Raw genomic sequence first — 68,941 nt, 5'->3', positions numbered from 1 at the left:
CACAGCTCACTTGGAGTGTAGGCTGGCATCCTCTCAACCGTGGCCAGGTTGTACGCTAACAGCCTTAAGGTGACCTCTGGAATTTCACAGCTTGGTCTCCATGCCTGGTGTGTCTCAAGATTAGCCCCTGACACTTCTAAGAAAGCACATAATTAGAGGGATAGCAACGCAAGGAAGTGGCTGATAAGAACGGAGGGAAACAAAGAGCTTTAAAGTATTAGTATATTACAAAGCCAAAAGCAAAAAGGAAAGAAGTTTCAACAAGCATTTTGAAGCTAACCTACTCCGTGGCACTGTGATGATAGCACCTGTCTTGTTCAGAAATAGGAAGTGGAGGCCAGGCATGGTGGCTCACACCTGTAATCCCAGCACTTTGGGAGGCCAGTGCAAGTGGATTATGAAGTCAGGAGTTCAAGACCAGCCTGGTCAACAAAGTGAAACCCCATCTCTACTAAAAATACAAAATACTCGGGAGGCCGAGGCACGAGAATTGCTTGAACCTAGGAGGTGGAGATCATGGTGAGCCAAGATCGCACCACTGCACTCCAGCCTGGGCAACAGAGCAAGACTCCATCTCAAAAAAAAAAAGAAAAGAAAAAAAGAAATAGGAAGTGGATTCAAGTTCAGTTAATCTCTAGGCGGGGAAGCTTGCAGTATCAATTTAGTCTCTTGGAGCACCAGAGGGTGAATTCATTGATAACAAGGTAGGAGAAAAGCAAGAAAAGTAGAGTTTGGCCTGACCGTCCACTCCTACATAAAGGTGACCCAAACTCTGCCTTAAATGAAAGCAAGAGGATACAAAGTAATTCAGGGGAGACATAGAAGCCCAACAGGCAGTTAAGTCATCTATTGGGTTAGAAAAACCTTACAAAGTGGTGGTATCAGGAAAACAATTTGTAGAAATGTCTGTTGAAGGAAGAGGTTTCAACTCACTGAAACCTCACTTGCTGAATGCCTGAATGAGTCCCTGAAAAAAACAGAAGTCTGGGCCTCATTATGTATGCAAGGAGGTAGGATGCCAAAGTTGCTGAACCAACAGCCACTCTGTGCCCACCATTAGCCAATTCAGTTCTTTCTGCTCACACGGCCCATGTAAAATGAAGCCACATCCCCCAGGCATGGTTTCCCAGGTTTTATCTAGGACACGTTCACGTATCCTGAAAAGAAATGGAGCACTGGTCCCTCTCCTGTAGAATCCAAGCATCACGACATGAACACATGCATCTGTTTACACGATGTCAGGTACTCCATGCAAAATCCAGGCAGACACTAGCGTACGCCACAGAATTCCAGCGTAATACATTTCCCGGTATGTCACAGCATCATAAATATCCAAGACAGGTACATCTTCACTGTTTTGCCCAGTTTTGCTAATCAGAATGAAAACATCTAGTTATTCATATTATCTTTCCAGCACTGTGCCTGCCTACTGAATGCAGTAGATGATTGAGAAGAGACTTGAGTGTTTACTAGAGATATATTGCCTGTGTATCATCGACTGCCAAAAGAACTTTAATTTCTTCTCTTCATATATCAAAGACACTATCTGGTGATTTATTTCAAGGAAATGAAGGTGAAAGCAGAGGATGGCTTGTCAAATTAAAATGAGCTTATATCTTAGTTGTGGGTACACCTTGGTATTTCCGACAAGCCTGTAAACCATCCTGATTCCATAGGATGCTGCTACATTATTCTTGGAAAGAAACGAGATCCATAATCACTTCCTGGAAAGAAATGAGATCCATAATTACTTCCAGGAAAGAAACGAGATCCATAATCACTTCCTGGAAAGAAACGAGATCCATAATCACTTCCTGGAAAGAAATGAGATCCATAATCACTTCCTAGAAAGAAACGAGATCCATAATTACTTCCTGGAAAGAAATGAGATCCATTATTACTTCCTAGTCAAGTCTGCCATGAAAATATTTTCCTTTCTGCCTACTTTGGGGCTCTTTTAACAGATACGCCTGCCTGATTATTCTTTGCTTTGGCTACTAGCTGCTGTTAGTTTATTAGATCAGATGACAGAAACTGTCTTATTTCCTTTCTGTTTCTTGTTCTTAATCTTTTTTTTCAGATCTTGCACAATCACAGCATGTGATACATTTCCTGACTCGAATATCAATTATAAGTCCAGAGAGAGAGAGTCCTCAATTTTGGTGCAGGTTAAACAAACAACCTGAAAGATCAGTGCTCCTTTAACAAGGACACATTCTCTAATCAGAAACAGGAGGAACCATCCTCCTCCCATTCCATCTCATTCCCATGGAACTGAATACAAGCAGAAAGAAAAGTGAAAAGCTGCTGACAGTTGGGTTTAGAACTACTTCAGAAATCGTTTATGCTGCACAATTAGGTTCCAAAGCCCCTCTTTCAGTTATATTAAGATTATCACATTATGGCCAGGCACGGTGGCTCACGCCTGTAATCCCAGCACTTTGGGAGGCCCAGGCAGGCGGATCACGAGGTCAGAAGATCGAGACCATCCTGGCCAACATGGTGAAACCCCGTCTCTACTAAAAATACAAAAATTAGCTGGGCGTGGTGGCACGCACCTGCAGTCCCAGCTCCTCAGGAGGCTGAGGCAGGAGAATTGCTTGAACCTGGGAGGTGGAGGTTGCAGTGAGCCAAGATCACGCCATTGCACTCCAGCCTGGCGCCTGGCAATGGAGCGAGAGTCTGTCTCAAAAAAAAAAAAAAAAAAAAAAAAAAAAAAAAAAAAAGATTATCACATTATGTATTTTTGCATATTTATATAATATCTTTATTAAGATATAGAGTATAAAGATGGATTTGTTTCTGTTTAGTACCAGCTGTCTCTTCCAGAATTACTGTCAGCTACCAAAAATGAAAGAGGTAGCATCTGTCTATGTGGCTGGAGAATTCCATGAGGCCTGAGTCACTCAAAACGCAGCCCAACCTGGCTCAGGGGTCCGATTCTGGCCACCACAGCACTGACTTGGAATCAAAATAACTTGGGTGAAGCTTTGATCTCTGCTTTCTTAGTTGTTTGGCCTTCACTAAGTCATTTGCCACTTCTGAACAAACTTTGCCCCGCTGCTAAATTGGAAGCAATAATATTTTACAGGGTTTTGAAACTCAAGCAAGAGAATATAAACAAAGATCGTTGTATGAAAACAGTATTTTCCTAGGAATCATTTTCCTAGGAATCAATACGCATGAATTAAGATTTATGGGGGCCTTTGTTTCTGCTGAAGGTAGAGGTTTTACACACTGAGGACATAAGGGAAAGATGAAAGCAAAATAGGAAACTGGAAAACAAGATTGGATCAGTTCAGCAGCCCACTTCCGTGCTGGAAGAGACACTAGCCCCACAGACACAGTCCCACCTGCTATGGTTTGAAGTCTGTCCCCTTTGAAACTCACGAAGAAACTTAATCCCCGAATGTAACAGTATTAGTAGGGTTTTCAGGAGATAATTGGGTCAAGGGGTCTCTGCCATCATAAATGGATTCATCCATTCATGGTTTAGTAGATTAATGGGTTAATGAATTAACAGACTATCATGGGAGTGGAGCTGTGATAAAGGCAGTTTTTCTCTCTCTCATGATCCCCCCATCACGTGATGCCCGGCATAGCCTCGAGGCTCGGCAGAGAGTCCCCACCAGCAAGCAGGCCCTCACCAGAAACAGCTCCTCTACCTGGGACTTCTCAGCTTTCAGAACTCTAAGAAATACATGTTTTCTTTACAAATCACTCAGTCTCAGATACTCAATTATTGCAACAGAAAACAGACTAAGACACCCCCTAGAATTGGCCAGGAACCAGACTACATAATAATGACAAGCTCTCACAAGGATGCAGCATTTTCTCAGAGCACATGTAAAATTAGGAAGGCCAAACCAGCTATCCCAGAAGAACTGCAGGGCATTCCTCTAAAGGAATGGAGAAGAATTTGAGCCAATTTGGTTTTCTGTGAGACAACCCTGAGAACTCTTCCTGTTGTTCCTGTAGGTCAGCAAATGATACCAACGATTCAATAAAAACAATAAAATCTTCTTTATACTCACAATCTGGTAGAGCATAGGGAAATCAAAGTTGCAGTTATATATAAAGTATTTAGGTTATAACTACACATAAGACACATACCCATTTTTCTCATCCTTTCTCAAAAGTCTTCCTTTGGCCCAGGCACAGTGGCTCAAACCTGTAATCCCAGCACTTTGAGAGGCTGAGACAGGAAGATCTCCTATGGTCAGGAGTTCAACACCAGCCTGATCAACATGGTGAAACACTGTCTCTACTAAAAATACAAAAATTAGCCAGGCGTGATGGTGGGCACCTGTATTCCTAGCTACTTGGGAGGCTGAGGCAGTAGAATCACTTAAACCCAGGAGGCAGAGGTTGTAGCGAGCTGAGATGGCACCACTGCACTGCAGCCTGGGCAACAGAGTGAGATTCCATCTCAAAAAAATAAAAAAAAGTCTTCCTTTGGCCCTGGGGGCAAGCAGTTTCCAAATGTACCTAACACAAGGGAATGGGCCCTTCTGAAGCATCTAGGAAGTGATCAGCCAGAGTTGGCAGATGCAGTCTGGAACATTCCCTGTATGTCTTCTCTCTGTCACTACATGAGGCCATGAACGAAACATCCATCGTAACTTTAATGTGTCCCATAATTACTGGAAAATGCAAATTCTCAAGTTCCCAAGCAATACGGACAAAAGGGAGGTACTATGGGTTAGACGTGGTTTGTTTGGCCCCACCAAGTCCCATGCTGAAATTTATACCCAGTGGTGGAGGTGGGGCCTGGTGGGAGGTGTTTGGATAATGGAGATGGATCACTCATTCATGGCCGAGTGCATTCTCCCAATAGTGAATGGGTTCTCACTCAGCTCCCCTGAGAACTGATTATCGATGAGCCTGACACTTCTCCTTTCTCTGTCCTGCCTCCTCTCGTCATGTGGCCTCTGCACATATCAGCTCCCCTTCCCCTTCCGCCATGAGTGGAAGCAGCCTGAACCCTCACCAGAAGCAGAGGTTGGCACCACACTTCTCATACAGCCTCAAGAATTATGAGCCAAATAATTCTCTTCTCTTATTAAATGGCTCGGCATCAGGTATTCCTTTATAGCAATACAAATGGACTAAGACAGAAAGCTTAGGAATAAGAATTAGAGAGATAAAACAGCTGCTATGCTAGGACTCATGACCACGTATCCAAATTATTCAGATGAACCACATGAATTCTAAATTGCAGTTCAGAAAATACAGTCGCCGTGTCCAACATATGCTAATTCATCACTATGAACAGTGACGAGTTTGTCTTCTCAGTACTTTTCACAAAAAGGACATCGTCTTAGCCTTGACATCAAAGTATCTTCCCTTCCCACAGCTGTCCACAGAGCTGCATAATGATTCCAATCATGTGCCCCAAAAGTATATTTAGGATCATTCTGTTCCTAGAATTTGTCAACCAAATTGGCATGATCTGTATGCTATCAAAATCCTATACGCTATCATTAAAAGAATCCCAGGGGAAAAAAAAATTGGCAAGCTGAGTACATACAAAGATAATAAAGCCAGCTTGGCCCCATTCAGTCTTTGCATTTCTAAGTCGTTGTTTTTCATTGTTTTGGCTTCCTACACCTAGCTTTATATGATAATGTAGGTTCTGAGGATGATTTTACATTTAGGAACTATAAAATAACACCAGAAGCATAAGACCAATGGGAAATTAGGTTAAACATTCACTATAAGGAAAAATCTATTCTATGGTTGCTGAGTATCACATTTACCAGCAGCAGTTCTTCTTCCAGAGGAAGATGATTTGAGATATTCAACAGTTTCATGCCACACAAGAGAATCTTTCATCTTACTTGTCAGCATGGACTATGGTCAGGCTCTATCAGTCGAGCTGGGAGTGAACTGGTACCATCTGGCCACAGAACTATCAGACTTATAAAGTAAAGGTTTCACTTACTTATGCTTTTAAATAAAAACAGCCAAAAGACACAGCTAACAAGTCAGTAGTAAAAAATGTAACCATATAAACTTTAGCGCATACATATTTAAAACCATTCATTCTGAAGCCATCCTTTTTATACTCAAATTTTACTGCCACATTCATCCCCTTACCTTCGATTAAATGTTTGAGAATAACAGCAATAATCCACAGGACACTAAAAAGAAGCTCATAGATGGGATTCTTCAGGGAAAACACTGGAGCAGATTGATCTGATTCAGAAAGCTCTGCTTCCAGAAGCAACACCGAACTTTCCTCATTGACTTGCTAAAGGTCTCAGTGGCACACGGATCACCAGTCGCTGACATCCTTGCTCTTATCTCCCAGCCGTCCCTGTCCATAGGGCAATGTGCGAACGGGACAAGGCATGTGACAGGTTCTCCTGGACAGAGTGGACATCACTACGGAACTGTGACATGCTAAGGGTTTCCCTGTAGAGACTGAAGGTGATCAGAAAGCCTCCTGCTGCTTTTTTTTTTTTTTTTTTTTTTTTTTTTTTGAGACAGAGTCTTGCTCTGTTGCCAAACTGGAGTACAATGGCAAAATCTTGGCTCACTGCAACCTCCACCTCCCGGGTTCAAGCGATTCCCCTGCCTCAGCCTCCCAAGTAGCTAGGATTACAGGCATGTGCCATCATTCCTGGCTAATGTTTTGTATTTCAATAGAGATGGGGTTTCACCATGTTGGCCTGGATGGTCTCAGTCTCATGATCTCATGATCTGTCCGCCTCGGCCTCCCAAAGTGCTGGGATTGTAGGTGGGAGCCACCGTGCCCAGCCACTCATTATTAAAGAAGTAAAATATTCAATAATACTTGTTAAAACAAGGAAGGAAGGGTTTATTCTGGAGATCATGGCGATAGGATTTTGCATTCGGGGAGAGAGACTGGGTTCAATTCAGAATACAGCATGAGCAAGTGGGAATGCATAGCCACGGTGCAAGGTGAGGGCGACATCAGCGGGTGGACAGTGACTAAGAGGAAACATGGGAGGTCATGGTGACGCTGTCTAAACCAGCCTAACAGGATCCATGTTGAAGGCAGGCCAGGGTGATGAGACATCATCAGTGGCATGGCGGAGGATGGGGAACCCCATCCAACACCACGAAGGCTGATCAGATACTGATGGTGGCAGGTTCTTGTTAAACTGACTTAGCAAGGTTTTTGCAAAAGCTGATTTTGCAAGGAAGTGCACAGATGGGCCTAGGAGAAGGTCTGAAAGCTTGATAAAAATATAGCTAATGAAATCAATGCAGATCATGAAAGTTGGGTCATGCAAAGAAACTCTGTCGCCATGCTGTCCCAGAATCTCTATTTCTTTTTGTTGTTTTTTTTTGAGATGGAGTCTCACTCGGTCACCCAGGCTGGAGTGCAGGGATGCAATCTCCAGGGTTCAAGTGATTCTCCTGCTTCAGCCTCCCGAGTAGCTGGGACTACAGGTGCACACCACCACGCCTGGCTAAAATTTTGCATTTTTAGTAGAAACAGGGTTTCATGGTGTTAGCCAGATGGTCTCCATCTCTTGACCTCATGATCCATCCGCCTTGGTCTCCTAAAGTGCTGGGATGACAGGGTGAGCCACCGCACCCTGCCCGAGTCTCTATTTTTAATCAGTTTTTTTCACTGGGGTAAAATATTCATAACCAGGTAACATGAAACACACAATGTTAACCATGTTTAAGTGCATAGTTCAGTGGCAGTGGGGACACTCACACAGCTGCAACCATCTCCAGCATCCACCTCCACACCTCTTTCTTCTGCAGAACTGAAACTCTGCACTCACGGAACACAAACTCTCCATCTCCCGTCCCTGATCCCCTGGCAATCCCCATCCTACTTTCCGCCTCTATGGCTTTGACGTCTCTAGAGACCTCCTACAAGTGGAGTCACACAATGTCTGTGCTTTTCAAAAGGCTGGCTTATTTCACTTAGCCGGTTGTCCTCTAGTTTCACCCGTGTTCCAGCATGTGTCAGAATTCCACTCTTATTAAGGCGACTAATATTCCAGGGCACGTTTTTGCCACAGTTCGCTTCTCCATTCCTCCCTCCATGGTTGTCTGTGTTGTTTTCAACTTTCAGCTATTGTCAATAATGCTGCTATGGACATGGGTCAACTGGAGATTCTTTTTTTTTTTTTTTTTTTTTTTGAGACGGAGTTTCGCTCTTGTTACCCAGGCTGGAGTGCAATGGCGCGATCTCGGTTCACCGCAACCTCCGCCTCCTGGGTTCAGGCAATTCTCCTGCCTCAGCCTCCTGAGTAGCTGGGATTACAGGCACGCGCCACCATGCCCAGCTAATGTTTTGTATTTTTAGTAGAGACGGGGTTTCACCATGTTGACCAGGGTGGTCTCGATCTCTTGACCTCGTGATCCACCCGCCTCGGCCTCCCAAAGTGCTGGGATTACAGGCTTGAGCCACCGCGCCCGGCCTGGAGATTCTTTTTAACTTTAAACTTTTAAAATGTGATGGCATGGATGCTTCTTTGGGAGGCAGATTGCAGTGGTGCAGAGGATAGGCACTGAGGTCAGACTAGCTTGAATCTCAGTTCCGTTGCTTAGGAGCTGTGTGACCTGAGGTCAGTTACCTAACTTCTCTGTGCCTTTGTTGCCTAATCCATGCATATTATCCATGCAAATATTATCCATCCAATTATCATCAGGTCTGCCTCCTAGGGCTGTTTTAAAGTTGACAATGTAAGCAGAGTGCTTATCACAGAACTTTGCACATGGTAAGCATTCAATAAATGTTAGCTGTTATTTTTAATATAAACAATTTCAAATTCAAGAAAACAAATAGAAAAAAATTAAAATTACTCTATATCCTGAAAATATTTATTATTATAGATTTTGAGATTTATCCATGCTTTCTCACAAAAATTAAAAACCATAGGCCGGGCGCGGTGGCTCACGCCTATAATCCCAGCACTTTGGGAGGCTGAGGTGGGCGGATCACAAGGTCAGGAGATTGAGACCATCCTGGCCAACATGGTGAAACCCTGTCTCTACTAAAAAATACAAAAATTAGCTGGGTGTGGTGGCACGCATCTATAGTCACAGGTACTCGGGAGGCTGAGGCAGGAGAATTGCTTGAACCCAGGAGGCAGAGGTTGCAGTGAGCCGAGATCGCGCCACTGCACTCCAGCCTGGTGCCTGGCAACAGAGAGACTGTCTCAAAAAAAAAAAAGAAGAAAAAAAACCATAGACATTTTGGTCAACTGTGTCTTCTACCTAACCATAAATGGAAACTTCTTTGTGATTCACAATTGTACTTTTAAATCATCACTTTTTTTTTGTTTCGTCCCACTCTGTCGCCCAGTGCAGTGTGTGATCTCAGCTCACTGCAACCTCCGCCTTCCAAATTCAAGCAGTTCTCCTGTCTCAAGTTGCTGGGACTACAGGGACGTGCCACCACGCCCGGCTAATTTTTTTATTTTTACTAGAGATGAGGTTTCACCATATTGGTCAGGTTAGTCTCAAACTCCTGACTTCAGGTGATCGTCTCGCCTTGGCCTCCCGAAGTGCTAGGATCACAGGTATAAGCCACTATACCCAGCCTGTAAATCATCACTTTTAATGGCTGCATAATCCCTTGTGAGGAAGAGTCCTCTATTTATTTATTAGTACTAGATCTGTCTCAGGTTGAGGTCCCCAGAAGCAGAGCCTGAAATAGAGACACACTTCTAGAAGAAAGCAATTGGCTGGCAAGGGAGCAGGACAGGGAGGCCACCACCCAGCACAGGTGTGATCTCAGCAGAGCCCTCCGAGGGCAACTTGAACCTGGGTCCACAGGAGTAAGAACGTCTCAGAACTGTCTGAAGCCAAGGCAAAGGTGCTGGAATTTGTACTCTCTCACCTGTGGGTTTCCTACTGACCCACCTGTCTGGTATTGGTTAAGACTCAGCCAGGGTTCCTTCCACATCTCTGCACACACAGACAAAGCTAATGCCCACAGCCCACAGGAATAATGCTGCTGCTGGAGCAAAACTCACACCCAAGGACACGCACACACAAAAAATCCACCCCTGTAGTCAGGGGAGGGCACCAGCGTCGTCCCCTCTAAGAATCCATATGTGAATCAAATGTACTCAAATAAATGATGTGCGCAAAGAATACATCCAAGTCCAGCCATGGGTTTGTGTAACCCTTTTTCCATGAATCTTCCAGAACACCTCCTATTTGCCAGTTCCCACATGTAGCTCTCTCTCCCTCCCCTGGTTCCACAACCCCACGGGCCTCACAGCTCAGCTGCTTCTTGTCTGCAAGTAACAGGTGCGGAAAAGCCTGCCAGCCGCGTACTAGAGAGCCCCAGTGAGTTACCAAGGGGTACTCAGACCACATTGGTGAGTTACCAAGGGGTACCAATCCTCACAGCAACAATGCACCAGCGTTAGTGTTATCTGCCTGGGTCGGGGAGTTACAGGTGCCAGCTAGGAACTCAGATGCTGTAAGAGGGCTTCCAGCTTCTATAAGTAAACTGAAAAATACCCAGGAGGGACACTGTGGGAATTCCACCTGGCATTCATTTTTCATGTCATTATTAAGCTTCCTTTAATACCTTATTTGAATACATTTTATCACAATGGTGGAAAGTAGAAAAGTACCTTTATTTTCTAGACTACTGGGAGTTGAAGGAATATGGAAAATGCTTTATGCCCTGGCACCGGCTCTAAAGGAGCCTCCTTGCTGGAGGGAAGAGGTAGGTTCCTCTCAAGAGCAACGTGTACTTTCGATCCCCGTGTTTCTGTCTAGCCGAAGCCTGAAGGCCGTCTACAAGCTAAACAGGTTACGTCATCTCCATAAGCCTCAGTTTCTTCAGGGACCAGGGGCAGTGGCTCACAAGAGAGGCAGAAACAGACAAGTCCTGGACACTGGCTGCAAAGAACTTCGTGTTTCACAGGAGAAAAGGGTTATGAACATCAAGAACCACAGTGCAAGGGAGCCATTGCTCAGTGCCAGCCAGGAGGTGAAAAATAAGAGTTTAAACATTCAAGAAAAGTAATGTCACTGCTCACCACAAAGCACATGCCCAATAACTAGATGAGCTGGAATTCTAGCTGGAAAAGTCCAGGGTGAGTTACAGAAGGAAATAGACTCTGACCTGGGCTCTAAAGGTTGGGGAAGCCGAAGAAACACTTGAACCCGGGAAGCGGAGGTTGCAGTGAGCTGAGATCCTGCCATTGCCCTCCAGCCTGGGGATGGTGTGAGACTGCATCTCCATAAAAAAAAAAAAAAAGAATGGCATGATTATTTAAATCAAAGAAAAGAGGATTTTATGGAGCACAAAATAAAGGTGAAAACAGAAAAGAAGGACACAGAGCACATATAAGAAACGTGCACCAGAGGGCCAGGCATGGTGGCTCAGGCCTGTAATCCCAGCACTTGGGATGCGGAGGCAGGTGGATCACTTGGGTCAAGAGCTCAAGACAAGCCTGGCCAACATGGTGAAGCCCCGTCTCTACTAAAAATACAAAATTTAGCCGGACATTGCAGCACATGCCTGTAATTCCAGCAACTTGGGAGGCTGAGGCGGGAGACAGAGGTTGCAGTGAGCCAAGATCGTGCCATTGCACTCCAGCCTGGGGAGCAGAGTAAAATTGTGTCTCAGGAAAAAATTGGCCTTAAAATTGGAAAGAAAGGAAAGACCTGTTGGAAGAGATCCAAGCAGGTGCCTGAAGGTCAAAGAGAAAAGCGGAATAAGAGTCTTTCACCCTGATCCTCGGACTTTACAGGCTCCTCTGTTTTCCAAGAATCTCCCAGGAGGGTGGCAGCGCCCTCCTCATCCTTGAGAACTGAGCTTGTGCAGTGTGTTTAGGACGTTGCGCATATGCCTGTCTGAGGCTTTCTTCCCTTTTTCCAGTGCAGTGTACCCGGAAGGTCATATTTCTCCATTTTATCTCTTACTGCTCATACCTAGGAAGTTTCTTCTCCCTGGCATCTGCATTCAATTAACACTTTAATGTTATAGCTTCGGATCATCAGGAAATGGCCTCTCCCTGGGGCTCTGTGTGGGCTGCCAAATTAGCATTTTTAGAGAGGCAGTGTGATAACTGTGAAATCATCACCTGATATTCCTGGTGGGTTGGGGGAGAGCCCTCTCCCCCGACCCACTAATTCCTATCTACCTGTAAAAGAAAGAAGGAAGGAGGGAGGGAAGTAAGGAAGGAGGGAAGGAAGAGTGGGCTCGTTCAAGATGATAAAGAGAAATTGCAAAACCAAGGGACAGGTGCGGTGGCTCATGCCTGTAATCCTAGCACTTTGGAAGGCTGAGGTGGGCAGATCGTGAGGTCAAGAGATCGAGACCATCCTGGCCAACATAGTGAAACCCCATCTCTACTAAAAAATACAAAAATTAGCTGGGTATGGTGGCGCACACCTGTATTCCCCACTACTCAGGAGGCTAAGGCAGGAGAATCGTTTGAACCAGAAAGGCAGAGGTTGCAGTGAGCTGAGATGGTGTCACTGCACTCCAGCCTGGTGACAGAGCAAGACTCCCATCTCGAAAAGGAAAAAAAAAGAAGGAGGAGGAGGAGGAGGAGAAATTGCAAAGAACATTTACACTCTAGAAACACTACACCAAACATATACTCTTCAGAACTTAGTGACCAACACAGCACAATCCATTTGGAAACCTGCCCCTAGAAGTACATGCCTGACTGCTACCAAAGTAACTCACTTTTACTGAGTGTTTTGTCAGGGTCCAGACTCAATTCTAAGACCTTGTCACACATCAACCACTGGATGCCCTCAAAGTTCTAAGCAGTAAGTAGTCATCCCTAATTTTTCAGATGACCAAGCAAGGCACCAGCTCAAACAGGAGGTACCAACTGCAGCACTCTGATGTCAGAGCTACAGTCAGCACCCAAGAGCAGAGGTGTCTGTCTCTGTGGCGTCCAACCACTGGATCCTGTTCTCTTCATCTGTCTATTCTATAGGCAGTTTTTAAAATAACACTCAACATTGATACAGGAGCAGGAAATTAACTATGTCATGTTTTGCCAGAGGGGCTCCAACTTGGTGGACACTTTTGGAGAAAGAACGTGGCAACTGGCTACAAAACTCATATTCTTTGACCTAGTCTATCCAATTTGTAAGAATTGGCCTCAAGAAAATAAGCAGAGATGCAAATGCCAGAATGACCATAATGACATTTTTATAATAGCAAAAAAAATTAAAATTAACCTATTATTCAATAGTAAGATGAGAAGAATTAAATAAATGATAGGACTCCATTTTTTTTTTTTTTTCTCTCTTTGAGATGGAGTCTCGCTCTGTTGCCCAGGCTAGAGTGCACTGGTGCAGTCTTGGCTCACCGCAACCTCCGCCTCCTGGATTCAAGCAATTCTCTTGTCTCAGCCTCCTGAGTAGCTGGGATTATGGGCACACACCACCATGCCCAGCTAATTTTTGTATTTTTAATAGAGACGGGGTTTCACCATGTTGGTCAGGCTGGTCTCGAACTCCTGACCTCACGATCCGCCCGCCTTGGCCTCCCAAAGTGCTGGGATTACAGGCATGAGCCACCTCACCTGGCCGTGAATGACATGGGAAAGTGCTCACAAGTCACTTTTAAATGAGAAAGCCATATGCTGAGCCATGCAAACAATTCTCCAACTTGGAATTATCAATATATGTGTGCAAACAGACAAACTGTTAAATTATGTATATATGAAAAAGAGGGACAGGGAGAATGTTCTATGAAGACTCACAAGATTCACATATATGGATCTATACAGAATACAAGAAAGGAGAGGGGAGGGAAGGGGAGGGAAGGGGAGGGAAGAGGAGGGAAGGGGAGGAGAGGAGAGATGGAGCTCTTTGTTTAGGATCCTTTGCATGGATCTCATTAGCAGTTATTTCAAGCACAGTGCCTGGCACACAAAGAATACTTAATATTGGATATTTTCCCCTCTATTCTCTTCTGTTTCTTCCGTTTTTCTCTTGACTAAGAACATAATTTCTTTTACAGCTGGAAAATTAAATGAATATGAAAACATACCAGGAGATGCCTATCAGTGTCATATGTTCATTTCCACTCCTCTCTGTCCTGTGCAAATGGGAGTTCTTCTAGAAGTGAGCTTCTGCTGCTGTTGAAATGAGTCCATCCCCAGGGGGCTGTAGCACTGGTGATCCTGCTAAAATAAAAGGAAAAAGCTAAGTGCCAGAATCTGATCTTCCTCCACATCCCTGAAAGACAAGTTTGCTTTGATGTAAGTGACAGCTGTGTATTTGGCTCAGCCTGAGAGGCAGAGAGCAAGTGAGGCCTTGAACTCTTTGTTCTTTCAGAGCTGGAGCCGTCCTGTCTTCAGGAGGTGGCCCAGCTTGGGGGAGACGCAGACGCTGGGGGAAGTACTAGCACTGTTGATATGCAAATGGTTCAGAGTTACCTGGGTCGAGGTCATAATCAAATAGGTGGCTTCCTAACATCAAAATTGATCATTAAGTTGATCAGTATTGATCATTAAATTTTTCACTTTTAGAACTCCTTTCCTAATAGTTTACCTTGCAAAAGTGCAATATGCAGACACAAAGGATAAGAGAATCTTTCTCCCAGATTCTCCCCTTCAACAAAGAGGTCAGCAGGATCCCTGTTGCCCACCCGAATTGGAAGCATGCTAGGCTTTCGGCATAGCCAGTCTGAAGAGGGGCTTCACCTTCCCGTTGTTGCAAAAGAGTGGCTTTCTTTGTCTGATGTCTCCAACCATTTCTATTTCTAACGCAGTATAAAGCAGACAGTTCAGGTAAATGTTCTTGTTGGAATGTAACTCACTTTCCTCTAACTTGAAAGCCAAGTAAAATATGGCCATGGACATAGGGCTCCATCTCCCCTCACTCCCCTCCCCTCCCCTACCCTTCTCTTCTTTTTTCAGATGGACTCTCTCTCTGTTGCCAGGCTGCAGTGCAATGGCACCGTCTCGGCTCACTGCAACATCTGCCGGCTGGGTTCAAGCAATTCTCTTGCCTCGGCTCCCTGAGTAGCTGGGACTATAGGCGTGCACACCATGCCCAGCTAATTTTCATATTTTTAATAGAGAAGCCACGGCTTCTCAGAGCTGTGGGACCTCTCAGAGCCCTGGATGCAGGCCAACTACGATCTGCTCTCCGCCTTTGAGTCCGTGACCGCACAGACACAGACAGAACCGGCACTCTCCGCACCGACGTTCCCGGAAGAAACCGGTTCCCCGGGACGCAGAAAGAACGCCAAGATGCAGGTGTACTCCGGCTCCAGGCCTGCCCGCCAGCCCCGGTGGCTGACCTTGCGCCAGCAGTGCGTCCGGGCGCTTAGAGACAACCCCGACGTCCTGGGCCGAGCGGGACGCGTCCCCTCTTGGGTTTTTGAACTCGTCCTGGAGGGGTGTACGCCTGACCAGCTGTATCGCAGAGAGAAAAACAATCACGCGCTCATTGGAGAGACAGACGGATTATGGAGGATTCACTGCCTCCGGGACTTCAAGGGAGAAAACCCGCAGGAGCACGAGTCTTGGCGGGAGCTGTACCTGCGTCTTCGGCACGCCCGAGAGCAGCGGCTGCGTGTAGTGACGACCAAGATCCGGGCTGCACGTGACAACGAGCCCAACGGCCGACAGACGAAGATGATCTCTTTCAACTCGGTGGCCGAGCCGCCTAACGGTGCTCCGAGGAGGCAAGAGAAGTCTGCAGGAGCTGCCGACCCCGAAAATGGCAACATCAACCCAGATCCGCATCCCACGGAAAGCAGCCACCCGCCCTCTAGGGAGGGCGGCGGGGCAGGCAGCGGCCTTCCCAGGCGCCCCGAGAAGCGGGCCTACGCCTGCCTGAGCTGGAGCAGCGCGCGGCCGACGCCCGAGGCCAAAATCCGGAAACAGGCTGCAAAGAAAGTGGCCCCGCTGATGGCCAAGGCCATTCGAGACTACAAGAGAGCAATCTTACGACGATAATCTCAAGACTCCTCTTACAGATGGAATCGAAGGGGAGGAGGACCAATGCCAAGTCCATGCGGCTTAAGGAACGCAGCTCCCAACGGACACCAGAACCTCTGGCTGGGTGCAAAGCTGCGCTTCTGAATTCTGCAGGTGTCCACGGCTGGCCCTGGGATTTGGCCTCCCTCCCATACCCAGCCGCTGCCTCCCTGCTGGGAGGACACCTCAGAATTCAGAAGATGTGAACGCTTTCAGATCGATTCCGCTTTGGTGATTAACTGATCGCTCTCTAAATCATGCCCTAGTTAAAATCATCAACGAGGTAGAATTCCCTATATTTTGGTTTTTAAATCATCAGCTAGATAATTACTCTTTAGACACAAACTCACCAGGCATTAGTTAACACTGACAAATCCCACGACATAAATGGTTTTTCGTTGTTGCTGTTGTTTTGTTTTTTAGCAAAACCTGGGCATGAAACTCTAATTGTGAGCCATCCTCCTACGGGAGGCTGAGAAGGGTGGGTGGCTTGAGCCCAGGAGGTGGAGACAAGCCTGGGCGGAACCCCACCTATAGAAGAGGAATCTAAATTAACCAGGTGTGCTGGCACGGCCCCTGGGGCCCCAGCTTCTTGGAGGGCTGAGGTGGCAGGATGGCCTGAGCCCGGGAGGCAGAGGTTCCAGTGACCCTTGATCATTCTACTGCACTCCAGCCTGGGCGACAGAAACAGAGCATGTCTCAGAGGAAACCGCTGTTTCTTTGAAAAATGGAACTGTGGACTGGGCGCAAGGGCTCACGCCTGTAACCCTAGCACTTTGGGAGGCCGAGGTGGGTGGATCACCTGAGGTCAGGAGTCCAAGACCAGCCTAGCCATCACGGTGAAACTCCATCTTGAAAAAAGTCAACAAGAAGAAGAAGAAGAAAAGGAACTGCGGGATTTCATCAAACAGTGGCGATAACCGCGACCTTTGTTAAGTCAGACTACTTTCACTAAGCACCAAAGAGAATCGTTTCCAATCTTTTCACCCAGAACCCCTATGGAAGAATGGCAGAAACTTCATCACTTTATCTAATTGGCCTCTGAATCAAGAAATCTAAAGCCACCAATCAGAGTCTCTAATTACCATGAGATGACCAGGGTAACATCCTTCGGTTCAGATCACATGAGCTTCGGCCGGCTTTGCTGAACCTTTAGTTTTTAACTGAGGGCATGGGTTGGCATCATACGGACGGGTAATTGCAGGTCCCTGTGTCTGATACCTCCCGACCCTCCCCCACGCACACCCTTGAGTAAATCTGATTTCCTTGATGAGATTTCCTGATGCCTACAGTTAGTGAGAAGCCAAGAGACAGACAGAAAGGCCTATCCCACAAAGCAGAACCAAGCAAGGACAGTAAAAGAGATCAAACTCCTATGCCCCTGGGAGGGGTGGGGGGCAGTAGAACAGGTGGTGGGAAGCTTCTGGAATCAGGCATCAGAGCAGATGCCAGTGCAAGAGGGAAGGGGCCTTCAAGGCTGAAGAACACGAAGGAAGCCAGGACAGGCAGCCGCAGGGGTGCTGCTCCGTGAGGATGACGTCTTTTTTCTGGGGAAAGAAAGATGTGATGCAAGCAGGGACTGTATACAATTCAGGGGAGACTCCCTGAACCTCCCCCCCTACCCCGTCCGCCCAGCAAGGGACACACAAGGCCAGTCTCTATTTCTTCACGGCAATACAAGAGCGGGTCTGTGGTGTCCCGCAAAACTTATGAGAGAGCCAAATCTCCTCCTCGTGGCACAAGAGCCACACGTTCTTCCTGGAGGTGGAGTAGCCACTGATCACCCTGCAGCTTCTCCCCGCTCCCACCGAGACATTCCAGTCCCCTGGACTCAAATCCGCTGGCAACAGCCTTCCTTTGTGGAAAAGGTTTCCCCTCCCAAAACACAAAACAAACAGGATACAAGCAAACACAACTCAAAACATGAAGAGCTAGCTCAAGCCCCTCACAGCTCACCTATGCGCCCACTGTCACGCTACTGACAATGGCGTCTGCCCCCACTGAACTCATTCATGACTGCAGAACCTGACTGACAAGCTTTAGCGGGTCACGGCTCCCACCGAGACACGCCCTCTCGAAGAAAGAACTAGATAACAAACCCCCACACAATAGATAAACCTAAACCAAATAGAATTCAGCACCCACCTGTGGATCCTACTGTCACATTACCACACTGACAAAAAACAGTTCAATCCTCTGCTGACCTGTCTACAGAATAATCCTCATTCGGAGCGCTCCGCAAGCACTGCCAGCGTTGCACCGGGATCCCCTTGCTGAGGTAGCTCGACGTCAGGAAACAGAGCAGATGTACCTGGTTTTCCTACATATCACGGAGAGTTAATTCTCAGAAAAGGCTTACCACCGGAATCCTCGTCCCCTGATTCTCGGGCTATTAGATTTTCTTTCTTCAGAAATACACACACACGCACAGACACACACACAGATGCACACACACACACACACACACACACACAAACACAGATGCATACACACGCACAGAGAAAGAGACCAAAAGTCACAGGAGCATTAGAAAATGAGGCGAAATCACCATCCAGAGGAGAAACAATAGCCAGCACCGTAGACACTTCCAGTGGTACTGCTGTCCTTATTCTGACTAAAAGATGAGAGTGGAACTCGGCTGCAGGGACCGTTGTTGCAGCAACGGTCAGACGAAGATGATCTTTTTCAACTCGGTGGCCGAGCCGCCTTATGATGCTCCGAGGAGGCAAGAGAAGTCTGCAGGAGCCGCTGACCCCGAAAATGGCAACATCAACCCAGATCCGCATCCCACAAAAAGCAGCCACCCTCCCTCTCGCAGGGGCGGCGGGGGCGGTGGGGGCGGCAGTGGCCTCCCCAGGCTCCCCGAGAAGGGGGCCTATGCCTGCCTGAGCTGCAGCAATGCTCAGAAGACGCCTGAGGCCAAAATCCGGAAACAGGCTGCAAAGAAAGTGGCCCCGCTGATGGCCAAGGCCATTCGCGACTACAAGAGAACATTCTTCCGACGATAAACACAAGACTCCTCTTACAGATGGAATCCAAGGGGAGGAGGACCAATGCCAAGTCAATGCGGGTTAAGGAACGAAACTTCCAACAGACACCACAAACTTTGGCTGGGTGCAAAGTTACGCTTCTGAATTCTGCAGGTGTCCACCGCTGGCCCTGGGATTTGGCCTCCCATACCCAGCCACTGCCTCCCTGCTGGGAGGACACCTCCGAATTCAGAGGATGTGAACACTTTCAGATCCATTCCACTTTGGTGGTTAACTCATCACTTTTTAAATCATGTAAGAGTTAAAATCATCAACGAGGTACAAGATGTAGAATTCCCTATTTTCTGGTTTTTAAATCATGAACTAGATCATTCCTTTTTAGACACAAACTCACGAGGCATTAGTTAACACTGACAAATCTCACTATAGAAATGGTTTTTTGTTGTTTTGTTGTTTTGTTTTGTTTTGTTTTTTGAGACGGAGTTTCACTCCTGTTACCCAGGCTGGAGTGCAATGGCACGATCTCGGCTCACCGCAACCTCTGCCTCCTGGGTTCAGGCAATTCTCCTGCCTCAGCCTCCTGAGTAGCTCGGGTTACAGGCACGTGCCACTAGGCCCAGCTACTATTTTTTTTTTTTTTTTTTTTTGTATTTTTAGTAGAGACGGGGTTTTACCATGTGGACCAGGATGGTCTCGATCTCTTGACCTCGTGATCCACCCGCCTCGACCTCCCAAAGTGCTGGGATTACAGGCTTGAGCCACCGCGCCCGGCCCCGTTGTTTTGTTTTTAAGCAAAATCTGGGCATGAAACTCTAATTGTGAGCCATCCTCCTACGGGAGGCTGAGAAGGATGGATGGCTTGAGCCCAGGAGGTGGAGGCAAGCCTGTGCCAAACCCCATCTAAAGAAAAGGAATCTAAATTAGCCAGGTGTACTTGCACGGCCCCTGGGGCCCCAGCTTCCTGGAGGGCTGAGGTGGCAGGATGGCCTGAGCCCGGGAGGCAGAGGTTGCAGTGACCCTTGATCATTCCACTGCACTCCAGCCTGGGCGACAGAAACAGAGCATGTCTCGGAGGAAACATCTGTTTCTCTCAAAAATGGAACTGTGGGCGGGGCCGAGGGGCTAACGCCTGTAATCCTAGCACTTTAGGAGGCCGAGGTGGGTGGATCACCTGAGGTCAGGAGTTCAAGCCACGGCTACCAAGAGGCGGCAGCCCTGCAGGCAAAGCCACAAGGCACCTGTCAAGAGCAGAGGTCATGGCCACCGTTTTGGGGGATGGGACGCTAGAGGGAGTCTGCGCGTCGACCTTCTGGAAGGCCAAACCATGATCCCATCAGCTCTCCCTCCTAGTAAGGGAAGCATTGTGAGAAAGTTGGCCAAAGCTTGAGCGGAGAAACATTCCTCAGCACAACGTTCTTCTCCACTCCACGGCGCCAACGTTCCCGTGCCTGCCTTTCCTCAAATAAGGGCAGTCGGGCCAGAGTTTCCATGGGAAATCACGAGCGTCCACTTGTCAGTTCTCATTTGGCGCCTGCTGACTTATTTCTGTCTCCTAGTCTTAGAAAATCTGTAACGGGCACCACCCAGGTTTCTTCCCTTCATAAGGAAAAAGAGAGGTCACGGAGGTAGCTACATGGCCAGGACCCGGGGACTTTAGGAATGGACTAGAGGGCAGGGCAAAGACATCGCTTCCAAAAGCGTCTGGAACTCCATGGAGCCGACGTTGAGGAGTCAAATCGACCTTTTCTCCTTTTCTCTTTTAATCCCACTTTCCTCCGAATGCTGGGAATTCCCCCCCCAACCCCCCTTCCCGCACAACGTCCGTTCCAGGTCACGAGTTGCTATCCCGTGTTGGTTCTTCTTTCTCGGATTTCTGTGGCGCTGTGTTGTTATTGTCTATTTTCCTCCCAAGAAGTTTCAGTCTGTGTTTTATGGAATCCACAGATGCGGAACCCGCGAACATGGAGGGCCAACGATGGAACCCAAGAAGGATGTGTTGAGGCTCATCCCCCCTCGAGGGCGCAGCAGTCCACCTGGCGTGGACCCTCCCGATTGGCTGCATTGTACTGACACGGAATGAATTCCTACGGGGGCTGGGCAGCCCAGCAGCCAAGGGGGTCAGGGTCTGAGCCGTGGGCGGGCCTAGGGCTGCCTATATAAGGCCGAGCCCTGGCAGCTGCGCTTCATTCCCTGTTGGACAGCTCACCGCAGAGGTCGCTCCAGGCTGTGGCTCCACATCCCGAGGACCAGAAGCGGATCTGCTCAGCTGTCTGCAAGGACCGGACCGGCGTTCTAGAGCCGGTGGCCCCCTCGCGCCCCGCTATCCCCCCTTTCCCCGCCCCGCTCCCCAGGCCGCGCAGAGGATTCGGCCGCTCCGAGTTCGCTGACTCCACACCGCGAGGCCTGTGGTGTGCGAGGAGCAGCGCCACAGAACCAGTGGCCCGCTGCTCCGAGGGCCGAGCTCGCTCCAGGCTGTGACTCAACATCCCGAGGCCTGCCTGGCGACCGGGCAGCCAGGGAGGACCGGCGCCCCTAGACTTCACCTCCCGCTGCCCAAGGACATATCTGCGACCGGCCGACCAGGGACAGCGACGCCTGCCCAGATCTGGTGAGATGGCGGCAGGCTCGACTACGCTGCACGCAGTGGAGAAGCTGCAGGTGCGTCTGGCAACTAAGACGGACCCGAAGAAGCTAGGGAAATATCTGCAGAAACTCTCCGCCTTGCCCGTGACGGCAGACATCCTGGCGGAGACTCGAATCCGAAAGACCGTGAAGGGCCTGCGGAAGCACCAGCACGTGGGCCCCATTGCCAGAGACTTAGCGGCCCGGTGGAAGAAGCTGCTTCTCGTGGACCCAAACTCCAGGCCCGGGCCCGACCCACAGGACCGGGAGGAGAGCTCTTCCCGAGAGCGCTTCGGGGAGGCCCTTCGGGACCAAGAAAAGGCCTGGGGCTTCCCGGAAAACGGGACGGCCCCCAGGAGTCGATCTCACAGCCCTGAGCACAGACGGACAGCACGCACAGCACCTACGGGGCTCCGGAGACCTGAGCGAAGCTCCCCCAGCCGCCAGGACGGAGCCCAGAGAAAGCGCCCCAGAAATGCCTCCGCGGATTCCCGCCCCAATCGGGCCCCTCAGTCAGGGCGCCCCGGACCTCTCCCGGTGAGCGAGGGCCTGGAGCCCGGGCAGCAAACCGGAAGAGGCCACGCTGACACCGCTCAGGGCCTGCCCCCGCTCGCTGGAGGCTGCCAGGGCCAACCCCAGGACGAAGCGGTCGGGGGCCGCAGAAAGAAGCGCAAATCCTCCCGCCGGGAAGAACGCCCTGTGGGTGCCCAGGGCCGTGGGCAGTCTCCCCCCGCTTCCCTCATGGAGACATCCTCCGGGGCCTGCACCAGAGGGGAATCCCCAAGGCCGTCCCCCCGGGAAAGCCCCAGGGACACACCGCCCTCTGCTAGCGCCGGGACACAGAAGGAAGGAGGGCGCGCCAGCGGCAGCGGCCAGCGTCTCCCCGCCTGGGCGGTGGCTCCAGACCGCCACCCGGAGAGGCCTAGGCACAGACACTCGCACAAGAAGAGGCCAGGTCTAGACGGCCCGGACCCACGAAAGGGGACACACGGCCTCTCCCCCGGGGTCAAACAGCAGCTTTCCGGCGAACCCGGGACTCGAGAGGGGAAGCCACGCACTGCTCACTTGGACGCAGTAGCCGCGGGCTCCCTCTCTGACGCGGAGGAGGGAGAGGGGGCTGAGGAATGCCAGCAGCCCGCTCTGTCCTTTGAACAATACCTCACCTACGACCAGCCGCAGAAGAAGGGGAAAAAGACCGCGAAATCTTCCGGCACCGCTCGTGGAGATCAACGACGGAGAGCAAGCCGTTCCAAGGGCACCGCTGAGTCCCGGGCTTCGCCTCCGAAATTGCCTCCTGTCAAGGAAAGCCACTCCCCGAGGCCACAGGCGGCCGGTGCCGATTCCTCCGGGCGGAAAACCGTGCTCAGCCACGGCTTCTCAGAGCTGTGGGACCTCTCAGAGCCCTGGATGCAGGCCAACTACGATCTGCTCTCCGCCTATGAGTCCGTGACCGCCCAGACACAGACAGAACCGGCACTCTCCGCACCGACGTTCCCGGAGGAAACCGGTTCCCCGGGACGCAGAAAGAACGCCAAGATGCAGGTGTACTCCGGCTCCAGGCCTGCCCGCCAGCCCCGGTGGCTGACCTTGCGCCAGCAGTGCGTCCGGGCGCTTAGAGACAACCCCGACGTCCTGGGCCGAGCGGGACGCGTCCCCTCTTGGGTTTTTGAACTCGTCCTGGAGGGCTGTACGCCTGACCAGCTGTATCGCAGAGAGAAAAACAATCACGCGCTCATGGGAGAGACAGACGGATTATGGAGGATTCACTGCCTCCGGGACTTCAAGGGAGAAAACCCGCAGGAGCACGAGTCTTGGCGGGAGCTGTACCTGCGTCTTCGGCACGCCCGAGAGCAGCGGCTGCGTGTAGTGACGACCAAGATCCGGGCTGCACGTGACAACGAGCCCAACGGCCGACAGACGAAGATGATCTCTTTCAACTCGGTGGCCGAGCCGCCTAACGGTGCTCCGAGGAGGCAAGAGAAGTCTGCAGGAGCTGCCGACCCCGAAAATGGCAACATCAACCCAGATCCGCATCCCACGGAAAGCAGCCACCCGCCCTCTAGGGAGGGCGGCGGGGCAGGCAGCGGCCTTCCCAGGCGCCCCGAGAAGCGGGCCTACGCCTGCCTGAGCTGGAGCAGCGCGCGGGCGACGCCCGAGGCCAAAATCCGGAAACAGGCTGCAAAGAAAGTGGCCCCGCTGATGGCCAAGGCCATTCGAGACTACAAGAGAGCAATCTTACGACGATAATCTCAAGACTCCTCTTACAGATGGAATCGAAGGGGAGGAGGACCAATGCCAAGTCCATGCGGGTTAAGGAACGCAGCTCCCAACGGACACCAGAACCTTTGGCTGGGTGCAAAGCTGCGCTTCTGAATTCTGCCGGTGTCCACGGCTGGCCCTGGGATTTGGCCTCCCTCCCATACCCAGCCACTGCCTCCCTGCTGGGAGGACACCTCAGAATTCAGAAGACGTGAACGCTTTCAGATCGATTCCGCTTTGGTGGTGAACTGATCGCTCTCTAAATCATGCCCTAGTTAAAATCATCGACGAGGTAGAATTCCCTATATTTTGGTTTTTAAATCATCAGCTAGATAATTACTCTTTAGACACAAACTCACCAGGCATTAGTTAACACTGACAAATCCCACGACATAAATGGTTTTTTTGTTGTTGCTGTTGTTTTGTTTTTTAGCAAAACCTGGGCATGAAACTCTAATTGTGAGCCATCCTCCTACGGGAGGCTGAGAAGGGTGGGTGGCTTGAGCCCAGGAGGTGGAGACAAGCCTGGGCGGAACCCCACCTATAGAAGAGGAATCTAAATTAACCAGGTGTGCTGGCACGGCCCCTGGGGCCCCAGCTTCTTGGAGGGCTGAGGTGGCAGGATGGCCTGAGCCCGGGAGGCACAGGTTCCAGTGACCCTTGATCGTTCTACTGCACTCCAGCCTGGGCGACAGAAACAGAGCATGTCTCAGAGGAAACCGCTGTTTCTTTGAAAAATGGAACTGTGGACTGGGCGCAAGGGCTCACGCCTGTAACCCTAGCACTTTGGGAGGCCGAGGTGGGTGGATCACCTGAGGTCAGGAGTCCAAGACTAGCCTAGCCATCACGGTGAAACTCCATCTTGAAAAAAAGTCTTGAAAATTAACAACGATATTCAGGACTTGAACTCAGATCTGGAACAAGTAAATGTAATTAACATTTATAGAACTCTGCACTTTAAATATACAAAATATACACTCTTATCAGTACCACATCATATCAACTTAGAAGTTTAAAAGAAATCTTGGTTGGCTCCTTGTTTGCTATTCTCTTCCCTCATTTTCTTTCATGTCTCCATTATTAAGGACAATTATAGGCATACCCATATTTAGACTGCATTCTAGCCCGGGCAATAAAGCAATACCCCCATCCTCTCTCCTTCTTCCTCTTTCTCTTTCTTCCTCTTCTTTATTCTTTAAAAAAATAAATAAATAAAAAATAAAAATAAAAATCGGGAAACAACAGATGCTGGAGAGGATGTGGAGAAATAGGAACACTTTTACACTGTTGGTGGGAATGTAAATTAATTCAACCATTGTGGAAGACAGTGTGGCAATTCCTCAAGGACCTAAAAATAGAAATCCCTTTTGACCCAGCAATCCCATTACTGGGTAAATATCCAAAGGATTATAAATCATTCTACTATAAGGACACGTGCACACGAATGTTCATTGCAGCACTGTTTACAATAGCAAAGACTTGGAACCAACCCAAAAAAAAAAAAAAAAAGAAAAAAAGTCAACAAGAAGAAGAAGAAGAAAAGGAACTGCGGGATTTCATCAAACAGTGGCAATAACCGCTACCTTTGTTAAGTCAGACTACTTTCACTAAGCACCAAAGAGAATCGTTTCCAATCTTTTCACCCAGAACCCCTATGGAAGAATGGCAGAAACTTCATCACTTTATCTAATTGGCCTCTGAATCAAGAAATCTAAAGCCACCAATCAGAGTCTCTAATTACCATGAGATGACCAGGGTAACATCCTTCGGTTCAGATCACATGAGCTTCGGCCGGCTTTGCTAAACCTTTAGTTTTTAACTGAGGGCATGGGTTGGCATCATACGGACGGGCAATTGCAGGTCCCTGTGTCAGATACCTCCCGACCCTCCCCCACACACACCCTTGAGTAAATCTGATTTCCTTGATGAGATTTCCTGATGCCTACAGTTAGTGAGAAGCCAAGAGACAGACAGAAAGGCCTATCCCACAAAGCAGAACCAAGCAAGGACAGTAAAAGAGATCAAACTCCTATGCCCCTGGGAGGGGTGGGGGGCAGTAGAACAGGTGGTGGGAAGCTTCTGGAATCAGGCATCAGAGCAGATGCCAGTGCAAGAGGGAAGGGGCCTTCAAGGCTGAAGAACACGAAGGAAGCCAGGACAGGCAGCCGCAGGGGTGCTGCTCCGTGAGGATGACGTCTTTTTTCTGGGGAAAGAAAGATGTGATGCAAGCAGGGACTGTATACAATTCAGGGGAGACTCCCTGAACCTCCCCCCCTACCCCGCCCGCCCAGCAAGGGACACACAAGGCCAGTCTCTATTTCTTCACGGCAATACAAGAGCGGGTCTGTGGTGTCCCGCAAAACTTATGAGAGAGCCAAATCTCCTCCTCGTGGCACAAGAGCCACACGTTCTTCCTGGAGGTGGAGTAGCCACTGATCACCCTGCAGCTTCTCCCCGCTCCCACCGAGACATTCCAGTCCCCTGGACTCAAATCCGCTGGCAACAGCCTTCCTTTGTGGAAAAGGTTTCCCCTCCCAAAACACAAAACAAACAGGATACAAGCAAACACAACTCAAAACATGAAGAGCTAGCTCAAGCCCCTCACAGCTCACCTATGCGCCCACTGTCACGCTACTGACAATGGCGTCTGCCCCCACTGAACTCATTCATGACTGCAGAACCTGACTGACAAGCTTTAGCGGGTCACGGCTCCCACCGAGACACGCCCTCTCGAAGAAAGAACTAGATAACAAACCCCCACACAATAGATAAACCTAAACCAAATAGAATTCAGCACCCACCTGTGGATCCTACTGTCACATTACCACACTGACAAAAAACAGTTCAATCCTCTGCTGACCTGTCTACAGAATAATCCTCATTCGGAGCGCTCCGCAAGCACTGCCAGCGTTGCACCGGGATCCCCTTGCTGAGGTAGCTCGACGTCAGGAAACAGAGCAGATGTACCTGGTTTTCCTACATATCACGGAGAGTTAATTCTCAGAAAAGGCTTACCACCGGAATCCTCGTCCCCTGATTCTCGGGCTATTAGATTTTCTTTCTTCAGAAATACACACACACGCACAGACACACACACAGATGCGCACACACACACACACACACACACACACACAAACACAGATGCATACACACGCACAGAGAAAGAGACCAAAAGTCACAGGAGCATTAGAAAATGAGGCGAAATCACCATCCAGAGGAGAAACAATAGCCAGCACCGTAGACACTTCCAGTGGTACTGCTGTCCTTATTCTGACTAAAAGATGAGAGTGGAACTCGGCTGCAGGGACCGTTGTTGCAGCAACGGTCAGACGAAGATGATCTTTTTCAACTCGGTGGCCGAGCCGCCTTATGATGCTCCGAGGAGGCAAGAGAAGTCTGCAGGAGCCGCTGACCCCGAAAATGGCAACATCAACCCAGATCCGCATCCCACAAAAAGCAGCCACCCTCCCTCTCGCAGGGGCGGCGGGGGCGGTGGGGGCGGCAGTGGCCTCCCCAGGCTCCCCGAGAAGGGGGCCTATGCCTGCCTGAGCTGCAGCAATGCTCAGAAGACGCCTGAGGCCAAAATCCGGAAACAGGCTGCAAAGAAAGTGGCCCCGCTGATGGCCAAGGCCATTCGCGACTACAAGAGAACATTCTTCCGACGATAAACACAAGACTCCTCTTACAGATGGAATCCAAGGGGAGGAGGACCAATGCCAAGTCAATGCGGGTTAAGGAACGAAACTTCCAACAGACACCACAAACTTTGGCTGGGTGCAAAGTTACGCTTCTGAATTCTGCAGGTGTCCACCGCTGGCCCTGGGATTTGGCCTCCCATACCCAGCCACTGCCTCCCTGCTGGGAGGACACCTCCGAATTCAGAGGATGTGAACACTTTCAGATCCATTCCACTTTGGTGGTTAACTCATCACTTTTTAAATCATGTAAGAGTTAAAATCATCAACGAGGTACAAGATGTAGAATTCCCTATTTTCTGGTTTTTAAATCATGAACTAGATCATTCCTTTTTAGACACAAACTCACGAGGCATTAGTTAACACTGACAAATCTCACTATAGAAATGGTTTTTTGTTGTTTTGTTGTTTTGTTTTGTTTTGTTTTTTGAGACGGAGTTTCACTCCTGTTACCCAGGCTGGAGTGCAATGGCACGATCTCGGCTCACCGCAACCTCCGCCTCCTGGGTTCAGGCAATTCTCCTGCCTCAGCCTCCTGAGTAGCTCGGGTTACAGGCACGTGCCACTAGGCCCAGCTACTATTTTTTTTTTTTTTTTTTTTTTGTATTTTTAGTAGAGACGGGGTTTTACCATGTGGACCAGGATGGTCTCGATCTCTTGACCTCGTGATCCACCCGCCTCGACCTCCCAAAGTGCTGGGATTACAGGCTTGAGCCACCGCGCCCGGCCCCGTTGTTTTGTTTTTAAGCAAAATCTGGGCATGAAACTCTAATTGTGAGCCATCCTCCTACGGGAGGCTGAGAAGGATGGATGGCTTGAGCCCAGGAGGTGGAGGCAAGCCTGTGCCAAACCCCATCTAAAGAAAAGGAATCTAAATTAGCCAGGTGTACTTGCACGGCCCCTGGGGCCCCAGCTTCCTGGAGGGCTGAGGTGGCAGGATGGCCTGAGCCCGGGAGGCAGAGGTTGCAGTGACCCTTGATCATTCCACTGCACTCCAGCCTGGGCGACAGAAACAGAGCATGTCTCGGAGGAAACATCTGTTTCTCTCAAAAATGGAACTGTGGGCGGGGCCGAGGGGCTAAGCCTGTAATCCTAGCACTTTAGGAGGCCGAGGTGGGTGGATCACCTGAGGTCAGGAGTTCAAGCCACGGCTACCAAGAGGCGGCAGCCCTGCAGGCAAAGCCACAAGGCACCTGTCAAGAGCAGAGGTCATGGCCACCGTTTTGGGGGATGGGACGCTAGAGGGAGTCTGCGCGTCGACCTTCTGGAAGGCCAAACCATGATCCCATCAGCTCTCCTTCCTAGTAAGGGAAGCATTGTGAGAAAGTTGGCCAAAGCTTGAGCGGAGAAACATTCCTCAGCACAACGTTCTTCTCCACTCCACGGCGCCAACGTTCCCGTGCCTGCCTTTCCTCAAATAAGGGCAGTCGGGCCAGAGTTTCCATGGGAAATCACGAGCGTCCACTTGTCAGTTCTCATTTGGCGCCTGCTGACTTATTTCTGTCTCCTAGTCTTAGAAAATCTGTAACGGGCACCACCCAGGTTTCTTCCCTTCATAAGGAAAAAGAGAGGTCACGGAGGTAGCTACATGGCCAGGACCCGGGGACTTTAGGAATGGACTAGAGGGCAGGGCAAAGACATCGCTTCCAAAAGCGTCTGGAACTCCATGGAGCCGACGTTGAGGAGTCAAATCGACCTTTTCTCCTTTTCTCTCTTAATGCCACTTTCCTCCGAATGCTGGGAATTCCCCCCCCAACCCCCCTTCCCGCACAACGTCCGTTCCAGGTCACGAGTTGCTATCCCGTGTTGGTTCTTCTTTCTCGGATTTCTGTCGCGCTGTGTTGTTATTGTCTATTTTCCTCCCAAGAAGTTTCAGTCTGTGTTTTATGGAATCCACAGATGCGGAACCCGCGAACATGGAGGGCCAACGATGGAACCCAAGAAGGATGTGTTGAGGCTCATCCCCCCTCGAGGGCGCAGCAGTCCACCTGGCGTGGACCCTCCCGATTGGCTGCATTGTACTGACACGGAATGAATTCCTACGGGGGCTGGGCAGCCCAGCAGCCAAGGGGGTCAGGGTCTGAGCCGTGGGCGGGCCTAGGGCTGCCTATATAAGGCCGAGCCCTGGCAGCTGCGCTTCATTCCCTGTTGGACAGCTCACCGCAGAGGTCGCTCCAGGCTGTGGCTCCACATCCCGAGGACCAGAAGCGGATCTGCTCAGCTGTCTGCAAGGACCGGACCGGCGTTCTAGAGCCGGTGGCCCCCTCGCGCCCCGCTATCCCCCCTTTCCCCGCCCCGCTCCCCAGGCCGCGCGGAGGATTCGGCCGCTCCGAGTTCGCTGACTCCACACCGCGAGGCCTGTGGTGTGCGAGGAGCAGCGCCACAGAACCAGTGGCCCGCTGCTCCGAGGGCCGAGCTCGCTCCAGGCTGTGACTCAACATCCCGAGGCCTGCCTGGCGACCGGGCAGCCAGGGAGGACCGGCGCCCCTAGACTTCACCTCCCGCTGCCCAAGGACATATCTGCGACCGGCCGACCAGGGACAGCGACGCCTGCCCAGATCTGGTGAGATGGCGGCAGGCTCGACTACGCTGCACGCAGTGGAGAAGCTGCAGGTGCGTCTGGCAACTAAGACGGACCCGAAGAAGCTAGGGAAATATCTGCAGAAACTCTCCGCCTTGCCCGTGACGGCAGACATCCTGGCGGAGACTCGAATCCGAAAGACCGTGAAGGGCCTGCGGAAGCACCAGCACGTGGGCCCCATTGCCAGAGACTTAGCGGCCCGGTGGAAGAAGCTGCTTCTCGTGGACCCAAACTCCAGGCCCGGGCCCGACCCACAGGACCGGGAGGAGAGCTCTTCCCGAGAGCGCTTCGGGGAGGCCCTTCGGGACCAAGAAAAGGCCTGGGGCTTCCCGGAAAACGGGACGGCCCCCAGGAGTCGATCTCACAGCCCTGAGCACAGACGGACAGCACGCACAGCACCTACGGGGCTCCGGAGACCTGAGCGAAGCTCCCCCAGCCGCCAGGACGGAGCCCAGAGAAAGCGCCCCAGAAATGCCTCCGCGGATTCCCGCCCCAATCGGGCCCCTCAGTCAGGGCGCCCCGGACCTCTCCCGGTGAGCGAGGGCCTGGAGCCCGGGCAGCAAACCGGAAGAGGCCACGCTGACACCGCTCAGGGCCTGCCCCCGCTCGCTGGTGGCTGCCAGGGCCAACCCCAGGACGAAGCGGTCGGGGGCCGCAGAAAGAAGCGCAAATCCTCCCGCCGGGAAGAACGCCCTGTGGGTGCCCAGGGCCGTGGGCAGTCTCCCCCCGCTTCCCTCATGGAGACATCCTCCGGGGCCTGCACCAGAGGGGAATCCCCAAGGCCGTCCCCCCGGGAAAGCCCCAGGGACACACCGCCCTCTGCTAGCGCCGGGACACAGAAGGAAGGAGGGCGCGCCAGCGGCAGCGGCCAGCGTCTCCCCGCCTGGGCGGTGGCTCCAGACCGCCACCCGGAGAGGCCTAGGCACAGACACTCGCACAAGAAGAGGCCAGGTCTAGACGGCCCGGACCCACGAAAGGGGACACACGGCCTCTCCCCCGGGGTCAAACAGCAGCTTTCCGGCGAACCCGGGACTCGAGAGGGGAAGCCACGCACTGCTCACTTGGACGCAGTAGCCGCGGGCTCCCTCTCTGACGCGGAGGAGGGAGAGGGGGCTGAGGAATGCCAGCAGCCCGCTCTGTCCTTTGAACAATACCTCACCTACGACCAGCCGCAGAAGAAGGGGAAAAAGACCGCGAAATCTTCCGGCACCGCTCGTGGAGATCAACGACGGAGAGCAAGCCGTTCCAAGGGCACCGCTGAGTCCCGGGCTTCGCCTCCGAAATTGCCTCCTGTCAAGGAAAGCCACTCCCCGAGGCCACAGGCGGCCGGTGCCGATTCCTCCGGGCGGAAAACCGTGCTCAGCCACGGCTTCTCAGAGCTGTGGGACCTCTCAGAGCCCTGGATGCAGGCCAACTACGATCTGCTCTCCGCCTATGAGTCCGTGACCGCCCAGACACAGACAGAACCGGCACTCTCCGCACCGACGTTCCCGGAGGAAACCGGTTCCCCGGGACGCAGAAAGAACGCCAAGATGCAGGTGTACTCCGGCTCCAGGCCTGCCCGCCAGCCCCGGTGGCTGACCTTGCGCCAGCAGTGCGTCCGGGCGCTTAGAGACAACCCCGACGTCCTGGGCCGAGCGGGACGCGTCCCCTCTTGGGTTTTTGAACTCGTCCTGGAGGGCTGTACGCCTGACCAGCTGTATCGCAGAGAGAAAAACAATCACGCGCTCATGGGAGAGACAGACGGATTATGGAGGATTCACTGCCTCCGGGACTTCAAGGGAGAAAACCCGCAGGAGCACGAGTCTTGGCGGGAGCTGTACCTGCGTCTTCGGCACGCCCGAGAGCAGCGGCTGCGTGTAGTGACGACCAAGATCCGGGCTGCACGTGACAACGAGCCCAACGGCCGACAGACGAAGATGATCTCTTTCAACTCGGTGGCCGAGCCGCCTAACGGTGCTCCGAGGAGGCAAGAGAAGTCTGCAGGAGCTGCCGACCCCGAAAATGGCAACATCAACCCAGATCCGCATCCCACGGAAAGCAGCCACCCGCCCTCTAGGGAGGGCGGCGGGGCAGGCAGCGGCCTTCCCAGGCGCCCCGAGAAGCGGGCCTACGCCTGCCTGAGCTGGAGCAGCGCGCGGGCGACGCCCGAGGCCAAAATCCGGAAACAGGCTGCAAAGAAAGTGGCCCCGCTGATGGCCAAGGCCATTCGAGACTACAAGAGAGCAATCTTACGACGATAATCTCAAGACTCCTCTTACAGATGGAATCGAAGGGGAGGAGGACCAATGCCAAGTCCATGCGGGTTAAGGAACGCAGCTCCCAACGGACACCAGAACCTTTGGCTGGGTGCAAAGCTGCGCTTCTGAATTCTGCCGGTGTCCACGGCTGGCCCTGGGATTTGGCCTCCCTCCCATACCCAGCCACTGCCTCCCTGCTGGGAGGACACCTCAGAATTCAGAAGACGTGAACGCTTTCAGATCGATTCCGCTTTGGTGGTGAACTGATCGCTCTCTAAATCATGCCCTAGTTAAAATCATCGACGAGGTAGAATTCCCTATATTTTGGTTTTTAAATCATCAGCTAGATAATTACTCTTTAGACACAAACTCACCAGGCATTAGTTAACACTGACAAATCCCACGACATAAATGGTTTTTTTGTTGTTGCTGTCGTTTTGTTTTTTAGCAAAACCTGGGCATGAAACTCTAATTGTGAGCCATCCTCCTACGGGAGGCTGAGAAGGGTGGGTGGCTTGAGCCCAGGAGGTGGAGACAAGCCTGGGCGGAACCCCACCTATAGAAGAGGAATCTAAATTAACCAGGTGTGCTGGCACGGCCCCTGGGGCCCCAGCTTCTTGGAGGGCTGAGGTGGCAGGATGGCCTGAGCCCGGGAGGCACAGGTTCCAGTGACCCTTGATCGTTCTACTGCACTCCAGCCTGGGCGACAGAAACAGAGCATGTCTCAGAGGAAACCGCTGTTTCTTTGAAAAATGGAACTGTGGACTGGGCGCAAGGGCTCACGCCTGTAACCCTAGCACTTTGGGAGGCCGAGGTGGGTGGATCACCTGAGGTCAGGAGTCCAAGACCAGCCTAGCCATCACGGTGAAACTCCATCTTGAAAAAAAGTCTTGAAAATTAACAACGATATTCAGGACTTGAACTCAGATCTGGAACAAGTAAATGTAATTAACATTTATAGAACTCTGCACTTTAAATATACAAAATATACACTCTTATCAGTACCACATCATATCAACTTAGAAGTTTAAAAGAAATCTTGGTTGGCTCCTTGTTTGCTATTCTCTTCCCTCATTTTCTTTCATGTCTCCATTATTAAGGACAATTATAGGCATACCCATATTTAGACTGCATTCTAGCCCGGGCAATAAAGCAATACCCCCATCCTCTCTCCTTCTTCCTCTTTCTCTTTCTTCCTCTTCTTTATTCTTTAAAAAAATAAATAAATAAAAAATAAAAATAAAAATCGGGAAACAACAGATGCTGGAGAGGATGTGGAGAAATAGGAACACTTTTACACTGTTGGTGGGAATGTAAATTAATTCAACCATTGTGGAAGACAGTGTGGCAATTCCTCAAGGACCTAAAAATAGAAATCCCTTTTGACCCAGCAATCCCATTACTGGGTAAATATCCAAAGGATTATAAATCATTCTACTATAAGGACACGTGCACACGAATGTTCACTGCAGCACTGTTTACAATAGCAAAGACTTGGAACCAACCCAAAAAAAAAAAAAAAAGAAAAAAAGTCAACAAGAAGAAGAAGAAGAAAAGGAACTGCGGGATTTCATCAAACAGTGGCAATAACCGCTACCTTTGTTAAGTCAGACTACTTTCACTAAGCACCAAAGAGAATCGTTTCCAATCTTTTCACCCAGAACCCCTATGGAAGAATGGCAGAAACTTCATCACTTTATCTAATTGGCCTCTGAATCAAGAAATCTAAAGCCACCAATCAGAGTCTCTAATTACCATGAGATGACCAGGGTAACATCCTTCGGTTCAGATCACATGAGCTTCGGCCGGCTTTGCTAAACCTTTAGTTTTTAACTGAGGGCATGGGTTGGCATCATACGGACGGGCAATTGCAGGTCCCTGTGTCAGATACCTCCCGACCCTCCCCCACACACACCCTTGAGTAAATCTGATTTCCTTGATGAGATTTCCTGATGCCTACAGTTAGTGAGAAGCCAAGAGACAGACAGAAAGGCCTATCCCACAAAGCAGAACCAAGCAAGGACAGTAAAAGAGATCAAACTCCTATGCCCCTGGGAGGGGTGGGGGGCAGTAGAACAGGTGGTGGGAAGCTTCTGGAATCAGGCATCAGAGCAGATGCCAGTGCAAGAGGGAAGGGGCCTTCAAGGCTGAAGAACACGAAGGAAGCCAGGACAGGCAGCCGCAGGGGTGCTGCTCCGTGAGGATGACGTCTTTTTTCTGGGGAAAGAAAGATGTGATGCAAGCAGGGACTGTATACAATTCAGGGGAGACTCCCTGAACCTCCCCCCCTACCCCGCCCGCCCAGCAAGGGACACACAAGGCCAGTCTCTATTTCTTCACGGCAATACAAGAGCGGGTCTGTGGTGTCCCGCAAAACTTATGAGAGAGCCAAATCTCCTCCTCGTGGCACAAGAGCCACACGTTCTTCCTGGAGGTGGAGTAGCCACTGATCACCCTGCAGCTTCTCCCCGCTCCCACCGAGACATTCCAGTCCCCTGGACTCAAATCCGCTGGCAACAGCCTTCCTTTGTGGAAAAGGTTTCCCCTCCCAAAACACAAAACAAACAGGATACAAGCAAACACAACTCAAAACATGAAGAGCTAGCTCAAGCCCCTCACAGCTCACCTATGCGCCCACTGTCACGCTACTGACAATGGCGTCTGCCCCCACTGAACTCATTCATGACTGCAGAACCTGACTGACAAGCTTTAGCGGGTCACGGCTCCCACCGAGACACGCCCTCTCGAAGAAAGAACTAGATAACAAACCCCCACACAATAGATAAACCTAAACCAAATAGAATTCAGCACCCACCTGTGGATCCTACTGTCACATTACCACACTGACAAAAAACAGTTCAATCCTCTGCTGACCTGTCTACAGAATAATCCTCATTCGGAGCGCTCCGCAAGCACTGCCAGCGTTGCACCGGGATCCCCTTGCTGAGGTAGCTCGACGTCAGGAAACAGAGCAGATGTACCTGGTTTTCCTACATATCACGGAGAGTTAATTCTCAGAAAAGGCTTACCACCGGAATCCTCGTCCCCTGATTCTCGGGCTATTAGATTTTCTTTCTTCAGAAATACACACACACGCACAGACACACACACAGATGCACACACACACACACACACACACACACACAAACACAGATGCATACACACGCACAGAGAAAGAGACCAAAAGTCACAGGAGCATTAGAAAATGAGGCGAAATCACCATCCAGAGGAGAAACAATAGCCAGCACCGTAGACACTTCCAGTGGTACTGCTGTCCTTATTCTGACTAAAAGATGAGAGTGGAACTCGGCTGCAGGGACCGTTGTTGCAGCAACGGTCAGACGAAGATGATCTTTTTCAACTCGGTGGCCGAGCCGCCTTATGATGCTCCGAGGAGGCAAGAGAAGTCTGCAGGAGCCGCTGACCCCGAAAATGGCAACATCAACCCAGATCCGCATCCCACAAAAAGCAGCCACCCTCCCTCTCGCAGGGGCGGCGGGGGCGGTGGGGGCGGCAGTGGCCTCCCCAGGCTCCCCGAGAAGGGGGCCTATGCCTGCCTGAGCTGCAGCAATGCTCAGAAGACGCCTGAGGCCAAAATCCGGAAACAGGCTGCAAAGAAAGTGGCCCCGCTGATGGCCAAGGCCATTCGCGACTACAAGAGAACATTCTTCCGACGATAAACACAAGACTCCTCTTACAGATGGAATCCAAGGGGAGGAGGACCAATGCCAAGTCAATGCGGGTTAAGGAACGAAACTTCCAACAGACACCACAAACTTTGGCTGGGTGCAAAGTTACGCTTCTGAATTCTGCAGGTGTCCACCGCTGGCCCTGGGATTTGGCCTCCCATACCCAGCCACTGCCTCCCTGCTGGGAGGACACCTCCGAATTCAGAGGATGTGAACACTTTCAGATCCATTCCACTTTGGTGGTTAACTCATCACTTTTTAAATCATGTAAGAGTTAAAATCATCAACGAGGTACAAGATGTAGAATTCCCTATTTTCTGGTTTTTAAATCATGAACTAGATCATTCCTTTTTAGACACAAACTCACGAGGCATTAGTTAACACTGACAAATCTCACTATAGAAATGGTTTTTTGTTGTTTTGTTGTTTTGTTTTGTTTTGTTTTTTGAGACGGAGTTTCACTCCTGTTACCCAGGCTGGAGTGCAATGGCACGATCTCGGCTCACCGCAACCTCCGCCTCCTGGGTTCAGGCAATTCTCCTGCCTCAGCCTCCTGAGTAGCTCGGGTTACAGGCACGTGCCACTAGGCCCAGCTACTATTTTTTTTTTTTTTTTTTTTTGTATTTTTAGTAGAGACGGGGTTTTACCATGTGGACCAGGATGGTCTCGATCTCTTGACCTCGTGATCCACCCGCCTCGACCTCCCAAAGTGCTGGGATTACAGGCTTGAGCCACCGCGCCCGGCCCCGTTGTTTTGTTTTTAAGCAAAATCTGGGCATGAAACTCTAATTGTGAGCCATCCTCCTACGGGAGGCTGAGAAGGATGGATGGCTTGAGCCCAGGAGGTGGAGGCAAGCCTGTGCCAAACCCCATCTAAAGAAAAGGAATCTAAATTAGCCAGGTGTACTTGCACGGCCCCTGGGGCCCCAGCTTCCTGGAGGGCTGAGGTGGCAGGATGGCCTGAGCCCGGGAGGCAGAGGTTGCAGTGACCCTTGATCATTCCACTGCACTCCAGCCTGGGCGACAGAAACAGAGCATGTCTCGGAGGAAACATCTGTTTCTCTCAAAAATGGAACTGTGGGCGGGGCCGAGGGGCTAACGCCTGTAATCCTAGCACTTTAGGAGGCCGAGGTGGGTGGATCACCTGAGGTCAGGAGTTCAAGCCACGGCTACCAAGAGGCGGCAGCCCTGCAGGCAAAGCCACAAGGCACCTGTCAAGAGCAGAGGTCATGGCCACCGTTTTGGGGGATGGGACGCTAGAGGGAGTCTGCGCGTCGACCTTCTGGAAGGCCAAACCATGATCCCATCAGCTCTCCTTCCTAGTAAGGGAAGCATTGTGAGAAAGTTGGCCAAAGCTTGAGCGGAGAAACATTCCTCAGCACAACGTTCTTCTCCACTCCACGGCGCCAACGTTCCCGTGCCTGCCTTTCCTCAAATAAGGGCAGTCGGGCCAGAGTTTCCATGGGAAATCACGAGCGTCCACTTGTCAGTTCTCATTTGGCGCCTGCTGACTTATTTCTGTCTCCTAGTCTTAGAAAATCTGTAACGGGCACCACCCAGGTTTCTTCCCTTCATAAGGAAAAAGAGAGGTCACGGAGGTAGCTACATGGCCAGGACCCGGGGACTTTAGGAATGGACTAGAGGGCAGGGCAAAGACATCGCTTCCAAAAGCGTCTGGAACTCCATGGAGCCGACGTTGAGGAGTCAAATCGACCTTTTCTCCTTTTCTCTCTTAATCCCACTTTCCTCCGAATGCTGGGAATTCCCCCCCCAACCCCCCTTCCCGCACAACGTCCGTTCCAGGTCACGAGTTGCTATCCCGTGTTGGTTCTTCTTTCTCGGATTTCTGTGGCGCTGTGTTGTTATTGTCTATTTTCCTCCCAAGAAGTTTCAGTCTGTGTTTTATGGAATCCACAGATGCGGAACCCGCGAACATGGAGGGCCAACGATGGAACCCAAGAAGGATGTGTTGAGGCTCATCCCCCCTCGAGGGCGCAGCAGTCCACCTGGCGTGGACCCTCCCGATTGGCTGCATTGTACTGACACGGAATGAATTCCTACGGGGGCTGGGCAGCCCAGCAGCCAAGGGGGTCAGGGTCTGAGCCGTGGGCGGGCCTAGGGCTGCCTATATAAGGCCGAGCCCTGGCAGCTGCGCTTCATTCCCTGTTGGACAGCTCACCGCAGAGGTCGCTCCAGGCTGTGGCTCCACATCCCGAGGACCAGAAGCGGATCTGCTCAGCTGTCTGCAAGGACCGGACCGGCGTTCTAGAGCCGGTGGCCCCCTCGCGCCCCGCTATCCCCCCTTTCCCCGCCCCGCTCCCCAGGCCGCGCGGAGGATTCGGCCGCTCCGAGTTCGCTGACTCCACACCGCGAGGCCTGTGGTGTGCGAGGAGCAGCGCCACAGAACCAGTGGCCCGCTGCTCCGAGGGCCGAGCTCGCTCCAGGCTGTGACTCAACATCCCGAGGCCTGCCTGGCGACCGGGCAGCCAGGGAGGACCGGCGCCCCTAGACTTCACCTCCCGCTGCCCAAGGACATATCTGCGACCGGCCGACCAGGGACAGCGACGCCTGCCCAGATCTGGTGAGATGGCGGCAGGCTCGACTACGCTGCACGCAGTGGAGAAGCTGCAGGTGCGTCTGGCAACTAAGACGGACCCGAAGAAGCTAGGGAAATATCTGCAGAAACTCTCCGCCTTGCCCGTGACGGCAGACATCCTGGCGGAGACTCGAATCCGAAAGACCGTGAAGGGCCTGCGGAAGCACCAGCACGTGGGCCCCATTGCCAGAGACTTAGCGGCCCGGTGGAAGAAGCTGCTTCTCGTGGACCCAAACTCCAGGCCCGGGCCCGACCCACAGGACCGGGAGGAGAGCTCTTCCCGAGAGCGCTTCGGGGAGGCCCTTCGGGACCAAGAAAAGGCCTGGGGCTTCCCGGAAAACGGGACGGCCCCCAGGAGTCGATCTCACAGCCCTGAGCACAGACGGACAGCACGCACAGCACCTACGGGGCTCCGGAGACCTGAGCGAAGCTCCCCCAGCCGCCAGGACGGAGCCCAGAGAAAGCGCCCCAGAAATGCCTCCGCGGATTCCCGCCCCAATCGGGCCCCTCAGTCAGGGCGCCCCGGACCTCTCCCGGTGAGCGAGGGCCTGGAGCCCGGGCAGCAAACCGGAAGAGGCCACGCTGACACCGCTCAGGGCCTGCCCCCGCTCGCTGGAGGCTGCCAGGGCCAACCCCAGGACGAAGCGGTCGCGGGCCGAAGAAAGAAGCGCAAATCCTCCCGCCGGGAAGAACGCCCTGTGGGTGCCCAGGGCCGTGGGCAGTCTCCCGCTTCCCTCATGGGGACATCCTCCGGGGCCTGCACCAGAGGGGAATCCCCAAGGCCGTCCCCCCGGGAAAGCCCCAGGGACACACCGCCCTCTGCTAGCGCCGGGACACAGAAGGAAGGAGGGCGCGCCAGCGGCAGCGGCCAGCGTCTCCCCGCCTGGGCGGTGGCTCCAGACGGCCACCCGGAGAGGCCTAGGCACAGACACTCGCACAAGAAGAGGCCAGGTCTAGACGGCCCGGACCCACGAAAGGGGACACACGGCCTCTCCCCCGGGGTCAAACAGCAGCTTTCCGGCGAACCCGGGACTCGAGAGGGGAAGCCACGCACTGCTCACTTGGACGCAGTAGCCGCGGGCTCCCTCTCTGACGCGGAGGAGGGAGAGGGGGCCGAGGAATGCCAGCAGCCCGCTCTGTCCTTTGAACAATACCTCACCTACGACCAGCCGCAGAAGAAGGGGAAAAAGACCGCGAAATCTGCCGGCACCGCTCGTGGAGATCAACGACGGAGAGCAAGCCGTTCCAAGGGCACCGCTGAGTCCCGGGCTTCGCCTCCGAAATTGCCTCCTGTCAAGGAAAGCCACTCCCCGAGGCCACAGGCGGCCGGTGCCGATTCCTCCGGGCGGAAAACCGTGCTCAGCCACGGCTTCTCAGAGCTGTGGGACCTCTCAGAGCCCTGGATGCAGGCCAACTACGATCTGCTCTCCGCCTATGAGTCCGTGACCGCCCAGACACAGACAGAACCGGCACTCTCCGCACCGACGTTCCCGGAGGAAACCGGTTCCCCGGGACGCAGAAAGAACGCCAAGATGCAGGTGTACTCCGGCTCCAGGCCTGCCCGCCAGCCCCGGTGGCTGACCTTGCGCCAGCAGTGCGTCCGGGCGCTTAGAGACAACCCCGACGTCCTGGGCCGAGCGGGACGCGTCCCCTCTTGGGTTTTTGAACTCGTCCTGGAGGGCTGTACGCCTGACCAGCTGTATCGCAGAGAGAAAAACAATCACGCGCTCATTGGAGAGACAGACGGATTATGGAGGATTCACTGCCTCCGGGACTTCAAGGGAGAAAACCCGCAGGAGCACGAGTCTTGGCGGGAGCTGTACCTGCGTCTTCGGCACGCCCGAGAGCAGCGGCTGCGTGTAGTGACGACCAAGATCCGGGCTGCACGTGACAACGAGCCCAACGGCCGACAGACGAAGATGATCTCTTTCAACTCGGTGGCCGAGCCGCCTAACGGTGCTCCGAGGAGGCAAGAGAAGTCTGCAGGAGCTGCCGACCCCGAAAATGGCAACATCAACCCAGATCCGCGTCCCACGGAAAGCAGCCACCCGCCCTCTAGGGAGGGCGGCGGGGCAGGCAGCGGCCTTCCCAGGCGCCCCGAGAAGCGGGCCTACGCCTGCCTGAGCTGGAGCAGCGCGCGGGCGACGCCCGAGGCCAAAATCCGGAAACAGGCTGCAAAGAAAGTGGCCCCGCTGATGGCCAAGGCCATTCGAGACTACAAGAGAGCAATCTTACGACGATAATCTCAAGACTCCTCTTACAGATGGAATCGAAGGGGAGGAGGACCAATGCCAAGTCCATGCGGCTTAAGGAACGCAGCTCCCAACGGACACCAGAACCTTTGGCTGGGTGCAAAGCTGCGCTTCTGAATTCTGCCGGTGTCCACGGCTGGCCCTGGGATTTGGCCTCCCTCCCATACCCAGCCGCTGCCTCCCTGCTGGGAGGACACCTCAGAATTCAGAAGATGTGAACGCTTTCAGATCGATTCCGCTTTGGTGGTGAACTGATCGCTCTCTAAATCATGCCCTAGTTAAAATCATCGACGAGGTAGAATTCCCTATATTTTGGTTTTTAAATCATCAGCTAGATAATTACTCTTTAGACACAAACTCACCAGGCATTAGTTAACACTGACAAATCCCACGACATAAATGGTTTTTTTGTTGTTGCTGTCGTTTTGTTTTTTAGCAAAACCTGGGCATGAAACTCTAATTGTGAGCCATCCTCCTACGGGAGGCTGAGAAGGGTGGGTGGCTTGAGCCCAGGAGGTGGAGACAAGCCTGGGCGGAACCCCACCTATAGAAGAGGAATCTAAATTAACCAGGTGTGCTGGCACGGCCCCTGGGGCCCCAGCTTCTTGGAGGGCTGAGGTGGCAGGATGGCCTGAGCCCGGGAGGCACAGGTTCCAGTGACCCTTGATCGTTCTACTGCACTCCAGCCTGGGCGACAGAAACAGAGCATGTCTCAGAGGAAACCGCTGTTTCTTTGAAAAATGGAACTGTGGACTGGGCGCAAGGGCTCACGCCTGTAACCCTAGCACTTTGGGAGGCCGAGGTGGGTGGATCACCTGAGGTCAGGAGTCCAAGACCAGCCTAGCCATCACGGTGAAACACCATCTTGAAAAAAAGTCTTGAAAATTAACAACGATATTCAGGACTTGAACTCAGATCTGGAACAAGTAAATGTAATTAACATTTATAGAACTCTGCACTTTAAATATACAAAACATACACTCTTATCAGTACCACATCATATCAACTTAGAAGTTTAAAAGAAATCTTGGTTGGCTCCTTGTTTGCTATTCTCTTCCCTCATTTTCTTTCATGTCTCCATTATTAAGGACAATTATAGGCATACCCATATTTAGACTGCATTCTAGCCCGGGCAATAAAGCAATACCCCCATCCTCTCTCCTTCTTCCTCTTTCTCTTTCTTCCTCTTCTTTATTCTTTAAAAAAAAAATAAATAAATAAAAAATAAAAATAAAAATAAAAATAAAAATCGGGAAACAACAGATGCTGGAGAGGATGTGGAGAAATAGGAACACTTTTACACTGTTGGTGGGAATGTAAATTAATTCAACCATTGTGGAAGACAGTGTGGCAATTCCTCAAGGACCTAAAAATAGAAATCCCTTTTGACCCAGCAATCCCATTACTGGGTAAATATCCAAAGGATTATAAATCATTCTACTATAAGGACACGTGCACACGAATGTTCACTGCAGCACTGTTTACAATAGCAAAGAGTTGGAACCAACCCAAAAAAAAAAAAAAAAAAGTCAACAAGAAGAAGAAGAAGAAAAGAAACTGCGGGATTTCATCAAACAGTGGCGATAACCGCTACCTTTGTTAAGTCAGACTACTTTCACTAAGCACCAAAGAGAATCGTTTCCAATCTTTTCACCCAGAACCCCTATGGAAGAATGGCAGAAACTTCATCACTTTATCTAATTGGCCTCTGAATCAAGAAATCTAAAGCCACCAATCAGAGTTTCTAATTACCATGAGATGACCAGGGTAACATCCTTCGGTTCAGATCACATGAGCTTCGGCCGGCTTTGCTAAACCTTTAGTTTTTAACTGAGGGCATGGGTTGGCATCATACGGACGGGCAATTGCAGGTCCCTGTGTCAGATACCTCCCGACCCTCCCCCACACACACCCTTGAGTAAATCTGATTTCCTTGATGAGATTTCCTGATGCCTACAGTTAGGGAGAAGCCAAGAGACAGACAGAAAGGCCTATCCCACAAAGCAGAACCAAGCAAGGACAGTAAAAGAGATCAAACTCCTATGCCCCTGGGGGGGTGGGGGGCAGTAGAACAGGTGGTGGGAAGCTTCTGGAATCAGGCATCAGAGCAGATGCCAGTGCAAGAGGGAAGGGGCCTTCAAGGCTGAAGAACACGAAGGAAGCCAGGACAGGCAGCCGCAGGGGTGCTGCTCCGTGAGGATGACGTCTTTTTTCTGGGGAAAGAAAGATGTGATGCAAGCAGGGACTGTATACAATTCAGGGGAGACTCCCTGAACCCCGCCCGCCCAGCAAGGGACACACAAGGCCAGTCTCTATTTCTTCACGGCAATACAAGAGCGGGTCTGTGGTGTCCCGCAAAACTTATGAGAGAGCCAAATCTCCTCCTCGTGGCACAAGAGCCACACGTTCTTCCTGGAGGTGGAGTAGCCACTGATCACCCTGCAGCTTCTCCCCGCTCCCACCGAGACATTCCAGTCCCCTGGACTCAAATCCGCTGGCAACAGCCTTCCTTTGTGGAAAAGGTTTCCCCTCCCAAAACACAAAACAAACAGGATACAAGCAAACACAACTCAAAACATGAAGAGCTAGCTCAAGCCCCTCACAGCTCACCTATGCGCCCACTGTCACGCTACTGACAATGGCGTCTGCCCCCACTGAACTCATTCATGACTGCAGAACCTGACTGACAAGCTTTAGCGGGTCACGGCTCCCACCGAGACACGCCCTCTCGAAGAAAGAACTAGATAACAAACCCCCACACAATAGATAAACCTAAACCAAATAGAATTCAGCACCCACCTGTGGATCCTACTGTCACATTACCACACTGACAAGAAACAGTTCAATCCTCTGCTGACCTGTCTACAGAATAATCCTCATTCGGAGCGCTCCGCAAGCACTGCCAGCGTTGCACCGGGATCCCCTTGCTGAGGTAGCTCGACGTCAGGAAACAGAGCAGATGTACCTGGTTTTCCTACATATCACGGAGAGTTAATTCTCAGAAAAGGCTTACCACCGGAATCCTCGTCCCCTGATTCTCGGGCTATTAGGATTTTCTTTCTTCAGAAATACACACACACGCACAGACACACACACAGATGCACACACACACACACACACACACACACACACACAGATGCATACACACGCACAGAGAAAGAGACCAAAAGTCACAGGAGCATTAGAAAATGAGGCGAAATCACCATCCAGAGGAGAAACAATAGCCAGCACCGTAGACACTTCCAGTGGTACTGCTGTCCTTATTCTGACTAAAAGATGAGAGTGGAACTCGGCTGCAGGGACCGTTGTTGCAGCAACGGTCAGACGAAGATGATCTTTTTCAACTCGGTGGCCGAGCCGCCTTATGATGCTCCGAGGAGGCAAGAGAAGTCTGCAGGAGCCGCTGACCCCGAAAATGGCAACATCAACCCAGATCCGCATCCCACAAAAAGCAGCCACCCTCCCTCTCGCAGGGGCGGCGGGGGCGGCGGGGGCGGCAGTGGCCTTCCCAGGCTCCCCGAGAAGGGGGCCTATGCCTGCCTGAGCTGCAGCAATGCGCAGACGACGCCTGAGGCCAAAATCCGGAAACAGGCTGCAAAGAAAGTGGCCCCGCTGATGGCCAAGGCCATTCGCGACTACAAGAGAACATTCTTCCCACGATAAACTCAAGACTCCTCTTACACATGGAATCCAAGGGGAGGAGGACCAATGCCAAGTCAATGCGGGTTAAGGAACGAAACTTCCAACAGACACCACAAACTTTGGCTGGGTGCAAAGTTACGCTTCTGAATTCTGCAGGTGTCCACCGCTGGCCCTGGGATTTGGCCTCCCATACCCAGCCACTGCCTCCCTGCTGGGAGGACACCTCCGAATTCAGAGGATGTGAACACTTTCAGATCCATTCCACTTTGGTGGTTAACTCATCACTTTTTAAATCATGTAAGAGTTAAAATCATCAACGAGGTACAAGATGTAGAATTCCCTATTTTCTGGGTTTAAATCATGAACTAGATCATTCCTTTTTAGACACAAACTCACGAGGCCTTAGTTAACACTGACAAATCTCACTATAGAAACGGTTTTTTGTTGTTTTGTTGTTTTGTTTTGTTTTGTTTTTTGAGACGGAGTTTCACTCCTGTTACCCAGGCTGGAGTGCAATGGCACGATCTCGGCTCACCGCAACCTCCGCTTCCTGGGTTCAGGCAATTCTCCTGCCTCAGCCTCCTGAGTAGCTCGGGTTACAGGCACGTGCCACTAGGCCCAGCTACTATTTTTTTTTTTGTTTGTTTGTTTGTTTTTTGTATTTTTAGCAGAGACGGGGTTTTACCATGTGGACCAGGATGGTCTCGATCTCTTGACCTCGTGATCCACCCGCCTCGACCTCCCAAAGTGCTGGGATTACAGGCTTGAGCCACCGCGCCCGGCCCCGTTGTTTTGTTTTTAAGCAAAATCTGGGCATGAAACTCTAATTGTGAGCCATCCTCCTACGGGAGGCTGAGAAGGATGGATGGCTTGAGCCCAGGAGGTGGAGGCAAGCCTGTGCCAAACCCCATCTAAAGAAAAGGAATCTAAATTAGCCAGGTGTACTTGCACGGCCCCTGGGGCCCCAGCTTCCTGGAGGGCTGAGGTGGCAGGATGGCCTGAGCCCGGGAGGCAGAGGTTGCAGTGACCCTTGATCATTCCACTGCACTCCAGCCTGGGCGACAGAAACAGAGCATGTCTCGGAGGAAACATCTGTTTCTCTCAAAAATGGAACTGTGGGCGGGGCCGAGGGGCTAAGCCTGTAATCCTAGCACTTTAGGAGGCCGAGGTGGGTGGATCACCTGAGGTCAGGAGTTCAAGCCACGGCTACCAAGAGGCGGCAGCCCTGCAGGCAAAGCCACAAGGCACCTGTCAAGAGCAGAGGTCATGGCCACCGTTTTGGGGGATGGGACGCTAGAGGGAGTCTGCGCGTCGACCTTCTGGAAGGCCAAACCATGATCCCATCAGCTCTCCTTCCTAGTAAGGGAAGCATTGTGAGAAAGTTGGCCAAAGCTTGAGCGGAGAAACATTCCTCAGCACAACGTTCTTCTCCACTCCACGGCGCCAACGTTCCCGTGCCTGCCTTTCCTCAAATAAGGGCAGTCGGGCCAGAGTTTCCATGGGAAATCACGAGCGTCCACTTGTCAGTTCTCATTTGGCGCCTGCTGACTTATTTCTGTCTCCTAGTCTTAGAAAATCTGTAACGGGCACCACCCAGGTTTCTTCCCTTCATAAGGAAAAAGAGAGGTCACGGAGGTAGCTACATGGCCAGGACCCGGGGACTTTAGGAATGGACTAGAGGGCAGGGCAAAGACATCGCTTCCAAAAGCGTCTGGAACTCCATGGAGCCGACGTTGAGGAGTCAAATCGACCTTTTCTCCTTTTCTCTCTTAATGCCACTTTCCTCCGAATGCTGGGAATTCCCCCCCCAACCCCCCTTCCCGCACAACGTCCGTTCCAGGTCACGAGTTGCTATCCCGTGTTGGTTCTTCTTTCTCGGATTTCTGTCGCGCTGTGTTGTTATTGTCTATTTTCCTCCCAAGAAGTTTCAGTCTGTGTTTTATGGAATCCACAGATGCGGAACCCGCGAACATGGAGGGCCAACGATGGAACCCAAGAAGGATGTGTTGAGGCTCATCCCCCCTCGAGGGCGCAGCAGTCCACCTGGCGTGGACCCTCCCGATTGGCTGCATTGTACTGACACGGAATGAATTCCTACGGGGGCTGGGCAGCCCAGCAGCCAAGGGGGTCAGGGTCTGAGCCGTGGGCGGGCCTAGGGCTGCCTATATAAGGCCGAGCCCTGGCAGCTGCGCTTCATTCCCTGTTGGACAGCTCACCGCAGAGGTCGCTCCAGGCTGTGGCTCCACATCCCGAGGACCAGAAGCGGATCTGCTCAGCTGTCTGCAAGGACCGGACCGGCGTTCTAGAGCCGGTGGCCCCCTCGCGCCCCGCTATCCCCCCTTTCCCCGCCCCGCTCCCCAGGCCGCGCGGAGGATTCGGCCGCTCCGAGTTCGCTGACTCCACACCGCGAGGCCTGTGGTGTGCGAGGAGCAGCGCCACAGAACCAGTGGCCCGCTGCTCCGAGGGCCGAGCTCGCTCCAGGCTGTGACTCAACATCCCGAGGCCTGCCTGGCGACCGGGCAGCCAGGGAGGACCGGCGCCCCTAGACTTCACCTCCCGCTGCCCAAGGACATATCTGCGACCGGCCGACCAGGGACAGCGACGCCTGCCCAGATCTGGTGAGATGGCGGCAGGCTCGACTACGCTGCACGCAGTGGAGAAGCTGCAGGTGCGTCTGGCAACTAAGACGGACCCGAAGAAGCTAGGGAAATATCTGCAGAAACTCTCCGCCTTGCCCGTGACGGCAGACATCCTGGCGGAGACTCGAATCCGAAAGACCGTGAAGGGCCTGCGGAAGCACCAGCACGTGGGCCCCATTGCCAGAGACTTAGCGGCCCGGTGGAAGAAGCTGCTTCTCGTGGACCCAAACTCCAGGCCCGGGCCCGACCCACAGGACCGGGAGGAGAGCTCTTCCCGAGAGCGCTTCGGGGAGGCCCTTCGGGACCAAGAAAAGGCCTGGGGCTTCCCGGAAAACGGGACGGCCCCCAGGAGTCGATCTCACAGCCCTGAGCACAGACGGACAGCACGCACAGCACCTACGGGGCTCCGGAGACCTGAGCGAAGCTCCCCCAGCCGCCAGGACGGAGCCCAGAGAAAGCGCCCCAGAAATGCCTCCGCGGATTCCCGCCCCAATCGGGCCCCTCAGTCAGGGCGCCCCGGACCTCTCCCGGTGAGCGAGGGCCTGGAGCCCGGGCAGCAAACCGGAAGAGGCCACGCTGACACCGCTCAGGGCCTGCCCCCGCTCGCTGGTGGCTGCCAGGGCCAACCCCAGGACGAAGCGGTCGGGGGCCGCAGAAAGAAGCGCAAATCCTCCCGCCGGGAAGAACGCCCTGTGGGTGCCCAGGGCCGTGGGCAGTCTCCCCCCGCTTCCCTCATGGAGACATCCTCCGGGGCCTGCACCAGAGGGGAATCCCCAAGGCCGTCCCCCCGGGAAAGCCCCAGGGACACACCGCCCTCTGCTAGCGCCGGGACACAGAAGGAAGGAGGGCGCGCCAGCGGCAGCGGCCAGCGTCTCCCCGCCTGGGCGGTGGCTCCAGACCGCCACCCGGAGAGGCCTAGGCACAGACACTCGCACAAGAAGAGGCCAGGTCTAGACGGCCCGGACCCACGAAAGGGGACACACGGCCTCTCCCCCGGGGTCAAACAGCAGCTTTCCGGCGAACCCGGGACTCGAGAGGGGAAGCCACGCACTGCTCACTTGGACGCAGTAGCCGCGGGCTCCCTCTCTGACGCGGAGGAGGGAGAGGGGGCCGAGGAATGCCAGCAGCCCGCTCTGTCCTTTGAACAATACCTCACCTACGACCAGCCGCAGAAGAAGGGGAAAAAGACCGCGAAATCTGCCGGCACCGCTCGTGGAGATCAACGACGGAGAGCAAGCCGTTCCAAGGGCACCGCTGAGTCCCGGGCTTCGCCTCCGAAATTGCCTCCTGTCAAGGAAAGCCACTCCCCGAGGCCACAGGCGGCCGGTGCCGATTCCTCCGGGCGGAAAACCGTGCTCAGCCACGGCTTCTCAGAGCTGTGGGACCTCTCAGAGCCCTGGATGCAGGCCAACTACGATCTGCTCTCCGCCTATGAGTCCGTGACCGCCCAGACACAGACAGAACCGGCACTCTCCGCACCGACGTTCCCGGAGGAAACCGGTTCCCCGGGACGCAGAAAGAACGCCAAGATGCAGGTGTACTCCGGCTCCAGGCCTGCCCGCCAGCCCCGGTGGCTGACCTTGCGCCAGCAGTGCGTCCGGGCGCTTAGAGACAACCCCGACGTCCTGGGCCGAGCGGGACGCGTCCCCTCTTGGGTTTTTGAACTCGTCCTGGAGGGCTGTACGCCTGACCAGCTGTATCGCAGAGAGAAAAACAATCACGCGCTCATGGGAGAGACAGACGGATTATGGAGGATTCACTGCCTCCGGGACTTCAAGGGAGAAAACCCGCAGGAGCACGAGTCTTGGCGGGAGCTGTACCTGCGTCTTCGGCACGCCCGAGAGCAGCGGCTGCGTGTAGTGACGACCAAGATCCGGGCTGCACGTGACAACGAGCCCAACGGCCGACAGACGAAGATGATCTCTTTCAACTCGGTGGCCGAGCCGCCTAACGGTGCTCCGAGGAGGCAAGAGAAGTCTGCAGGAGCTGCCGACCCCGAAAATGGCAACATCAACCCAGATCCGCATCCCACGGAAAGCAGCCACCCGCCCTCTAGGGAGGGCGGCGGGGCAGGCAGCGGCCTTCCCAGGCGCCCCGAGAAGCGGGCCTACGCCTGCCTGAGCTGGAGCAGCGCGCGGGCGACGCCCGAGGCCAAAATCCGGAAACAGGCTGCAAAGAAAGTGGCCCCGCTGATGGCCAAGGCCATTCGAGACTACAAGAGAGCAATCTTACGACGATAATCTCAAGACTCCTCTTACAGATGGAATCGAAGGGGAGGAGGACCAATGCCAAGTCCATGCGGGTTAAGGAACGCAGCTCCCAACGGACACCAGAACCTTTGGCTGGGTGCAAAGCTGCGCTTCTGAATTCTGCCGGTGTCCACGGCTGGCCCTGGGATTTGGCCTCCCTCCCATACCCAGCCACTGCCTCCCTGCTGGGAGGACACCTCAGAATTCAGAAGACGTGAACGCTTTCAGATCGATTCCGCTTTGGTGGTGAACTGATCGCTCTCTAAATCATGCCCTAGTTAAAATCATCGACGAGGTAGAATTCCCTATATTTTGGTTTTTAAATCATCAGCTAGATAATTACTCTTTAGACACAAACTCACCAGGCATTAGTTAACACTGACAAATCCCACGACATAAATGGTTTTTTTGTTGTTGCTGTCGTTTTGTTTTTTAGCAAAACCTGGGCATGAAACTCTAATTGTGAGCCATCCTCCTACGGGAGGCTGAGAAGGGTGGGTGGCTTGAGCCCAGGAGGTGGAGACAAGCCTGGGCGGAACCCCACCTATAGAAGAGGAATCTAAATTAACCAGGTGTGCTGGCACGGCCCCTGGGGCCCCAGCTTCTTGGAGGGCTGAGGTGGCAGGATGGCCTGAGCCCGGGAGGCACAGGTTCCAGTGACCCTTGATCGTTCTACTGCACTCCAGCCTGGGCGACAGAAACAGAGCATGTCTCAGAGGAAACCGCTGTTTCTTTGAAAAATGGAACTGTGGACTGGGCGCAAGGGCTCACGCCTGTAACCCTAGCACTTTGGGAGGCCGAGGTGGGTGGATCACCTGAGGTCAGGAGTCCAAGACCAGCCTAGCCATCACGGTGAAACTCCATCTTGAAAAAAAGTCTTGAAAATTAACAACGATATTCAGGACTTGAACTCAGATCTGGAACAAGTAAATGTAATTAACATTTATAGAACTCTGCACTTTAAATATACAAAATATACACTCTTATCAGTACCACATCATATCAACTTAGAAGTTTAAAAGAAATCTTGGTTGGCTCCTTGTTTGCTATTCTCTTCCCTCATTTTCTTTCATGTCTCCATTATTAAGGACAATTATAGGCATACCCATATTTAGACTGCATTCTAGCCCGGGCAATAAAGCAATACCCCCATCCTCTCTCCTTCTTCCTCTTTCTCTTTCTTCCTCTTCTTTATTCTTTAAAAAAATAAATAAATAAAAAATAAAAATAAAAATCGGGAAACAACAGATGCTGGAGAGGATGTGGAGAAATAGGAACACTTTTACACTGTTGGTGGGAATGTAAATTAATTCAACCATTGTGGAAGACAGTGTGGCAATTCCTCAAGGACCTAAAAATAGAAATCCCTTTTGACCCAGCAATCCCATTACTGGGTAAATATCCAAAGGATTATAAATCATTCTACTATAAGGACACGTGCACACGAATGTTCACTGCAGCACTGTTTACAATAGCAAAGACTTGGAACCAACCCAAAAAAAAAAAAAAAAAGAAAAAAAGTCAACAAGAAGAAGAAGAAGAAAAGGAACTGCGGGATTTCATCAAACAGTGGCAATAACCGCTACCTTTGTTAAGTCAGACTACTTTCACTAAGCACCAAAGAGAATCGTTTCCAATCTTTTCACCCAGAACCCCTATGGAAGAATGGCAGAAACTTCATCACTTTATCTAATTGGCCTCTGAATCAAGAAATCTAAAGCCACCAATCAGAGTCTCTAATTACCATGAGATGACCAGGGTAACATCCTTCGGTTCAGATCACATGAGCTTCGGCCGGCTTTGCTAAACCTTTAGTTTTTAACTGAGGGCATGGGTTGGCATCATACGGACGGGCAATTGCAGGTCCCTGTGTCAGATACCTCCCGACCCTCCCCCACACACACCCTTGAGTAAATCTGATTTCCTTGATGAGATTTCCTGATGCCTACAGTTAGTGAGAAGCCAAGAGACAGACAGAAAGGCCTATCCCACAAAGCAGAACCAAGCAAGGACAGTAAAAGAGATCAAACTCCTATGCCCCTGGGAGGGGTGGGGGGCAGTAGAACAGGTGGTGGGAAGCTTCTGGAATCAGGCATCAGAGCAGATGCCAGTGCAAGAGGGAAGGGGCCTTCAAGGCTGAAGAACACGAAGGAAGCCAGGACAGGCAGCCGCAGGGGTGCTGCTCCGTGAGGATGACGTCTTTTTTCTGGGGAAAGAAAGATGTGATGCAAGCAGGGACTGTATACAATTCAGGGGAGACTCCCTGAACCTCCCCCCCTACCCCGCCCGCCCAGCAAGGGACACACAAGGCCAGTCTCTATTTCTTCACGGCAATACAAGAGCGGGTCTGTGGTGTCCCGCAAAACTTATGAGAGAGCCAAATCTCCTCCTCGTGGCACAAGAGCCACACGTTCTTCCTGGAGGTGGAGTAGCCACTGATCACCCTGCAGCTTCTCCCCGCTCCCACCGAGACATTCCAGTCCCCTGGACTCAAATCCGCTGGCAACAGCCTTCCTTTGTGGAAAAGGTTTCCCCTCCCAAAACACAAAACAAACAGGATACAAGCAAACACAACTCAAAACATGAAGAGCTAGCTCAAGCCCCTCACAGCTCACCTATGCGCCCACTGTCACGCTACTGACAATGGCGTCTGCCCCCACTGAACTCATTCATGACTGCAGAACCTGACTGACAAGCTTTAGCGGGTCACGGCTCCCACCGAGACACGCCCTCTCGAAGAAAGAACTAGATAACAAACCCCCACACAATAGATAAACCTAAACCAAATAGAATTCAGCACCCACCTGTGGATCCTACTGTCACATTACCACACTGACAAAAAACAGTTCAATCCTCTGCTGACCTGTCTACAGAATAATCCTCATTCGGAGCGCTCCGCAAGCACTGCCAGCGTTGCACCGGGATCCCCTTGCTGAGGTAGCTCGACGTCAGGAAACAGAGCAGATGTACCTGGTTTTCCTACATATCACGGAGAGTTAATTCTCAGAAAAGGCTTACCACCGGAATCCTCGTCCCCTGATTCTCGGGCTATTAGATTTTCTTTCTTCAGAAATACACACACACGCACAGACACACACACAGATGCACACACACACACACACACACACACACACAAACACAGATGCATACACACGCACAGAGAAAGAGACCAAAAGTCACAGGAGCATTAGAAAATGAGGCGAAATCACCATCCAGAGGAGAAACAATAGCCAGCACCGTAGACACTTCCAGTGGTACTGCTGTCCTTATTCTGACTAAAAGATGAGAGTGGAACTCGGCTGCAGGGACCGTTGTTGCAGCAACGGTCAGACGAAGATGATCTTTTTCAACTCGGTGGCCGAGCCGCCTTATGATGCTCCGAGGAGGCAAGAGAAGTCTGCAGGAGCCGCTGACCCCGAAAATGGCAACATCAACCCAGATCCGCATCCCACAAAAAGCAGCCACCCTCCCTCTCGCAGGGGCGGCGGGGGCGGTGGGGGCGGCAGTGGCCTCCCCAGGCTCCCCGAGAAGGGGGCCTATGCCTGCCTGAGCTGCAGCAATGCTCAGAAGACGCCTGAGGCCAAAATCCGGAAACAGGCTGCAAAGAAAGTGGCCCCGCTGATGGCCAAGGCCATTCGCGACTACAAGAGAACATTCTTCCGACGATAAACACAAGACTCCTCTTACAGATGGAATCCAAGGGGAGGAGGACCAATGCCAAGTCAATGCGGGTTAAGGAACGAAACTTCCAACAGACACCACAAACTTTGGCTGGGTGCAAAGTTACGCTTCTGAATTCTGCAGGTGTCCACCGCTGGCCCTGGGATTTGGCCTCCCATACCCAGCCACTGCCTCCCTGCTGGGAGGACACCTCCGAATTCAGAGGATGTGAACACTTTCAGATCCATTCCACTTTGGTGGTTAACTCATCACTTTTTAAATCATGTAAGAGTTAAAATCATCAACGAGGTACAAGATGTAGAATTCCCTATTTTCTGGTTTTTAAATCATGAACTAGATCATTCCTTTTTAGACACAAACTCACGAGGCATTAGTTAACACTGACAAATCTCACTATAGAAATGGTTTTTTGTTGTTTTGTTGTTTTGTTTTGTTTTGTTTTTTGAGACGGAGTTTCACTCCTGTTACCCAGGCTGGAGTGCAATGGCACGATCTCGGCTCACCGCAACCTCCGCCTCCTGGGTTCAGGCAATTCTCCTGCCTCAGCCTCCTGAGTAGCTCGGGTTACAGGCACGTGCCACTAGGCCCAGCTACTATTTTTTTTTTTTTTTTTTTTTTTTGTATTTTTAGTAGAGACGGGGTTTTACCATGTGGACCAGGATGGTCTCGATCTCTTGACCTCGTGATCCACCCGCCTCGACCTCCCAAAGTGCTGGGATTACAGGCTTGAGCCACCGCGCCCGGCCCCGTTGTTTTGTTTTTAAGCAAAATCTGGGCATGAAACTCTAATTGTGAGCCATCCTCCTACGGGAGGCTGAGAAGGATGGATGGCTTGAGCCCAGGAGGTGGAGGCAAGCCTGTGCCAAACCCCATCTAAAGAAAAGGAATCTAAATTAGCCAGGTGTACTTGCACGGCCCCTGGGGCCCCAGCTTCCTGGAGGGCTGAGGTGGCAGGATGGCCTGAGCCCGGGAGGCAGAGGTTGCAGTGACCCTTGATCATTCCACTGCACTCCAGCCTGGGCGACAGAAACAGAGCATGTCTCGGAGGAAACATCTGTTTCTCTCAAAAATGGAACTGTGGGCGGGGCCGAGGGGCTAAGCCTGTAATCCTAGCACTTTAGGAGGCCGAGGTGGGTGGATCACCTGAGGTCAGGAGTTCAAGCCACGGCTACCAAGAGGCGGCAGCCCTGCAGGCAAAGCCACAAGGCACCTGTCAAGAGCAGAGGTCATGGCCACCGTTTTGGGGGATGGGACGCTAGAGGGAGTCTGCGCGTCGACCTTCTGGAAGGCCAAACCATGATCCCATCAGCTCTCCTTCCTAGTAAGGGAAGCATTGTGAGAAAGTTGGCCAAAGCTTGAGCGGAGAAACATTCCTCAGCACAACGTTCTTCTCCACTCCACGGCGCCAACGTTCCCGTGCCTGCCTTTCCTCAAATAAGGGCAGTCGGGCCAGAGTTTCCATGGGAAATCACGAGCGTCCACTTGTCAGTTCTCATTTGGCGCCTGCTGACTTATTTCTGTCTCCTAGTCTTAGAAAATCTGTAACGGGCACCACCCAGGTTTCTTCCCTTCATAAGGAAAAAGAGAGGTCACGGAGGTAGCTACATGGCCAGGACCCGGGGACTTTAGGAATGGACTAGAGGGCAGGGCAAAGACATCGCTTCCAAAAGCGTCTGGAACTCCATGGAGCCGACGTTGAGGAGTCAAATCGACCTTTTCTCCTTTTCTCTCTTAATGCCACTTTCCTCCGAATGCTGGGAATTCCCCCCCCAACCCCCCTTCCCGCACAACGTCCGTTCCAGGTCACGAGTTGCTATCCCGTGTTGGTTCTTCTTTCTCGGATTTCTGTCGCGCTGTGTTGTTATTGTCTATTTTCCTCCCAAGAAGTTTCAGTCTGTGTTTTATGGAATCCACAGATGCGGAACCCGCGAACATGGAGGGCCAACGATGGAACCCAAGAAGGATGTGTTGAGGCTCATCCCCCCTCGAGGGCGCAGCAGTCCACCTGGCGTGGACCCTCCCGATTGGCTGCATTGTACTGACACGGAATGAATTCCTACGGGGGCTGGGCAGCCCAGCAGCCAAGGGGGTCAGGGTCTGAGCCGTGGGCGGGCCTAGGGCTGCCTATATAAGGCCGAGCCCTGGCAGCTGCGCTTCATTCCCTGTTGGACAGCTCACCGCAGAGGTCGCTCCAGGCTGTGGCTCCACATCCCGAGGACCAGAAGCGGATCTGCTCAGCTGTCTGCAAGGACCGGACCGGCGTTCTAGAGCCGGTGGCCCCCTCGCGCCCCGCTATCCCCCCTTTCCCCGCCCCGCTCCCCAGGCCGCGCGGAGGATTCGGCCGCTCCGAGTTCGCTGACTCCACACCGCGAGGCCTGTGGTGTGCGAGGAGCAGCGCCACAGAACCAGTGGCCCGCTGCTCCGAGGGCCGAGCTCGCTCCAGGCTGTGACTCAACATCCCGAGGCCTGCCTGGCGACCGGGCAGCCAGGGAGGACCGGCGCCCCTAGACTTCACCTCCCGCTGCCCAAGGACATATCTGCGACCGGCCGACCAGGGACAGCGACGCCTGCCCAGATCTGGTGAGATGGCGGCAGGCTCGACTACGCTGCACGCAGTGGAGAAGCTGCAGGTGCGTCTGGCAACTAAGACGGACCCGAAGAAGCTAGGGAAATATCTGCAGAAACTCTCCGCCTTGCCCGTGACGGCAGACATCCTGGCGGAGACTCGAATCCGAAAGACCGTGAAGGGCCTGCGGAAGCACCAGCACGTGGGCCCCATTGCCAGAGACTTAGCGGCCCGGTGGAAGAAGCTGCTTCTCGTGGACCCAAACTCCAGGCCCGGGCCCGACCCACAGGACCGGGAGGAGAGCTCTTCCCGAGAGCGCTTCGGGGAGGCCCTTCGGGACCAAGAAAAGGCCTGGGGCTTCCCGGAAAACGGGACGGCCCCCAGGAGTCGATCTCACAGCCCTGAGCACAGACGGACAGCACGCACAGCACCTACGGGGCTCCGGAGACCTGAGCGAAGCTCCCCCAGCCGCCAGGACGGAGCCCAGAGAAAGCGCCCCAGAAATGCCTCCGCGGATTCCCGCCCCAATCGGGCCCCTCAGTCAGGGCGCCCCGGACCTCTCCCGGTGAGCGAGGGCCTGGAGCCCGGGCAGCAAACCGGAAGAGGCCACGCTGACACCGCTCAGGGCCTGCCCCCGCTCGCTGGTGGCTGCCAGGGCCAACCCCAGGACGAAGCGGTCGGGGGCCGCAGAAAGAAGCGCAAATCCTCCCGCCGGGAAGAACGCCCTGTGGGTGCCCAGGGCCGTGGGCAGTCTCCCCCCGCTTCCCTCATGGAGACATCCTCCGGGGCCTGCACCAGAGGGGAATCCCCAAGGCCGTCCCCCCGGGAAAGCCCCAGGGACACACCGCCCTCTGCTAGCGCCGGGACACAGAAGGAAGGAGGGCGCGCCAGCGGCAGCGGCCAGCGTCTCCCCGCCTGGGCGGTGGCTCCAGACCGCCACCCGGAGAGGCCTAGGCACAGACACTCGCACAAGAAGAGGCCAGGTCTAGACGGCCCGGACCCACGAAAGGGGACACACGGCCTCTCCCCCGGGGTCAAACAGCAGCTTTCCGGCGAACCCGGGACTCGAGAGGGGAAGCCACGCACTGCTCACTTGGACGCAGTAGCCGCGGGCTCCCTCTCTGACGCGGAGGAGGGAGAGGGGGCCGAGGAATGCCAGCAGCCCGCTCTGTCCTTTGAACAATACCTCACCTACGACCAGCCGCAGAAGAAGGGGAAAAAGACCGCGAAATCTGCCGGCACCGCTCGTGGAGATCAACGACGGAGAGCAAGCCGTTCCAAGGGCACCGCTGAGTCCCGGGCTTCGCCTCCGAAATTGCCTCCTGTCAAGGAAAGCCACTCCCCGAGGCCACAGGCGGCCGGTGCCGATTCCTCCGGGCGGAAAACCGTGCTCAGCCACGGCTTCTCAGAGCTGTGGGACCTCTCAGAGCCCTGGATGCAGGCCAACTACGATCTGCTCTCCGCCTATGAGTCCGTGACCGCCCAGACACAGACAGAACCGGCACTCTCCGCACCGACGTTCCCGGAGGAAACCGGTTCCCCGGGACGCAGAAAGAACGCCAAGATGCAGGTGTACTCCGGCTCCAGGCCTGCCCGCCAGCCCCGGTGGCTGACCTTGCGCCAGCAGTGCGTCCGGGCGCTTAGAGACAACCCCGACGTCCTGGGCCGAGCGGGACGCGTCCCCTCTTGGGTTTTTGAACTCGTCCTGGAGGGCTGTACGCCTGACCAGCTGTATCGCAGAGAGAAAAACAATCACGCGCTCATGGGAGAGACAGACGGATTATGGAGGATTCACTGCCTCCGGGACTTCAAGGGAGAAAACCCGCAGGAGCACGAGTCTTGGCGGGAGCTGTACCTGCGTCTTCGGCACGCCCGAGAGCAGCGGCTGCGTGTAGTGACGACCAAGATCCGGGCTGCACGTGACAACGAGCCCAACGGCCGACAGACGAAGATGATCTCTTTCAACTCGGTGGCCGAGCCGCCTAACGGTGCTCCGAGGAGGCAAGAGAAGTCTGCAGGAGCTGCCGACCCCGAAAATGGCAACATCAACCCAGATCCGCATCCCACGGAAAGCAGCCACCCGCCCTCTAGGGAGGGCGGCGGGGCAGGCAGCGGCCTTCCCAGGCGCCCCGAGAAGCGGGCCTACGCCTGCCTGAGCTGGAGCAGCGCGCGGGCGACGCCCGAGGCCAAAATCCGGAAACAGGCTGCAAAGAAAGTGGCCCCGCTGATGGCCAAGGCCATTCGAGACTACAAGAGAGCAATCTTACGACGATAATCTCAAGACTCCTCTTACAGATGGAATCGAAGGGGAGGAGGACCAATGCCAAGTCCATGCGGGTTAAGGAACGCAGCTCCCAACGGACACCAGAACCTTTGGCTGGGTGCAAAGCTGCGCTTCTGAATTCTGCCGGTGTCCACGGCTGGCCCTGGGATTTGGCCTCCCTCCCATACCCAGCCACTGCCTCCCTGCTGGGAGGACACCTCAGAATTCAGAAGACGTGAACGCTTTCAGATCGATTCCGCTTTGGTGGTGAACTGATCGCTCTCTAAATCATGCCCTAGTTAAAATCATCGACGAGGTAGAATTCCCTATATTTTGGTTTTTAAATCATCAGCTAGATAATTACTCTTTAGACACAAACTCACCAGGCATTAGTTAACACTGACAAATCCCACGACATAAATGGTTTTTTTGTTGTTGCTGTCGTTTTGTTTTTTAGCAAAACCTGGGCATGAAACTCTAATTGTGAGCCATCCTCCTACGGGAGGCTGAGAAGGGTGGGTGGCTTGAGCCCAGGAGGTGGAGACAAGCCTGGGCGGAACCCCACCTATAGAAGAGGAATCTAAATTAACCAGGTGTGCTGGCACGGCCCCTGGGGCCCCAGCTTCTTGGAGGGCTGAGGTGGCAGGATGGCCTGAGCCCGGGAGGCACAGGTTCCAGTGACCCTTGATCGTTCTACTGCACTCCAGCCTGGGCGACAGAAACAGAGCATGTCTCAGAGGAAACCGCTGTTTCTTTGAAAAATGGAACTGTGGACTGGGCGCAAGGGCTCACGCCTGTAACCCTAGCACTTTGGGAGGCCGAGGTGGGTGGATCACCTGAGGTCAGGAGTCCAAGACCAGCCTAGCCATCACGGTGAAACTCCATCTTGAAAAAAAGTCTTGAAAATTAACAACGATATTCAGGACTTGAACTCAGATCTGGAACAAGTAAATGTAATTAACATTTATAGAACTCTGCACTTTAAATATACAAAATATACACTCTTATCAGTACCACATCATATCAACTTAGAAGTTTAAAAGAAATCTTGGTTGGCTCCTTGTTTGCTATTCTCTTCCCTCATTTTCTTTCATGTCTCCATTATTAAGGACAATTATAGGCATACCCATATTTAGACTGCATTCTAGCCCGGGCAATAAAGCAATACCCCCATCCTCTCTCCTTCTTCCTCTTTCTCTTTCTTCCTCTTCTTTATTCTTTAAAAAAATAAATAAATAAAAAATAAAAATAAAAATCGGGAAACAACAGATGCTGGAGAGGATGTGGAGAAATAGGAACACTTTTACACTGTTGGTGGGAATGTAAATTAATTCAACCATTGTGGAAGACAGTGTGGCAATTCCTCAAGGACCTAAAAATAGAAATCCCTTTTGACCCAGCAATCCCATTACTGGGTAAATATCCAAAGGATTATAAATCATTCTACTATAAGGACACGTGCACACGAATGTTCACTGCAGCACTGTTTACAATAGCAAAGACTTGGAACCAACCCAAAAAAAAAAAAAAAAAGAAAAAAAGTCAACAAGAAGAAGAAGAAGAAAAGGAACTGCGGGATTTCATCAAACAGTGGCAATAACCGCTACCTTTGTTAAGTCAGACTACTTTCACTAAGCACCAAAGAGAATCGTTTCCAATCTTTTCACCCAGAACCCCTATGGAAGAATGGCAGAAACTTCATCACTTTATCTAATTGGCCTCTGAATCAAGAAATCTAAAGCCACCAATCAGAGTCTCTAATTACCATGAGATGACCAGGGTAACATCCTTCGGTTCAGATCACATGAGCTTCGGCCGGCTTTGCTAAACCTTTAGTTTTTAACTGAGGGCATGGGTTGGCATCATACGGACGGGCAATTGCAGGTCCCTGTGTCAGATACCTCCCGACCCTCCCCCACACACACCCTTGAGTAAATCTGATTTCCTTGATGAGATTTCCTGATGCCTACAGTTAGTGAGAAGCCAAGAGACAGACAGAAAGGCCTATCCCACAAAGCAGAACCAAGCAAGGACAGTAAAAGAGATCAAACTCCTATGCCCCTGGGAGGGGTGGGGGGCAGTAGAACAGGTGGTGGGAAGCTTCTGGAATCAGGCATCAGAGCAGATGCCAGTGCAAGAGGGAAGGGGCCTTCAAGGCTGAAGAACACGAAGGAAGCCAGGACAGGCAGCCGCAGGGGTGCTGCTCCGTGAGGATGACGTCTTTTTTCTGGGGAAAGAAAGATGTGATGCAAGCAGGGACTGTATACAATTCAGGGGAGACTCCCTGAACCTCCCCCCCTACCCCGCCCGCCCAGCAAGGGACACACAAGGCCAGTCTCTATTTCTTCACGGCAATACAAGAGCGGGTCTGTGGTGTCCCGCAAAACTTATGAGAGAGCCAAATCTCCTCCTCGTGGCACAAGAGCCACACGTTCTTCCTGGAGGTGGAGTAGCCACTGATCACCCTGCAGCTTCTCCCCGCTCCCACCGAGACATTCCAGTCCCCTGGACTCAAATCCGCTGGCAACAGCCTTCCTTTGTGGAAAAGGTTTCCCCTCCCAAAACACAAAACAAACAGGATACAAGCAAACACAACTCAAAACATGAAGAGCTAGCTCAAGCCCCTCACAGCTCACCTATGCGCCCACTGTCACGCTACTGACAATGGCGTCTGCCCCCACTGAACTCATTCATGACTGCAGAACCTGACTGACAAGCTTTAGCGGGTCACGGCTCCCACCGAGACACGCCCTCTCGAAGAAAGAACTAGATAACAAACCCCCACACAATAGATAAACCTAAACCAAATAGAATTCAGCACCCACCTGTGGATCCTACTGTCACATTACCACACTGACAAAAAACAGTTCAATCCTCTGCTGACCTGTCTACAGAATAATCCTCATTCGGAGCGCTCCGCAAGCACTGCCAGCGTTGCACCGGGATCCCCTTGCTGAGGTAGCTCGACGTCAGGAAACAGAGCAGATGTACCTGGTTTTCCTACATATCACGGAGAGTTAATTCTCAGAAAAGGCTTACCACCGGAATCCTCGTCCCCTGATTCTCGGGCTATTAGATTTTCTTTCTTCAGAAATACACACACACGCACAGACACACACACAGATGCACACACACACACACACACACACACACACACACACAAACACAGATGCATACACACGCACAGAGAAAGAGACCAAAAGTCACAGGAGCATTAGAAAATGAGGCGAAATCACCATCCAGAGGAGAAACAATAGCCAGCACCGTAGACACTTCCAGTGGTACTGCTGTCCTTATTCTGACTAAAAGATGAGAGTGGAACTCGGCTGCAGGGACCGTTGTTGCAGCAACGGTCAGACGAAGATGATCTTTTTCAACTCGGTGGCCGAGCCGCCTTATGATGCTCCGAGGAGGCAAGAGAAGTCTGCAGGAGCCGCTGACCCCGAAAATGGCAACATCAACCCAGATCCGCATCCCACAAAAAGCAGCCACCCTCCCTCTCGCAGGGGCGGCGGGGGCGGTGGGGGCGGCAGTGGCCTCCCCAGGCTCCCCGAGAAGGGGGCCTATGCCTGCCTGAGCTGCAGCAATGCTCAGAAGACGCCTGAGGCCAAAATCCGGAAACAGGCTGCAAAGAAAGTGGCCCCGCTGATGGCCAAGGCCATTCGCGACTACAAGAGAACATTCTTCCGACGATAAACACAAGACTCCTCTTACAGATGGAATCCAAGGGGAGGAGGACCAATGCCAAGTCAATGCGGGTTAAGGAACGAAACTTCCAACAGACACCACAAACTTTGGCTGGGTGCAAAGTTACGCTTCTGAATTCTGCAGGTGTCCACCGCTGGCCCTGGGATTTGGCCTCCCATACCCAGCCACTGCCTCCCTGCTGGGAGGACACCTCCGAATTCAGAGGATGTGAACACTTTCAGATCCATTCCACTTTGGTGGTTAACTCATCACTTTTTAAATCATGTAAGAGTTAAAATCATCAACGAGGTACAAGATGTAGAATTCCCTATTTTCTGGTTTTTAAATCATGAACTAGATCATTCCTTTTTAGACACAAACTCACGAGGCATTAGTTAACACTGACAAATCTCACTATAGAAATGGTTTTTTGTTGTTTTGTTGTTTTGTTTTGTTTTGTTTTTTGAGACGGAGTTTCACTCCTGTTACCCAGGCTGGAGTGCAATGGCACGATCTCGGCTCACCGCAACCTCCGCCTCCTGGGTTCAGGCAATTCTCCTGCCTCAGCCTCCTGAGTAGCTCGGGTTACAGGCACGTGCCACTAGGCCCAGCTACTATTTTTTTTTTTTTTTTTTTTTTTTTGTATTTTTAGTAGAGACGGGGTTTTACCATGTGGACCAGGATGGTCTCGATCTCTTGACCTCGTGATCCACCCGCCTCGACCTCCCAAAGTGCTGGGATTACAGGCTTGAGCCACCGCGCCCGGCCCCGTTGTTTTGTTTTTAAGCAAAATCTGGGCATGAAACTCTAATTGTGAGCCATCCTCCTACGGGAGGCTGAGAAGGATGGATGGCTTGAGCCCAGGAGGTGGAGGCAAGCCTGTGCCAAACCCCATCTAAAGAAAAGGAATCTAAATTAGCCAGGTGTACTTGCACGGCCCCTGGGGCCCCAGCTTCCTGGAGGGCTGAGGTGGCAGGATGGCCTGAGCCCGGGAGGCAGAGGTTGCAGTGACCCTTGATCATTCCACTGCACTCCAGCCTGGGCGACAGAAACAGAGCATGTCTCGGAGGAAACATCTGTTTCTCTCAAAAATGGAACTGTGGGCGGGGCCGAGGGGCTAACGCCTGTAATCCTAGCACTTTAGGAGGCCGAGGTGGGTGGATCACCTGAGGTCAGGAGTTCAAGCCACGGCTACCAAGAGGCGGCAGCCCTGCAGGCAAAGCCACAAGGCACCTGTCAAGAGCAGAGGTCATGGCCACCGTTTTGGGGGATGGGACGCTAGAGGGAGTCTGCGCGTCGACCTTCTGGAAGGCCAAACCATGATCCCATCAGCTCTCCTTCCTAGTAAGGGAAGCATTGTGAGAAAGTTGGCCAAAGCTTGAGCGGAGAAACATTCCTCAGCACAACGTTCTTCTCCACTCCACGGCGCCAACGTTCCCGTGCCTGCCTTTCCTCAAATAAGGGCAGTCGGGCCAGAGTTTCCATGGGAAATCACGAGCGTCCACTTGTCAGTTCTCATTTGGCGCCTGCTGACTTATTTCTGTCTCCTAGTCTTAGAAAATCTGTAACGGGCACCACCCAGGTTTCTTCCCTTCATAAGGAAAAAGAGAGGTCACGGAGGTAGCTACATGGCCAGGACCCGGGGACTTTAGGAATGGACTAGAGGGCAGGGCAAAGACATCGCTTCCAAAAGCGTCTGGAACTCCATGGAGCCGACGTTGAGGAGTCAAATCGACCTTTTCTCCTTTTCTCTCTTAATCCCACTTTCCTCCGAATGCTGGGAATTCCCCCCCCCAACCCCCCTTCCCGCACAACGTCCGTTCCAGGTCACGAGTTGCTATCCCGTGTTGGTTCTTCTTTCTCGGATTTCTGTGGCGCTGTGTTGTTATTGTCTATTTTCCTCCCAAGAAGTTTCAGTCTGTGTTTTATGGAATCCACAGATGCGGAACCCGCGAACATGGAGGGCCAACGATGGAACCCAAGAAGGATGTGTTGAGGCTCATCCCCCCTCGAGGGCGCAGCAGTCCACCTGGCGTGGACCCTCCCGATTGGCTGCATTGTACTGACACGGAATGAATTCCTACGGGGGCTGGGCAGCCCAGCAGCCAAGGGGGTCAGGGTCTGAGCCGTGGGCGGGCCTAGGGCTGCCTATATAAGGCCGAGCCCTGGCAGCTGCGCTTCATTCCCTGTTGGACAGCTCACCGCAGAGGTCGCTCCAGGCTGTGGCTCCACATCCCGAGGACCAGAAGCGGATCTGCTCAGCTGTCTGCAAGGACCGGACCGGCGTTCTAGAGCCGGTGGCCCCCTCGCGCCCCGCTATCCCCCCTTTCCCCGCCCCGCTCCCCAGGCCGCGCGGAGGATTCGGCCGCTCCGAGTTCGCTGACTCCACACCGCGAGGCCTGTGGTGTGCGAGGAGCAGCGCCACAGAACCAGTGGCCCGCTGCTCCGAGGGCCGAGCTCGCTCCAGGCTGTGACTCAACATCCCGAGGCCTGCCTGGCGACCGGGCAGCCAGGGAGGACCGGCGCCCCTAGACTTCACCTCCCGCTGCCCAAGGACATATCTGCGACCGGCCGACCAGGGACAGCGACGCCTGCCCAGATCTGGTGAGATGGCGGCAGGCTCGACTACGCTGCACGCAGTGGAGAAGCTGCAGGTGCGTCTGGCAACTAAGACGGACCCGAAGAAGCTAGGGAAATACCTGCAGAAACTCTCCGCCTTGCCCGTGACGGCAGACATCCTGGCGGAGACTCGAATCCGAAAGACCGTGAAGGGCCTGCGGAAGCACCAGCACGTGGGCCCCATTGCCAGAGACTTAGCGGCCCGGTGGAAGAAGCTGCTTCTCGTGGACCCAAACTCCAGGCCCGGGCCCGACCCACAGGACCGGGAGGAGAGCTCTTCCCGAGAGCGCTTCGGGGAGGCCCTTCGGGACCAAGAAAAGGCCTGGGGCTTCCCGGAAAACGGGACGGCCCCCAGGAGTCGATCTCACAGCCCTGAGCACAGACGGACAGCACGCACAGCACCTACGGGGCTCCGGAGACCTGAGCGAAGCTCCCCCAGCCGCCAGGACGGAGCCCAGAGAAAGCGCCCCAGAAATGCCTCCGCGGATTCCCGCCCCAATCGGGCCCCTCAGTCAGGGCGCCCCGGACCTCTCCCGGTGAGCGAGGGCCTGGAGCCCGGGCAGCAAACCGGAAGAGGCCACGCTGACACCGCTCAGGGCCTGCCCCCGCTCGCTGGTGGCTGCCAGGGCCAACCCCAGGACGAAGCGGTCGGGGGCCGCAGAAAGAAGCGCAAATCCTCCCGCCGGGAAGAACGCCCTGTGGGTGCCCAGGGCCGTGGGCAGTCTCCCCCCGCTTCCCTCATGGAGACATCCTCCGGGGCCTGCACCAGAGGGGAATCCCCAAGGCCGTCCCCCCGGGAAAGCCCCAGGGACACACCGCCCTCTGCTAGCGCCGGGACACAGAAGGAAGGAGGGCGCGCCAGCGGCAGCGGCCAGCGTCTCCCCGCCTGGGCGGTGGCTCCAGACCGCCACCCGGAGAGGCCTAGGCACAGACACTCGCACAAGAAGAGGCCAGGTCTAGACGGCCCGGACCCACGAAAGGGGACACACGGCCTCTCCCCCGGGGTCAAACAGCAGCTTTCCGGCGAACCCGGGACTCGAGAGGGGAAGCCACGCACTGCTCACTTGGACGCAGTAGCCGCGGGCTCCCTCTCTGACGCGGAGGAGGGAGAGGGGGCTGAGGAATGCCAGCAGCCCGCTCTGTCCTTTGAACAATACCTCACCTACGACCAGCCGCAGAAGAAGGGGAAAAAGACCGCGAAATCTTCCGGCACCGCTCGTGGAGATCAACGACGGAGAGCAAGCCGTTCCAAGGGCACCGCTGAGTCCCGGGCTTCGCCTCCGAAATTGCCTCCTGTCAAGGAAAGCCACTCCCCGAGGCCACAGGCGGCCGGTGCCGATTCCTCCGGGCGGAAAACCGTGCTCAGCCACGGCTTCTCAGAGCTGTGGGACCTCTCAGAGCCCTGGATGCAGGCCAACTACGATCTGCTCTCCGCCTATGAGTCCGTGACCGCCCAGACACAGACAGAACCGGCACTCTCCGCACCGACGTTCCCGGAGGAAACCGGTTCCCCGGGACGCAGAAAGAACGCCAAGATGCAGGTGTACTCCGGCTCCAGGCCTGCCCGCCAGCCCCGGTGGCTGACCTTGCGCCAGCAGTGCGTCCGGGCGCTTAGAGACAACCCCGACGTCCTGGGCCGAGCGGGACGCGTCCCCTCTTGGGTTTTTGAACTCGTCCTGGAGGGGTGTACGCCTGACCAGCTGTATCGCAGAGAGAAAAACAATCACGCGCTCATGGGAGAGACAGACGGATTATGGAGGATTCACTGCCTCCGGGACTTCAAGGGAGAAAACCCGCAGGAGCACGAGTCTTGGCGGGAGCTGTACCTGCGTCTTCGGCACGCCCGAGAGCAGCGGCTGCGTGTAGTGACGACCAAGATCCGGGCTGCACGTGACAACGAGCCCAACGGCCGACAGACGAAGATGATCTCTTTCAACTCGGTGGCCGAGCCGCCTAACGGTGCTCCGAGGAGGCAAGAGAAGTCTGCAGGAGCTGCCGACCCCGAAAATGGCAACATCAACCCAGATCCGCATCCCACGGAAAGCAGCCACCCGCCCTCTAGGGAGGGCGGCGGGGCAGGCAGCGGCCTTCCCAGGCGCCCCGAGAAGCGGGCCTACGCCTGCCTGAGCTGGAGCAGCGCGCGGGCGACGCCCGAGGCCAAAATCCGGAAACAGGCTGCAAAGAAAGTGGCCCCGCTGATGGCCAAGGCCATTCGAGACTACAAGAGAGCAATCTTACGACGATAATCTCAAGACTCCTCTTACAGATGGAATCGAAGGGGAGGAGGACCAATGCCAAGTCCATGCGGGTTAAGGAACGCAGCTCCCAACGGACACCAGAACCTTTGGCTGGGTGCAAAGCTGCGCTTCTGAATTCTGCCGGTGTCCACGGCTGGCCCTGGGATTTGGCCTCCCTCCCATACCCAGCCACTGCCTCCCTGCTGGGAGGACACCTCAGAATTCAGAAGACGTGAACGCTTTCAGATCGATTCCGCTTTGGTGGTGAACTGATCGCTCTCTAAATCATGCCCTAGTTAAAATCATCGACGAGGTAGAATTCCCTATATTTTGGTTTTTAAATCATCAGCTAGATAATTACTCTTTAGACACAAACTCACCAGGCATTAGTTAACACTGACAAATCCCACGACATAAATGGTTTTTTTGTTGTTGCTGTCGTTTTGTTTTTTAGCAAAACCTGGGCATGAAACTCTAATTGTGAGCCATCCTCCTACGGGAGGCTGAGAAGGGTGGGTGGCTTGAGCCCAGGAGGTGGAGACAAGCCTGGGCGGAACCCCACCTATAGAAGAGGAATCTAAATTAACCAGGTGTGCTGGCACGGCCCCTGGGGCCCCAGCTTCTTGGAGGGCTGAGGTGGCAGGATGGCCTGAGCCCGGGAGGCACAGGTTCCAGTGACCCTTGATCGTTCTACTGCACTCCAGCCTGGGCGACAGAAACAGAGCATGTCTCAGAGGAAACCACTGTTTCTTTGAAAAATGGAACTGTGGACTGGGCGCAAGGGCTCACGCCTGTAACCCTAGCACTTTGGGAGGCCGAGGTGGGTGGATCACCTGAGGTCAGGAGTCCAAGACCAGCCTAGCCATCACGGTGAAACTCCATCTTGAAAAAAAGTCTTGAAAATTAACAACGATATTCAGGACTTGAACTCAGATCTGGAACAAGTAAATGTAATTAACATTTATAGAACTCTGCACTTTAAATATACAAAATATACACTCTTATCAGTACCACATCATATCAACTTAGAAGTTTAAAAGAAATCTTGGTTGGCTCCTTGTTTGCTATTCTCTTCCCTCATTTTCTTTCATGTCTCCATTATTAAGGACAGTTATAGGCATACCCATATTTAGACTGCATTCTAGCCCGGGCAATAAAGCAATACCCCCATCCTCTCTCCTTCTTCCTCTTTCTCTTTCTTCCTCTTCTTTATTCTTTAAAAAAATAAATAAATAAAAAATAAAAATAAAAATCGGGAAACAACAGATGCTGGAGAGGATGTGGAGAAATAGGAACACTTTTACACTGTTGGTGGGAATGTAAATTAATTCAACCATTGTGGAAGACAGTGTGGCAATTCCTCAAGGACCTAAAAATAGAAATCCCTTTTGACCCAGCAATCCCATTACTGGGTAAATATCCAAAGGATTATAAATCATTCTACTATAAGGACACGTGCACACGAATGTTCATTGCAGCACTGTTTACAATAGCAAAGACTTGGAAACAACCCAAAAAAAAAAAAAAAAAAAAAAAAAAAAAAAGAAAAAAAGTCAACAAGAAGAAGAAGAAGAAAAGGAACTGCGGGATTTCATCAAACAGTGGCAATAACCGCTACCTTTGTTAAGTCAGACTACTTTCACTAAGCACCAAAGAGAATCGTTTCCAATCTTTTCACCCAGAACCCCTATGGAAGAATGGCAGAAACTTCATCACTTTATCTAATTGGCCTCTGAATCAAGAAATCTAAAGCCACCAATCAGAGTCTCTAATTACCATGAGATGACCAGGGTAACATCCTTCGGTTCAGATCACATGAGCTTCGGCCGGCTTTGCTAAACCTTTAGTTTTTAACTGAGGGCATGGGTTGGCATCATACGGACGGGCAATTGCAGGTCCCTGTGTCAGATACCTCCCGACCCTCCCCCACACACACCCTTGAGTAAATCTGATTTCCTTGATGAGATTTCCTGATGCCTACAGTTAGTGAGAAGCCAAGAGACAGACAGAAAGGCCTATCCCACAAAGCAGAACCAAGCAAGGACAGTAAAAGAGATCAAACTCCTATGCCCCTGGGAGGGGTGGGGGGCAGTAGAACAGGTGGTGGGAAGCTTCTGGAATCAGGCATCAGAGCAGATGCCAGTGCAAGAGGGAAGGGGCCTTCAAGGCTGAAGAACACGAAGGAAGCCAGGACAGGCAGCCGCAGGGGTGCTGCTCCGTGAGGATGACGTCTTTTTTCTGGGGAAAGAAAGATGTGATGCAAGCAGGGACTGTATACAATTCAGGGGAGACTCCCTGAACCTCCCCCCCTACCCCGCCCGCCCAGCAAGGGACACACAAGGCCAGTCTCTATTTCTTCACGGCAATACAAGAGCGGGTCTGTGGTGTCCCGCAAAACTTATGAGAGAGCCAAATCTCCTCCTCGTGGCACAAGAGCCACACGTTCTTCCTGGAGGTGGAGTAGCCACTGATCACCCTGCAGCTTCTCCCCGCTCCCACCGAGACATTCCAGTCCCC

At 52.8% G+C, this 68,941-nt stretch overlaps 7 protein-coding genes across 7 annotated transcripts; all 7 read left to right on the top strand.

Moving 5' to 3' along the window:
- Window positions 1-6,893: 6,893 nt before the first annotated feature.
- Window positions 6,894-15,896, top strand: LOC141580923 (putative elongin-A3 member C). Its single transcript, XM_074384259.1, has 4 exons — window positions 6,894-6,927; window positions 10,166-10,244; window positions 10,732-10,945; window positions 15,012-15,896. The coding sequence occupies exons 1-4, from the start codon at window positions 6,894-6,896 to the stop codon at window positions 15,894-15,896; spliced, it is 1,212 nt and encodes a 403-aa protein (XP_074240360.1).
- A 5,624-nt stretch (window positions 15,897-21,520) lies between these two features.
- Window positions 21,521-23,776, top strand: LOC141580921 (elongin-A3-like). The gene is made up of 2 exons (XM_074384258.1): window positions 21,521-22,228; window positions 22,796-23,776. The coding sequence occupies exons 1-2, from the start codon at window positions 21,521-21,523 to the stop codon at window positions 23,774-23,776; spliced, it is 1,689 nt and encodes a 562-aa protein (XP_074240359.1).
- Window positions 23,777-30,051: 6,275 nt separating this feature from the next.
- LOC141580920 (elongin-A3-like) lies at window positions 30,052-32,307 on the top strand. Its single transcript, XM_074384257.1, has 2 exons — window positions 30,052-30,759; window positions 31,327-32,307. Exons 1-2 carry the CDS (start codon window positions 30,052-30,054, stop codon window positions 32,305-32,307), a joined length of 1,689 nt encoding a protein of 562 aa, XP_074240358.1.
- A 6,272-nt stretch (window positions 32,308-38,579) lies between these two features.
- LOC141580919 (elongin-A3-like) lies at window positions 38,580-40,832 on the top strand. Its single transcript, XM_074384256.1, has 2 exons — window positions 38,580-39,287; window positions 39,852-40,832. Exons 1-2 carry the CDS (start codon window positions 38,580-38,582, stop codon window positions 40,830-40,832), a joined length of 1,689 nt encoding a protein of 562 aa, XP_074240357.1.
- Window positions 40,833-47,106: 6,274 nt separating this feature from the next.
- Window positions 47,107-49,362, top strand: LOC141580918 (elongin-A3-like). The gene is made up of 2 exons (XM_074384255.1): window positions 47,107-47,814; window positions 48,382-49,362. The coding sequence occupies exons 1-2, from the start codon at window positions 47,107-47,109 to the stop codon at window positions 49,360-49,362; spliced, it is 1,689 nt and encodes a 562-aa protein (XP_074240356.1).
- A 6,275-nt stretch (window positions 49,363-55,637) lies between these two features.
- On the top strand, window positions 55,638-57,893 carry LOC141580917 (elongin-A3-like). Its single transcript, XM_074384254.1, has 2 exons — window positions 55,638-56,345; window positions 56,913-57,893. The coding sequence occupies exons 1-2, from the start codon at window positions 55,638-55,640 to the stop codon at window positions 57,891-57,893; spliced, it is 1,689 nt and encodes a 562-aa protein (XP_074240355.1).
- Window positions 57,894-64,177: 6,284 nt separating this feature from the next.
- On the top strand, window positions 64,178-66,433 carry LOC120360606 (elongin-A3-like). Its single transcript, XM_039461080.2, has 2 exons — window positions 64,178-64,885; window positions 65,453-66,433. Exons 1-2 carry the CDS (start codon window positions 64,178-64,180, stop codon window positions 66,431-66,433), a joined length of 1,689 nt encoding a protein of 562 aa, XP_039317014.2.
- Window positions 66,434-68,941: the final 2,508 nt, after the last annotated feature.

Source organism: Saimiri boliviensis, chromosome 13 (assembly GCF_048565385.1).
Source record: "Saimiri boliviensis isolate mSaiBol1 chromosome 13, mSaiBol1.pri, whole genome shotgun sequence".
In the NCBI taxonomy this organism is placed as follows: Eukaryota; Metazoa; Chordata; class Mammalia; order Primates; family Cebidae; genus Saimiri; species Saimiri boliviensis.
Note: the sequence above shows the minus strand (reverse complement) of the source record. Positions and strands in the feature narration are given on the sequence as shown.

Excerpts from the sequence above, each read along its gene's own strand:
- LOC141580923 (XM_074384259.1), top strand. The coding sequence starts at position 6,894 with ATGAGCAAGTGGGAATGCATAGCCACGGTGCAAG. Across the intron at positions 10,245-10,731 it reads CAGCTGCTTCTTGTCTGCAA|CCGAAGCCTGAAGGCCGTCT; the intron begins GTAACAGGTGCG and ends GTTTCTGTCTAG. Across the intron at positions 10,946-15,011 it reads TGCTCAGTGCCAGCCAGGAG|AGAAGCCACGGCTTCTCAGA; the intron begins GTGAAAAATAAG and ends TATTTTTAATAG.
- LOC141580921 (XM_074384258.1), top strand. The coding sequence starts at position 21,521 with ATGGCGGCAGGCTCGACTACGCTGCACGCAGTGGAGAAGCTGCAGGTG. Across the intron at positions 22,229-22,795 it reads CCCGCCGGGAAGAACGCCCT|TCCCGGGCTTCGCCTCCGAA; the intron begins GTGGGTGCCCAG and ends GGCACCGCTGAG.
- LOC141580920 (XM_074384257.1), top strand. The coding sequence starts at position 30,052 with ATGGCGGCAGGCTCGACTACGCTGCACGCAGTGGAGAAGCTGCAGGTG. Across the intron at positions 30,760-31,326 it reads CCCGCCGGGAAGAACGCCCT|TCCCGGGCTTCGCCTCCGAA; the intron begins GTGGGTGCCCAG and ends GGCACCGCTGAG.
- LOC141580919 (XM_074384256.1), top strand. The coding sequence starts at position 38,580 with ATGGCGGCAGGCTCGACTACGCTGCACGCAGTGGAGAAGCTGCAGGTG. Across the intron at positions 39,288-39,851 it reads CCCGCCGGGAAGAACGCCCT|TCCCGGGCTTCGCCTCCGAA; the intron begins GTGGGTGCCCAG and ends GGCACCGCTGAG.
- LOC141580918 (XM_074384255.1), top strand. The coding sequence starts at position 47,107 with ATGGCGGCAGGCTCGACTACGCTGCACGCAGTGGAGAAGCTGCAGGTG. Across the intron at positions 47,815-48,381 it reads CCCGCCGGGAAGAACGCCCT|TCCCGGGCTTCGCCTCCGAA; the intron begins GTGGGTGCCCAG and ends GGCACCGCTGAG.
- LOC141580917 (XM_074384254.1), top strand. The coding sequence starts at position 55,638 with ATGGCGGCAGGCTCGACTACGCTGCACGCAGTGGAGAAGCTGCAGGTG. Across the intron at positions 56,346-56,912 it reads CCCGCCGGGAAGAACGCCCT|TCCCGGGCTTCGCCTCCGAA; the intron begins GTGGGTGCCCAG and ends GGCACCGCTGAG.
- LOC120360606 (XM_039461080.2), top strand. The coding sequence starts at position 64,178 with ATGGCGGCAGGCTCGACTACGCTGCACGCAGTGGAGAAGCTGCAGGTG. Across the intron at positions 64,886-65,452 it reads CCCGCCGGGAAGAACGCCCT|TCCCGGGCTTCGCCTCCGAA; the intron begins GTGGGTGCCCAG and ends GGCACCGCTGAG.